At 44.6% G+C, this 61,606-nt stretch overlaps 4 protein-coding genes across 5 annotated transcripts in view; 1 reads left to right on the plus strand and 3 right to left on the minus strand.

The window, feature by feature from the left end:
- Positions 1-1,175, plus strand: part of LOC129631025 (zinc finger protein 773-like) — a 7,439-nt gene extending 6,264 nt beyond the window's left edge. The window contains exon 5 of the mRNA XM_055551739.1: positions 1-1,175. This exon is cut by the window's left edge and continues 422 nt beyond it. Coding sequence (XP_055407714.1) covers positions 1-690 — 690 coding nt within the window. The 3' untranslated portion in view covers positions 691-1,175.
- An 11,873-nt stretch (positions 1,176-13,048) lies between these two features.
- On the minus strand, positions 13,049-21,965 carry LOC129630776 (zinc finger protein 805-like). The gene is made up of 2 exons (XM_055551261.1): positions 21,815-21,965; positions 13,049-16,408 (listed from the first exon to the last, which is right to left on the minus strand). The coding sequence occupies exons 1-2, from the start codon at positions 21,963-21,965 to the stop codon at positions 15,699-15,701; spliced, it is 861 nt and encodes a 286-aa protein (XP_055407236.1). The 3' UTR covers positions 13,049-15,698.
- Positions 21,966-29,957: 7,992 nt separating this feature from the next.
- LOC129631027 (zinc finger protein 501-like) lies at positions 29,958-41,933 on the minus strand. The gene is made up of 4 exons (XM_055551742.1): positions 41,682-41,933; positions 37,002-37,040; positions 35,925-36,051; positions 29,958-33,987 (listed from the first exon to the last, which is right to left on the minus strand). The coding sequence occupies exons 1-4, from the start codon at positions 41,712-41,714 to the stop codon at positions 32,768-32,770; spliced, it is 1,419 nt and encodes a 472-aa protein (XP_055407717.1). The 5' UTR covers positions 41,715-41,933; the 3' UTR covers positions 29,958-32,767.
- A 10,255-nt stretch (positions 41,934-52,188) lies between these two features.
- The window catches only part of ZNF550 (zinc finger protein 550), an 11,797-nt gene continuing 2,379 nt past the window's right edge, over positions 52,189-61,606 (minus strand). Inside the window, exons 2-5 of one of the 2 annotated variants that reach the window (XM_055551746.1) lie at positions 61,303-61,520; positions 60,842-60,968; positions 59,945-60,040; positions 52,189-53,320 (exon numbers count right to left, since the gene is read on the minus strand). In XM_055551746.1, the coding sequence (XP_055407721.1) occupies positions 52,314-53,320; positions 59,945-60,040; positions 60,842-60,875 (1,137 nt within the window). In that variant the 5' untranslated portion in view covers positions 60,876-60,968; positions 61,303-61,520 and the 3' untranslated portion in view covers positions 52,189-52,313. The remainder of the gene's footprint in view (positions 53,321-59,944; positions 60,041-60,841; positions 60,969-61,302; positions 61,521-61,606) is intronic. The other variant, XM_055551745.1, reaches the window with a different exon arrangement.

The raw sequence follows: 61,606 nt of genomic DNA on the forward strand, positions 1-61,606 counted from the left end.
TACGGGTGTAGTGAATGTGGAAAATCCTTTAGCCGCAATGCTGACCTCATTCAACACCGGAGAGTCCACACTGGAGAAAAGCCTTTTAAATGCAGTGAATGTGGAAAAGCCTTCAGGCACAATTCCACACTTGTTCAGCATCACAGAATCCACACTGGAGTAAGGCCTTATGAGTGTAGCGAATGTGGGAAGTTCTTTAGCTTTAACTCAAGCCTCATGAAGCATCAGAGAGTTCACACTGGAGAAAGACCTTATAAGTGCAGCGAATGTGGGAAATTCTATAGCCACAAGTCAAGCCTTATTAATCACTGGAGAGTTCACACTGGAGAAAGGCCTTATGAATGCAGCGAATGTGGGAAATTTTTTAGCCAAAGCTCCAGCCTTGTGCAACACCGAAAAGTTCACACTGGAGAAAAGCCCTTTAAGTGCAATGAATGTGGAAGATTCTTTAGTGAGAATTCTAGCCTTGTTAAACACCAGAGAGTTCACACTGGAGCAAGACCTTATGGGTGCAGGGAATGTGGGAAATTTTTCCGCCACAGCTCCAGCCTTGTTAAGCATCGGAGGATTCACACCGGAGAAATGCCTTATGAGTGCAGCAGTTGTGGGAAATCATTTAGCCAGCGTTTCAACCTTATACAGCACCAGAAAGTTCACAGTGGAGAAAAGTCTTGCAAGGTTCAACTGTGACTGACCCTTGCTTTTCTACCTGAGTATTAGATTTTCTTAAATAAATGTTTCTTCATTTGCTGTATATCCTTCAGATCATTTCCAGAGGCTTTAAATGATGTTTTTATAATTTTCACCCATTTCCCTGGGAAGCAGGCCTGCAAAGCTCCTCACACTGTCATGCTGGAAGCTGATGGAAATATTTAACTTTTTAAGAATTTTCCACCTTGTATTCTAAATAGTTATGCCATTTCACATTTCCTGGAGTGTTTGTTTTCCAGTTTCTTCGTATCTTTGCTGAGTTTTGTATGTAAAATATTGGCCATATATTTTTAGCAATTCTAGGGAATGTCTAGTAGTATTTCATTGTGATTTAAATTTGCACTCCCCTAATGACTTGGTGTTCAGTATTTCTCCCTGTGTATTTGCCATCATATGTTTTCTTCAGTGAAGTATCTGATCAAAGTTTTTTGCCTACTATTAAACTGTCTTGCAATTTCTTAATATATTCTGGATGCAAATGACTCATTTGATATATAATCAATATTTCCTCTAAGTCTGTGGCTTTGGTTTCCTTAACAGTATCTTCCCTAGAGTAGAATTTCTTAACTTTCATGAAATACAACTTATCCATTTGCCTTTTATTGGTTGTACTTTTCATATTGTGCTCTTTTTCTCTTATGGTACTTTATCATTGCCTGTAAAAAAAAAAAACCTTACCTGGGTATGCTATTGGAACCCTAAGAGCCCTTTTAAATATCTAATCTTGTGAAATCTTTGTTAATTTAAACACAGACAAAGAAGTTCAGTGTATGTAGAAATGTTTACATATGAACATACCCCCTATCTATTCAGTGACAGCCTAGAATGCAGACGTACTCCAGCAGCTGTGAACATATTTAATGTCCAATTATTGGCTTATGAATACAGTATTTCAGTAAAAAGAATCAGAACTCCTTAGATAAGAGGCCACTTCTAGGTTAAAGCTGGAAAAGTGTAACATAAGCCAAGGAAATATCCTTGCCTTAGAAAGTAAAGAAGTACTTGGGACTTCTCTTGTGGTCCAGTGTGTAAGGTATAGTTCGGGCCGAGGCAGAAAAAGGAAAGACGACCTCAACAGAAGTAGGTTACCTTCATTCAGGCAAGGAGGGGTAACAATCAGCCTAACGACCAGGCTGAACGCTGACAGGGATCAGGGAGGCTCCACATTTATAGGGAGGTTTGTGGAAGCGATAAGGGAAACGTTAATCAGGCGGGATGTTTTGGGTATGCTTTAGTTGAGATGACATTTGTAGTTGGGCAGGGGGTGATAAGTTCTGGGCAGGTGTAGCGGGTGGAAGGTTTCTGGACAGGGGGTGATAAGTCCCAGAAGTCCCAGATAGATGCAACCGGCCTGGAGCATCAGGGTGGGACCTAAAGTTCAGTTTTGTTTTCTCCGCAGTTAGATGATTCAGTAAGGGCCTTTGAGACTGTTGTCTTCTTTTCTAGGCCCAAAAGACTCCTTCACAGTGGCTAAGATTCTGCATTGCAATGCATGGGACAGGGTTTGATCCTTGCTTGGGGAACTAGGACTCCTACATGTGCAGTACAGCCAAAAAAAAAAAAAAAAAGTAAAGAAATAGTCAAAGAATAATGATGCAGTAGCTTTCTATTGCTGTACTGACAGATAACCACAAACCAATGGCTTAAACAACACCAATTCATTATATTATGGTTCTGTAGATCGGATGTCCAGTAAGACACGGATGGGTCCGACTGGGCTAAACTCAAGTTGTTACCAAGGTTGTGTTTTGTTTTGTTTTGCTTTTTCCTGGAGTGTTTAAAGAAAATTCTGTTTCCTGCTCATTTGAGTTGTTAGACAATTTCAGTTATTTGTGGTTCAGTTAAATTCAATTCAGTCACTCAGTCGTGTTCAACTCTTTGTGACCCCATGGACTGCAGCATGCCAGGCCTCCCTGTCCATCACCAGCTCCTGGAGTTTACTCAACCTCATGTCCATCGAGTCGGTGATGCCATCCAGCCATCTCATCCTCTGTCGTCCCCTTCTCCTCCTGCCCTCAATCTTTCCCAGCATCAGGGTCTTTTCCAATGAGTCAATTCTTCACATCAGGTGGCCAAAGTATTGGAGTTTCAGCTTCAGCATTAGTCCTTCCAGTGAATATTTAGGACTGATCTCCTTTAGGATGGACTGGTTGGATCTCCTTGCAGTCCAAGGGACTCTCAAGAGTCTTCTCCAACACCACAGTTCAAAAGCATCAATTCTTCGGCGCTCAGCTTTCTTTATAGTCCAACTCTCACATCCATACATAACTACTGGAAAAACCATAGCTTTAACTAGACTGACCTTTGTTGGCAAAGTAATGTCTCTGCTCTTTAATATGCTGTCTTAAAGTGAAAGTGAAGTTGCTCAGTCCTGTCCGACTCTTTGCAACCCCGTGGACTGTAGCCCACCAGGCTCCTCTGTCCATGGGGATTCTCCAGGCAAGAATACTGGAGTGGGTTACCATTTCCTTCTCCAGGGGAATCTTCCCAACCCAGGGATCGAACCCAGGTCTCCCGCATTGCAGGCAGACGCTTTAACATCTGAGCTACCAGGTTGGTCATAACTTTCCTTCTGAGAGGGTAACAGGCAGGAAGGCCAGGGGTCTCCAAACGGAGGAAATAGGCTGCAAGTGTCAGGCATTTTTCTCTCTCTCTTAAGCGGCAGGAGGAAACAAACTAGCGATATTTTTTCCCTTCTCTATACAAATTTAAAAGGTTTCTCTTAAAATACTGTGTTGCCATAATGACACTTGGTTTCACCTGAAGTTAACTATTCTCAAACCTCAAGTTAACCAATGCATTTTTCTTATGGAAATGTTTGTCTTAAGCTATGTTAATGTACTATGCATTTACCCCGGACTCTGTCTTCAAATGGTTGCGCCTAATGGCTCAGAACCTACTTGACAAACCAGTATGTTATACTCAGATATTGTTCCCCTAATCTATGTAACAGAGAAGGCAATGGCACCCCACTCCAGTACTTTTGCCTAGAAAATCCCATGGACGGAGGAGCCTGGTAGGCTGCAGTCCATGGGGTCGCTAGAGTCAGAAACTACTGAGCGACTTCACTTTCACTTTTCACTTTCATGCATTGGAGAAGGAAATGGCAACCCACTCCAGCGTTCTTGCCTGGAGAATCCCAGGGACGGGGAAGCCGGTGGGCTGCCGTCCATTGGGTCGCACAGAGTCGGACACGACTGAAGCGACTTAGCAGCAGTAGCAGCAGCAATCTATGTAAACAAAACTATTTGTATGGTATTCTGCCCTTCTACAAGATTCAAGTCAATCATTTTATGGCCTGGGATGAATCATCTGGTGCCAAGATTATCCCAAAATGCATCTTATGGGTGAGGGGCCTGGTGCCATTCTGAGTTTTAAGACATTCCTTTCTTTCATTAACAGACTGCTAGTGACTATATAACATCCAGCTGAAGACTAGCAGGGGGGCACTTTTTCTGCCCCATTCTGATGCCTATGTCAGAAGCTTTCTCTGTCTCCTTTATACTTTAATAAAACTTTATTACACAAAAGCTCTGAGTGATCAAGCCTCGTCTCTAGCCCCGGACTGAATTCTTCTCCCACAGAGGGCAAGAATCCCGGTGTCTTTTCGTTCAGCAACAATCTTTCACTTCCAAAGAGCAAGCGTCTTTTAATTTCATGCCTGCAGTCACCATCTGCAGTGATTTTGGAGCCCCCCAAAATAAAGTTTGTTTCCACTGTTTCCCCATCTATTTGCCATGAAGTGCTGGGACCAGACGCCATGATCTTAGTTTTCTGAATGTTGAGTTTTAAGCCAAATTTTTCACTCTCCTCTTTCATCAAGAGGCTCTTTAGTTCTTCTTCACTTTCTGCCATAAGGGTGGTGTCATCTGCGTACCTGAGGCTATTGATATTTCTCCCAGCAATCTTGATTCTAGCTTGTGCTTCATCCAGCCCAGTGTTTCTCATGATGTACTCTGCATATAAGTTAAATAAGCAGGGTGACAATATACAGCCTTGACATACTCCTTTTCCTATTTGGAACCAGTCCGTTGTTCCACGTCCAGTTCTAACTGTTGCTTCCTGACCACATACAGATTTCTCAAGAAGCAGGTCAGGTGGTCTGGTAATCCCATCTCTTTAAGAATTTCCCAGAGTTTATTGTGGTTTATACAGTTAAAGGATTTGGCATAATCAATAAAGAAGTAGATGTTTTTCTGGAACTCTCTTGCTTTTTCAATGATCCAACAGATGTTGGCGATTTGATCTCTGGTTCCTTTGCTTTTTCTAAATCCAGCTTGAACCTCTGGAAGTTCACAGTTCACGTACTGTTGAAGCCTGGCTTGGAGAATTTTGAGCATTACTTTACTAGCGTATGAGATGAGTGCAATTGTGCAGTAGTTTGAGCATTCTTTGGCATTGCCTTTCTTTGGGACTGGAATGAAAACTGACCTCTTCCAGTCCTGTGGCCACTGCTGAGTTTTCCAAATTTGCTGGCATATTGAGTGCAGCACTTTCACAGCATCATCTTTTAGGATTTGAAATAGCTCAACTGGAATTCCATCACCTCCACTAGCTTTGTTTGTAGTGATGCTTCCTAAGGCCCAGTTGACTTCACATTCCAGGATATCTGGCTCTAGGTGAGTGATCACACCATCGTGATTATCTGGGCCATGAAGATCTTTTTTGAATAGTTCTTCTATGTATTGTTGCCACCTGTTTCTTAATATCTTCTGCTTCTGTTAATATCTTCTGTCCATACAATTTCTGTCCTTTATTGAGCCCATCTTTGCATGAAATGTTCCCTTGGTATCTCTAATATTCTTGAAGAGATCGCTAGTCATTCCCAGTCTATTGTTTTACTCTATTTCTTTACACTCAGCACTGAAGAAGGCTTATCTCTCCTTGCTATTCTCTGGAACTCTTCATTCAAATGGGTATATCTTTCCTTTTCTCCTTTCCTTTTCACTTCTCTTCTTTTCACAGCTATTTGTAAGGCATCCTCAGACAATAATTTTGCTTTTTTGCATTTCTTTTTCTTGGGGATGTTCTTGATTCCTGTCTGTTGTACAATGTCACGAACTTCCGTCCATAGCTCTTCAGGCACTTGTCTATCAGAGCTAATCCCTTGAATCTATTTGTCACTTCCACTGTATAATCCTAAGGGATTTGATTTAGATCATACCTGAATGGCCTCGTGGTTTTCCCTGCTTTCTTCAATTTAAGTCTGAATTTGGCAATAAGGAGTTCCTGATCTGAGCCACAGTCAGCTTCCTGTCTTGTTTTTGCTGATTGTATAGATTTTCTCCATCTTTGGCTTCAAAGAATATAATCAATCTGATTTCGCTATTGACCATCTGGTGATGTCCATGTATAGAGTCTTCTCTTGTGTTACTGGAAGAGGGTGTTTGCTATGACCAGTGCATTCTCTTGGCAAAACTCTATTAGCTTTTGCCCTGCTTCATTCTGTACTCCAAGGCCAAATTTGCCTGTTACTCCCTACTTTTGCATTCCAGTCCCCTATAATGAAAAGGACATCTTTTTGAGGGTGTTAGTTCTAGAAGCTCTTGTAGGTCTTCATAGAACCGTTCAACTTCAGCTTCTTCAACATTACTGGTTGGGGCATAGGCTTGGATTACTGTGATATTGAATGGTTTGCCTTGGAAACGAAAACAGAGATCATTCTGTCGTTTTTTAGATTGCATCCAAGTACTGCATTTCAGACTCTTGTTGACTCTGATGGCTACTCCATTTCTTCTAAGGGATTCTTGCCCACAGTAGCATATATAATCGTCAGCTGAGTTAAATTCACCCATTCTAGTCCATTTTAGTTTGCTGATTCCTAAAACGTCGACGTTCACTCTTGCCATCTCCTGTTTGACCACTTCCAATTTGCCTTGATTCATGGAGCTAACATTCCAGGTTCCTATGCAATATTGCTCTTTACAGCAGTGGACTTTGCTTCTATCACCAGCCACATCCACAACTGGGTGTTGTTTTTGCTTTGGCTCCATCTCTTCATTCTTTCTGGAGTTATTTCTCCACTGATTTCCAGTAGCATATTGGGCACCCACTGACCTGGGGAGTTCATCTTTCAGTGTCCTATCTTTTTGCCTTTTCATACTGTTTTGGGGTTCTCAAGGCAAGAATACTGAAGTGGCTTGGCATTCCCTTCTCCAGTGGAACACATTTGTGGTTGTGGGACTGATATTCTTGTTTTCTTAAAGATGAAACAATAGCAATTGTATAGAAATTCTTCTAAAAGAAGATTCAAACACTTCCCAACTATTAATAGTTAAGTAAATGTTACAACTGTTAATCAGCTAATGTGTGTGCTAAGTGGCTTCAGTCGTGTCCGACTCAGTGCTATCCCATGGACTGTAGCTCTCTAGGCTTCTCTGTCCATGAGATTCTCCAGGCAAAGATACTGGAGTGGGTTGCCATTGCCTCCTTCAGGGGATCTTCTCGACTCAGAGATAGAACCCATTTCTCCTGCATTGGCAGGCAGGTTCTTTACCATTAGCACCACCTGGGAAGCCAATACTTCAATAATCAACTAATACTTCAATATAAAATAAAAAGTTAAAAAAAAAAGGGACTAGCACCCACATGAACATAGCAAACTGAATCCAGCCATATACATATGTAAACACATAAATCATAACCTAGTGCTGTTTATCAAGAATGCAAAGATGATTTAACAATTGAACCTTATCTTAATAAACTAAAAAACAATGATCTCAAACATGTAGTGGAAGCATTTCACAGAATTCAAATCCAGTAAATGATAAAAATTCTCAGCAAATTCGGATTAGATGAGAACTTCCTGATATAGTCCATCTATGAAAAAAAAAAAAAAACAACAGCTAACACATTTGATGTTGAAAGCCTAATGCTTTTGCCCTGATATTGGGAATAATGCAAATGTGTCTATGCTCATCACTTCTACTTAACATTGTATTGGTACTAAAGATCTGTGTTTGTAACATGAAGGGAAAAAAAAGGTCTAAAGATTGTAAAGTTAGGGAGTTCCTTTGTGGTCCAGTGGCTAAGACTCTGCTCCCAAAGCAGGGGGCCAGGGCTCAATCCCTGGTCAGAGAACTAGATGCGACCTGCCACAACTAAAAGTTCACATGCTGCAACTAAGAACCGGCGAGCGAAATAAAAAATATTAAAAAAAAAGATTGTAAAGGTAGAACCAAAACTTCTATTCAAGTAAGACACGATTATGTTGAAAATTACAACTCATTCCCTAAAAAGCTACTAGATCAAATGATTGAAAACGATTGAGTTTAGTGAGGTCACAGGATAAAAGGCCAATATACAAAAATGACTTGTTTCTGATACTAGTAATGACTGTTTGGAAATTGAAAAAAAAATGATATCTTTTATAATAGCATCAAAATATGTATTTAGAAATAAACTGAATAAAAATATGTTCAAAAACTATTAAAAAAAATCATCATACACCATTGAGAAATATTAAGGACCTAAGTAGTTTCACTGGCAAATTCTACAAAACATTTAAAGAGTAAATAATACCACAATAACATGTCTTTTCAGAAAATAAGAGGAACGAATGCTTCTCAACTCATTTTAAGAGATGAGCCTAACTGATACAAAAATGTAACAAGCACACAAAATAATTACAGAACTATTTCCTGGTGGCTCAGTCAGTAAAGAGACTGCCTGCAATGAAGGAGACCTGGGTTCGGTCTCTGGTTCGGAAAGATCCCCTGGAGAAGGGTATGGCAACCCGCTCCAGTATTCTCACCTGGGCAACCCCATGGACAGACGAGCCTAGCGGGCTACAGTCCAGGGGTCGCAGAGAGTCGCACACGACTTAGCGATTAAAGCACCACAACCACAGCCCTAATTAATAAAGGTGGGAAAATATACAGCAAATTAAATCCATAAGACAGTAAAAATAATAAAATATGCACCACTGGATTTTACCAGAGGAAAATATGGCTGACTGAACACTAGGGAAACAATCGGCCCTCACCCCCAGCCTGTTCAGTGACCAGAGCAAGCCTGTTGATAAAAGCAGGGCCCTGTGGGGCTCCTGGGCACAGAGCCTTTCAGTGTCCCTCATTTCTTTGGTTACAGGAAATAGCCTTCATTCAGCCTCCATGACCTTACCTGAGCTCCAAGGGGCAGGTAACAATTCCAAGCAGTTGTTAATTAGGGAAGGGAGGGGATGTGAGACCAGGGAGAAACAAGCAGTCAAGAGCAGCCTTGGGGGAAGGTCCAGTTTCCCCACCATGGGATACATATAACAATATCTTTGAGGTATTTTGTAGATACTAACCCTCCAGGTGGGAGAAATTAATGATTAAGAAGGTATGCTGCCCACAAGCATGTAGACCCCAGACCAGCTGGACCTGAAGGTTGATAATGCAGACTCCTACTTACCTCACCACCAACCATTCAGAAGAATGTTTGATGCTGATCACGCCCTCTTTGAACAATTACTGCAAAACTTTCAACTATCTTCTCCAAGTAGGGACGCACTGTTTAGAGGGAACATGCTGTGTCCTCCCTCTACTTCATCCAAAACTCTTTCTCTGCGATTCAATTCACACAGGTGAACAGAAAAGCTGAGCTTTAGGCATCACTATTAAGAGCTGAGTTAGGGCACCTCTCTCAGCTCTAACTTTCTATGGCTCCCACAGCCCTCACAAGGCCCAGCTCCTCATTTGCCATTCCGTGGCTGATTTCTGCCTACCTGGTCTCAGGTCCCCAAAAACATAAAGTACACTTACGGTTTCAAGAACACCCCCAGTCCAGTGCCACATCGAAGCACACACACATGCTAGTTCTCGAAACCCTTACGTGTTTCAGACAATCCCCTACTCAATTAAGAACCATGGGCCAAGAATGACCCATCTCTGGGTACCCCAAATTCCAGGCCAGAGAGAGCGGAAGGGGAAAGTCCTAGGACAACAGCATCCTCTATGTCATATCCCGAGGCTAATAGGACCACGGTTCCAGGGGCTGGTGGCCTAAAGGCCACTCACTCACCTGCGTCCGGCCCAGCTGACCGTCGCCAGCGGACCCCGTGAACTGAGCAGGGAGCCTGGCGGGTCCTTAAAGCTTAGTGGATTCCCTAGTCATCCGGCCTGGGTCAGGCATGACCTTGGCTGACCCGCACTAGGAGCCTCAGCTCCCCACGTGTAAAAGGCACACAAGGACAAGTACGCCAGAAGGAAGGAGGGCTGGTGCAGAGCCCGAAGAATGCACAGCCAGGCGGAGGGCTTGCACAAAGGCGCAGAGAAGGGTCCAATTCTCTTCCCCTTCCTTCCTTATTTGATCCCTAATAGCTACCCGGGAAACAGCCCCCAGTCTGGACTCGGGTCTCCACCAAGGAGAGGGACTGACCCCCATCTGCCAGGAGCCGGCATATTGCATATTGAGTGCATATTGCATATTGAGTTCAGTACTTTCCACAGCATCATCTTTCAGGATCTGGAATAGCTCAACTAGAATTCTATCACTACCGGAAGCCAGCGTGAGGCACTCCGCCTGTGGCAAAGGTCATGAGGAAGGAGGCTCGGCATACGCAAAGGCGGGATCGAGCCTCAGGAGTCCCCCTGGAAATTCTCGAGCATCTACCCCCAAAACCAGAGTCTGCCTACTTTCTGCTTTGTGCTTTCACCTACACCTTTGACTTTATGGGGGGCTGTCCCCCACTACCGCTCTCTGAAAAAAGAGTTAGCTTACAGCTCCAGTTAATAATTCCTGGGTGTGACAGTGTTTCAACCTACAAACTCCTTTGGAAGTCCTCTAGCCTGCCTGAGTAGGTTTTTCCGGCCACATGTGATTGTTCAGAGCCTCCCAACTGTGAGAGGCAGGAGACGTTCTAAACTGTCTAAACACAGATTCCTTTGAGTAGTTAAAAGATTGATTGGAAATTGTATTGGTGAAGGGTTTTTCACTTATTGGGCCAATGTTTGCTGCTAAGTCTCCATACTCCTTACCTACTGTGTCCTTGGCAGTGTATTGATTGATATAATGGGTGTATAGAAATGTAAGTAGTAGCATCAATGTTTGTAACCTTGGACCCTTGAGTTAATTCTTTTCTTGACTGAGCCCACCTCACCTTCGCCCTATAGGAATGCAGCTTTGTCCAATGCTTTTTTGGAGGCTGGTGCCTGACTTTGGAATAATCACCTTTAGAGAAAGATAAGTTTCTTAAAATGTTAACATGCCTCCTGGCCAGAAGATGATGTAAATCACCTGAACTTTTGCATATGATAAGTTTGAAAGCCTGGCTTCGATTAGGACCAGGAACTGCTGTCCTTGCATGACTCCACCCCTTCCCCCATTATCCTCTATGCACAACTTAAGGTATAAAAACTACTTTGGAAAATAAAGGGCGGGCCTTGTTCACCAAAACTTGGTCTCCCCATGTCGCTCTCTCTCTCAAATTCTGGCTGAGTCTCCATCTGGAGCGCGGAACCCGCCATGCTTGCTAATTATGCCTGGGCTTCTAAGATCCGACCGGGGAGGCCTCAGTGTCTCCTCTAATTTGGGAGAACGGAAGGACGCCTGCGGCCTACGTAAGTGGTGCAAACTTCTTGTCTTGAAGTTTTATTGGTCCCCCGCGTAACCAAGCTACTCAGCCTCTTTTCTCCACTGAATTTTCCTACTGAGCTATCCTCATTCTATTACTCTTTATATCCTTAATTAACGTTTAATTAAGCAGTTGTTTCCTGACCCTCGCCTACGCCGTCTCTCCTTCGAATACCCTGGATCAGCCGGGGCTGGTCCCCGGCACCCATCAGCCTCTGTCATGTCATCGGAAGTCCGGCCTCCACTTCTGTGGGAGGTTCAAGCTCTGTCCTGGGTCGTCATTGGACGAGTGTCCCGCCGCCCACGCACAAGCACAGCCCTTTGGGTAATGTAGTTTCTGTCTTGCATCCCACCCTTCCCATTCGCCACAGCGAAGGCCAAACAACCCTGTGTGACCCTGTGCGATTCCAAAGATGACCACTCTAGATTTCTGTGGCCATGTTGGGCAAAGCCATCCACAAGAGATATTGAATCAGAGACCCCTGTTTATGAAGCCCTTGGCAAGCTTCTTAAGTCTCTCACACCCTCAGGAAAAATATGCTACTAAAAATCATGGGGAAGGGTACTCCTCGGTGGTCTTGTGTTTAAGACTTGGTGCTTTCACTGCTTAGGACCCGGGTTCCATTTCCAGTTGGGGATTTAAATGTAGGTACTAGACTATGGCACAGCAGTGAAGAATCCACTTGCAGTGCAGGAGATCCAGGTTTGATCCTTGGGTTGGGAGGATCCCCTGGAGGAGAAAATGGCAACCCACTCCATTCTCATGTGGAAAATCCCATGATCAGAGGAGCTTGGTAGGTTACAGTCCACAGGGTTGCAAAAAATTGGACATGACTGAGCAGGCACACACAATGCCTAGTGTATGAGGTAAGGGGGCAGCTGATAATTTGATATTCTGTCAATGTCTGTTTCTGAGAGTGAATGGTTGGTTCACGGCTGACGAGTATCCAACAGAGCAAAAAGCTAAAAACAAACAAACAAACCCAAAAATGGTACTAGAAAGATAAGTTGCTTACACTGTCTTTGTGAACTAACATTAAATGATGATTTTACTCAGTGGTTCCCAAGCTGGTAACATCAGCATCACCAAGGAATTTGCTAAAACTGCCTGTACATGGTCAGTCCATGGATAGCCTGAACCTGCAGCTCCCAGGACAGCACTAAATCCTGGGGCGTGTGAGAACAGCAATCACACACCCACAGGGACATCCCAGCAGAGAAGCAAACATGAGATGATGCCGTGAAGACAATTTCACAATCGCTTCTGCCCGTATGCCGTTGTCTGAAACTCATTGACATGGTCCATGGAAGATAAGCTGTGTGTTGATAAAGAAACAATTAGATAGGAGACCATCTACCCAGTTTCTAGTATAATTCATCAGTTCAGTCACTGGGATAATGGATTTCATTATCCCGCCTACATATTCAGCACTATTTGTTACTTTTGGGTTGAAAACCTCAAACCCCATTCCTTTGTTCTTAACCTAAATGAAGACAACAAGGCAATAAACAAAATAAGTTGGCACTCATTCCCAGTATTATATAGTTCTGGAATACAGTGGCAGGAACTACTGAAGGACCTGCTGAAGAAAAAGGCTGCCAATATAGATTTCTATATACACAGCAAAGTTGCCTTTTAAGAAAAAGTATGAGTAGGCACTTCCCTGGTGCTCCACTGCTTGAGTCCTCGCTCCCAATGCAGGGAGCATGGGTTTGAATGCTGGTCAGGGAACTAAGATCCCACGCGCCACAGTACATAGCCAAAAAAAGAAGAGTAGGACTGTTTTAAACTCCATATGGGAAATTTAATAGAAAATTAATACACACAAAATGAAATCCTAAAGTTTATATTTAAGGATTTGGAAACTGATCTCAGATGGAAGACCTGCAATGATAGAAACAATGAAGATCCAAGAGGGTAAATGCCTGCGTAGATGGATGCAACTGCTCATAATTTGTATTAAACATGAATGATGTTTCCTTGTGGAGTTAGAATGATGAAATTAACATACAAGGTCTCAACACATAGACTGAGATACAGATATACTGGTAAGTGTCTTACTTAGTAGCGAAGAAGAAAAAGTACTTATAATTCTGTGCTCTACTGTTTTTAATAAGTGCTTATAAATCTTAAACAATAACAAACACAACTAGAGAATATGCTTTCCAAACTAGAATAAAGAAAACCTGTAAGTAATTAATAGAAATATTAAAGGGGAGGAGGGGAGAAAAAGAACAAGTGATGCAAAAAAATCCAAAAAATAAGAGTGCATATTTAAACTCAAATTATGTATATCAACTATAACATTAAATAAATATGGGATAAATTAAATTAGCAGTCAGTACTTTTGGACAGCTCAAAATTCCCTTCACAAGAGATTTTTAAAGGCAGGTTTTGAATTTCTATTCAGAGAAATAGAAATTTGGCGGATGGAGAACCAAGACCTTATGCTGAATGTCACTAGAGCCCATGATCAAGCTTCTTAAGAACTAAAACCTGCTGAAAAGCCATCAGGAAATGACCAGCAGCGCATCTCCTGGTGAGGAAAGAAGAGAATGGCATGGAGAGGTAACTTGTGAGTAACAGCAGCCAACTTTTAAGCGCATCCACATAGCCAGCCGTATGACAGTCTCTTTACAACACTATCCTTTAACCTGCACAACAACCTGGTGAGGCATGTTGGTCAACACATTTGTTTCATAAATAATGACAGTTCCAATGGTTAATTCAACTCCAAGTTTACAAGGGAGAGAACCAAGAACCCAAAAGTTCCCTGAGTTGGTCTGAATTATGGGCACCACTAAGTAGCACAGCTGAGAACGGTGGCCCAAGTGATGGAAATCTCATCACTGCTCTACTCACCCTCCTGCCTAAAGTCATATAATCTGAGCAGGGCCAGGACCCTTCCTGGGTCAGAGAAATAAGGTCATGGAAAATTCAACTGCCCAAACTACCAGGATGATCTACAAGAAGTCTTTCTGACTTTTGTGTATCCCAGAAAAGGCCCTTCAGCCTCACTCACCACACTTGTGAAACTGGGAACTGTGAAACTTGTGACTAAGAAACTGGAACACACTGTCAAGCCCTGGGTCACGGTTCCTATGGATGCAGAGGGCTCTGTCAGGACTGAAGGGGTAAAGTCATTCCCGGAGACTCACCCCAACATCCAAACTATGCACATGCCCCATCAACTCTGCCTCCTAACGTGTCCCAGGTCATCTCCAAAGCCACCATCCTGGGCCAGTCCACTGTCAATGTCCTCCTGGACTGTAGTGGCCTCCTCCCTCTCTCCAACATCAGCTCTTTATCCTCCTCAGTCCGTGCTCCACACAGCAGCCAAAGGGAGGCTTAGAGACAAATGACATCATCCTGCTGTGCTGTGAGTCTCTTCCTCAGCTCCCAGAGCAGTTGCAATACGATCCACATTTCTCACGATGCCCTGCCCCTCCATCTCACTGCCCACCACCTGTTTCCTCTGGACCCACTGGTCTTCAGCTGTTTCCTCTGACAGTCCCGGCTCTGGCCTACCTCAGGATCTTGGCGCATGCTGTTCCCTTTGCAAGGAGTGCTCTTCTCCATCTTCAAACATGGCTGAGGCTCTTCCATACCTCACAGTCTGCATATCACCCCTGTATACTTTCTGTTCCTCTTCCCATGCATTACAGTTTAACAGACATCTTTCTACTTTCACAGACATGCAGACAGACTTGTGCAGAAGTGACATGACTAAGGTCATCCAGGTGGTGATAGGCACAGCTCAAGAACGTTGGCATCCCAACTGTCCCCAGAGTCCAAGCTCGCAGCCACTGGACGACTCCTCCTGATCACATCTGGCCTCCATGCCAAAGTTTTGACCTTGTTCTTCATTATGCTGAATGGGGACTGCAGGCATGTTACTATCACAGCAACAACACTGGCATACCTCACCTGTGTGCCATGTCTGTTTCCCATTCTGGGCATGAGTCACAAGACTCATGTCCCAGTCACCCATGTATCTCCATAACCCAGGACACTGCATGGAGCAACAGGGATGAAAGATGTGGTTCTCACGACTCCTGCCCATCAAACCAGCAAGAACACAGTGGACCCCTCTATACACAGAAAATGAGATGGGGTGACACAGGCCATTAGGGAAAGAGGTCCTTCATCCATGGGGATGCGCGTAACTCCTGTGTTGGGACAAACTGAGTTCCAGGTCTCTTCGTGGGCCAGGTAACAAGGAGCTTTGAGGTGTAGAAAGAAAATCCTTCTGCTGAGAACCAAGTCATGTCTTGGGACATGATCTCCACAGTGAAAGGGCTCAGCTACAGCTAAAGGTAACACACAATCACAGCAAAACTGAGCACATGCAGGGACATAGGGGGTTACTTGGGTACATAGTCTCAGATGCCAAAGAACATTTTTCCTCTGGCCAAACTATTCACCACAATAGTTACTTTAAAGAACTCTTCCCGATATGAGTTCTCTGATGCTGACTGAGCCCAGCCTTCTTGTAAAAGGCTTTGCCACATCTCATACACGTGTAGGGTTTCACGCCACTATGAATCTTTTGATGGGTGGTGAGGGTTGAGCTGTAGCTGTAGGTTTTTCCACACTCACTGCACTCATAGGGCTTTTCCCTGGAGTGGCACCTCATGTGGCGAGTTACAGAAGAGCTTTCACGGAAGGCTTTCCCACACTCTTTGCACTCAAAGGGTTTCTCCCCGGTGTGGGTTCTATTATGCCGAATGAAGTCAGAGTGGTGGGCGAAGGCCTTTCCACACTCACTGCACACATATGGCTTCTCTCCAGTGTGACTCCGCTGGTGCTCTGTGAGGTGTGACCTGCGGCTGAAGGCTTTGCCACACTCGGCGCACATGAAAGGCTTTTCTCCAGTGTGAATCCGCTGGTGCTCCGTGAGGTGAGACTTGCGGCTGAAGGCTCTCCTACACTCACTGCACTCATAGACTTTCTCCCTAGTGTGAAAGCTGCAGTGTAGAGTGAGGTCTGCTTTCTTGAGAAACGTCTTCCTACATTTTCTGCATTTATAGAGTTTTACTCTAGTGTGAATCCGCTGATGTCGAAGAAGGAAGCGATTCTTGACAAATCCTTTCCCGCATTCCTTGCATTTGTAGGAATTCTTCCCTCCGTGAAACAGTGGGTCTGCCCTTGAAACACATGACTCACATGCATGAGGAGCATCTCCTGAGGAGACTTGATCTTGTAAATCTTTTGAGCCCAAACTATCGCCTCTCCCCAGATCACCACATTCAGGGATCCTGTTTCCAGGGAGGGTTTCCTTGCGAAGGACTGTTCCTGTCTTCAAATGCCCTCCCTGCTTTTCTGACACTCCTTCCAGTTCCCGAGCTTGCCCCAACGGAGAAACACAGCAGACTTCCTGAGTCAGTGACCTCTGAAGTAAGTGTCCCTTGATCAAGGCTTGCTGAGAAGCAGTAGTCTCTGTGGTCTTGGTTTTCGCTTTGTCATCTGAAGGGAATCCAATATACAAATGAGGCCTATTAGTAATGCCAACACAGAAGAAACAAAATCACCAAGCAAGCAGGAAAAGGAAGATGGAAATGTTAACCCCTGATACCCTCCTTTGGCTGGAGGTATATGGTCCTGAGAACCTCATCTAAAGTGCCACAAAGAGTAATGAGAGAACACCAAGCACTGACAGAGTGGGGAGCAGTGGGAACTCACATGTGGCTGGTGGGAGTACCAGAAGGTCAACCACACTGGAAATTGTTGGGTGCTTTTTCTTCAAGTTAAATATACACCTATCCCATGTCTGAGTCAATCCAATTCTGGGTATACACCCAACATAACTGCTCATAGTGGTTATGTTTATAATGTTAAAAAAAAATGCTTTGGTCACCTGATGCGAAGAGCCAACTCATTGAAAAAGACCCTGCTATTGGGAAAGATTGAAGGCAATGGGAGAATGGGGTGGCAGAGGATGAGATGGTTAGATAGCACCACTGATTCAACAGACATGAATCTGAACAAACTCCGGGAGACACTGAAGGACAGAGGAGCCTGGTGTGCTGCAGTCCATGGGGTTGCAAAGGGCCAGACACGACTGAGCGACTGAATGACAACTACTGATGTTCATCAACAGGAGAATAAATAACATAAACTTTAACATATTACTACAATGAGATATTATACAGTATGAAAGCATCACACTCCAAGCAACTGCAACCACATGAATTTGATTTAACCTAAATCAAATCCCTTATGATTATACAGTGGAAGTGACAAATAGATTCAAAAGATTAGATCTGAGAGAGAGAGTGCCTGATGAACTACGGACGGAGGTTTGTGACATTGTACAGGAGACAGGGATCAAGATCATCCCCAAGAAAACGAAATGCAAAAAAGCAAAATGGCTGTCTGAGGAGGGCTTACAAATAGCTGTGAAAAGAAGAGAAGCTAAAGGCAAAGGAGAAAAGGAAAAATATACCCATTTGAATGCAGAGTTCCAAAGAACAGCAAGGAGAGATAAGAAAGCCTTCCTCAGTGATCAGTGCAAAGAAATAGATAAAAACAATAGAAAAGGAAAGACTAGAGATCTCTTCAAGAAAATTAGAGATACTGAGGGAACATTTCATGCAAAGAAAGAAAAAGTGAAGTCGCTCAGTCATGTCCAACTCTGCGACCCCATGGGCTGTAACCCATCAGGCTCTTCCATCCATGAGATTCTCCAGGCAAGAATACTGGAGTGGGTTGCCATTTCCTTCTCCAGGGGATTTTCCCGACCCAGAGATTGAACCCAGGTCTCCCACATTGCAGGCAGACGCTTTTACCGTCTGAGCCACCAGGGAAGATGGGCACAATAAAGGACAAAAATGGTATGGACCTAACAGAAGCAGAAGATATTAAGAAGAGGTGGCAAGAATACACAGAAGAACTATACAAAAAACATCTTCATGACCCAGATAATCACGATGGTATGATCACTCACCTAGAGCCAGACATCTTGAAACTTGAAGTCAAGTGGGCTTTAGGAAGCATCACTTTGAACAAAGCTAGTGGAGGTGATGAAATTCCAGTTGAGCTATTTCAAAACCTGAACGATGATGCTGTGAAAGTGCTGCACTCAATATGCCAGCAAATTTGGAAAACTCAGCAGTGGCCACAGGACTGGAAAAGGTCAGTTTTCATTCCAGTCCCAAAGAAAGGCAATGCCAAAGAATGCTCAAACTACTGCACAATTGCGCTCATCTCACGTTAGTAAAGTAATGCTCAAAATTCTCCAAGTCAGGCTTCAACAGTACGTGAACTGTGAACTTCCAGATGTTCAAGCTGGATTTAGAAAAGGCAGAGGAACCAGAGATCAAATTGCCAACATCTACTGGATCATCAAAAAAGCAAGAGAGTTCAAAAAAAAAAAAAAAAACACATCTATTTCTGCTTTATTGACTATGCCAAAGCCTTTGACTGTGTGGATTACAACAAACTCTGGAAAATTCTTAGATGGGAATACCAGGCCATCTGACTGGCCTCTTGAGAAATCTGTATGCAGGTCAGGAAGCAACAGTTAGAACTGGGCATGGAACAACAGACTGGTTCCAAGTTGGGAAAGGAGTAGGTAGAGGCTGTATATTGTCACCCTGCTTATTTAAATTATGTGCAGAGTACATCATGAGAAACGCTGCGCTGGAAGAAGCACAAGATGGAATAAAGGTTGCTAGGAGAAATATCAATAACCTCAGATATGCAGATGACACTACCCTTATGGCAGAAAGTGAAAAAGAATTAAAGAGCCTCTTGATAAAAGTGAAAGAGGAGAGTGAACAAGTTGGCTTAAAGCTCAACATTCAGAAAACGAAGATCATGGCATCTGATCCCATCACTTCATGGCAGATAGATGGGGAAACAGTGGAAAAAGTGTCAGACTTTATTTTTTGGGCTCCAAAACCACTGCAGACAGTGACTGCAGCCAAGAAATTAAAAGATGCTTGCTCCTTGGAAGAAAAGTTATGACCAACCTAGATAGCATATTAAAAAGCAGAGATGTTACTTTGCCAACAAAGGTCCGTCTAGTCAAGGCTATGGTTTTTCCAGTGGTCATGTATGCATGTGAGAGTTGGACTATAAAGAAAGCTTAGCGCTGAAGAATTTATGCCTTTGAATTGTGGTGTTGGAGAAAACTCTTGAGAGTCCCTTGGACTGCAAGGAGATCCAACCAGTTCGTCCTAAAGGAAATCAGTCCTGAATATTCATTGGAAGGACTGATGCTGAAGCTGAAACTCTAATACTTTGGCCATCTGATGTGAAGAATTGACTCATTTGAAAAGATCCTGATGCTGGGAAAGATTGAAGGTGGGAGGAGAAGGGGATGACAGACGATGAGATGCTTGGATGGTATCATCGACTCGATGGACATGAGTTTGAGTAAACTCTGGGCATTGGTGATGGACAGGGAGGCCTGGCATGCTGCAGTCCAGGGGGTTCCAAAGAGACTAAGCAACTGAACTGAACTGAATGAATCTCACAGACATCCTGATGATCAATAAGGAGATAAGTGGAAAACACACTATGAAGTTCTGTTTTACCCACTCATGAATAGTAAAAATTCCTTGTTGTACTGGTGGTTATGTTTGTAAGAGGTTGTATGACTAAGAAGGCCTGCAGGAGCCTCCTAAGGTCAGGATCTTGACCTGATGGTAGTTATTTGGATTTATTCATGTGTCAAAATTCATCAAGCTAAGGCCTTAAGAGTCATGAACACTGATATGTGTAAATTAAACTTCAGTTTAAAAAAACAAAAAGAATAAGGGGGGGTGAATGGAAGTGTAGTGTAGACCTTTCTTCTACAAACAGCCTCTGAGAAGCTGGTTGTACAGATAGTCACACTGATCAGAGGCCATTCTAGAGCTCAGGGAGTGGGGGTGGGGGTGGGGGGGCGGGAATAAGAGATGATAAAAATGCCCAAGAAGGTGGGAGATGTTTCTAATTCAGGAATTTGTCATGTGAGGGACAGAGGGAGGTGAGAAGAAAGGCTTCAAGTGGCAATCAGATGCAGATGAGTCTGAAAGGATTGAGTGAAGGGAAAAAGAAGCAAGCAGTCTTTATTTCCAACATGAATTTTCTCATAGGCTGAGGTCAGCAGGTGGAGAGTGGTGAGGGTTTGAGGTGAGGTGAGTGGCTGGGAGAGTTGGTGTAGGAGACAGAGCAGAAGTGCAGCAATCATGGGGTGTGCAGTATCATGCAGACAAGAGATGATGAGAGAGGTGGACCGGGGTGACGTTCAGGGAGGGGATGGAGTCAGGAATGATGTGGGGTATATAAGGGATAAGAACTAGGCACGACTGGGTGAGGGATCTAATGATTGTTTGCATATAATGAACAGGACCTGGGCATGGCTGCACAATGGATCTAATGATTGTTCAAAGCTGGTTCTGGCCTTTTCAACTTCTTGGGTGTAACTTGCATCCCCAGAGAGGTCTCAATAAGAAGCTTCCCCAGAATTTCAGAGGCAACAGTCCCTCCCAGTCTGCAGTGACCACCACTGCCTGGATCTTGGCAATCCACCTGAGGAAGTGCTTGGGGAAAGAGCTCTCTTCACCATCCGTAGCTCTCGTCCAGGATGCAACAGGCAGGTCAGTTCTGTTTTGGAAATGGGATACCCTGTTTGTGGAGATACAGAACAAAGGTGTTTTGTAAAGACTATGAAGACTCTCTCTATAGAGTGTGGTTTTTAGGATGGAAGATTTCAGAATAATGGCACTCCCATGCATGACAAAAAATGCTGCCCTGGGTCCTGAAACCAAGGCACAAACACCAGCCTTGGGCAATGTCTACACAACAGCCTCCATCCTATAGAATCCAAAACCCGCTCACGTGCAGGCACGGGACCCCTGGAAAAGACACCCACTCTTCCCATAGATGTTCTCTGATTAATCTAAGTCCATGTGTCTCACCAGGTGATGCCAGATTCTCACCACAGGCCAGTTCAAATCAGGTCTCTGGGATCAGGCCTGGGGCCACCTGGCCCAGCCAGGTTGGGCCAGTCAGATCCCTATCATGGGAATCTTTTACAGGGGCCTCAGGCTGAGCCCCTGCTGAGTGCTGGGGCAAGAGGTCACTTTCTGTCATAAAAACACCTTCACAGAAAGGGCATGACATAGACATGCTGAAAAGAGTAGAGATAAGAAATCTGAGGGTCTCAGAGAGAAGCACTGAGGTGCCCACTTCTACCCAAAGCTGTTGTGAAAAGACAGTGACCCGAGCAGAATTACAGAGAGAAGTCAGGGTGAGACCCAGAGCCAGGGTGTGAATCTGCCTGCGGATTCTCCCAGGTCCTGGGGACAGGTCCTCAGGACACCCTGCTCCCAGGAGCCCCACTTCCTCCCACCAGGTGGACCAGGCTTCTTGCTCAACCATCCATGTTGGAGACAAAGGGAGAGCAAATGGGAGGAAGCAAGCCCAGAACATGGCGAGGAAGATTGGTTGCGGGGGGTGGTGCAGGCGGCTCCACCATCCAGGCCTCGAGAGGATGGAACCCAGAAGGAGGCTGCAGAACTCCCACCCCTGCCACCACGGAGGTGAAGAGAAACTTACCCAGTGAGACCAGGAGCCTGGAGGTCTCCAGCACCACCTCCTGGTACAGGGTCCTCTGAGTCAGGTCCAGTAATTTCCACTCCTGCTGGGTGAAGGTCACAACCACATCCTTGAGGGTCACTGGTGCCTGGCAAGTCAAACAGAGTAGCATCATGCGCTTTGGGGTGTTGGATGGGATCAGAGCCTGCTTATTTCAGGTGTTCACCTCAGGCCTTTCCAGCCTGCTGTAGTTGGGAACACAGGTTCTGGTGGCGGATGGACAAGGTGTGAGTTTCAACTAACATGAGAGCTGTGTAACCTGGTGCAGGTAACAACATTTCTGAGCCTCAAGTTTCTCTTCTATAAAGCATTCTGTAAAATAACAGAACCTAACTTTGAAGAGGTGGGGACTGAAGGAGATGAAAGGTAACAAAAGTCCCTCAGAGCAAACCAAGGGCCCCATGAAAGCCTGCTATGACCATTGTTTTTAATGATTATTTCTCCTCTTTGCCCCTCTAAGCCCCTGGAAAATCTCAACCAGCACCCAGCTCTGCACAAAAAAGCTAGATCCCAAGCAAATGGGTGCAGGTGGTACTTTAGCTGGAACTAGAAAGATCAGGAACTGCTTCAAAGAAGAGGTGGTATTTGAGCAAAGATCTGAACAATGCACAGGGATGAACTGGAGACCATCCTGAGTGGGGAGGACTGCAAGGGCAAAGGCTGGGAAGTCGGTAGGAGTTCGGCAAGTGGAGGATGGTGCAGCTGGAGGGCAGTGAGCTGGGGAAGGATGGGAGGGGAAGGGGACGCACAGTCCACACAGAGGGAGTCGGAGGGACAACTGCAGGGGCCATGCTGGGGTCTGAACTGATTCCAAGTGTCGTGAGTGCCCACCAGCGCACAAGCAGCTAGTGAGCTCATTACATATAGGCCGGCCCTGTCCTAGGCCCAGGGATAAAGCAGCAAACAGGGATTCACAGATCCTCAATAAGCAACTGAATAACTGAGCAAGACAACATCAGCTGGCTCTAAGGATTCTGGTGATGAGAAAACAGAGTGGGGGGCAGAGAGGCGGCTTCCCTCATGGTTCAGTGGTAAAAAATCCACCTACCAATGTGGGAGACACCTGTTTGATCCCTGGTCCAAGAGGATCCCACATGCCTCAGAACAACTAGGCCCAGGTGTCACACTCAGTCTGTGCTCTAGAGCCCAGGAGCTGCAACTACTGAGCTCATGTGCTTAAACTACAGAAGTCCCAGAGCCTGGAGCCCGGGCTCTGCAACAACAGAAGCCTTTGCAATAAGAAGCCTGCACACCACAAAAAAGAGTAGCTCCGGCTCACCGCAAGCAGAAAAAGCCTGTGCAGCAACAAAGACCCAGAACAGCCAAAAATAAATAAATAAATAAAATTATTTAAAAAAAAGAAAACAGAGTGGGAAGATTAGAGAAAGTGAAAGTGAAAGTCACTCAGTCATGTCCGACTCTTTGCAACCCCTTGGACTATACAGTCCATGGAATTCTCCAGGCCAGAATACTGGAGTGGGTAGCCTTTCCCTTCTCCAGGGGATCTTCCCAACCCAGAGATTGAACCCAGGTCTCCCGCATTGTGGGCAGATTCTCTACCAGCTGAGTCACAGTGGAAGCCCAAGAATACTGGAGTGGGTAGCCTGTCCCTTCTCTAGGGGATCTTCCTAACCCAGGAATCGAGCCGGGGTCTCCTGCATCGCAGGCAGGTTCTTTACCAACTGAGCTATCAGGGATCAGGGAAGCGCATAGGTTGGGAGCAAATGTGAGAAGCCCTCTCTGATGAAGGGCCACACAAACAAATAGCAAATACACAAGACAATTACTGGCGGTGACCGGGGCTGTGACAAGAGCAAACAGTGCCACACGCTGGACAGAATCCTGGGACCTGCTGTGTGTTGACATTCAAAGGCGCACACAAGGCACCATCACCCTATCTTTAATCAACTCACTTTTCACATAAAAGGAAATGTCTTAATAGAAGGATGAATTTGCTGCTGAAAATGGCAAGCTAGTTTTGCATAAACAGATGGCAACTGCCAAGATGAATCCAGTGACCTTCCTGGCTCTCAGCCCACCCCAGGATCCTCCTAGCAGAGGAGCCGTGAGGTGGCGCTAGTGGTAAAGAACCTGCCTGCCAACTCAGGAGACGCAAGACGCGAGCTCAAACCCTGGGTCGAGAAGATCCCCTGGGGTGGGAAATGGCACCCCATCCCAGGATTTTTGCCTGGAGAATGCCATGAACAGAGGTGCCTGGCGGCCTGCAGTCCATGGGGACACAGGAGTGAACGAGGTCTGACATGACTGAGCATCCTGACTCTAAAAATGCTGCACACACTGTGCACCTGTCCCCAGGCTCTCCTTCTTCCTGCAGGCCTCACCTGGACACAGGCCTGAGACCAGGGGAACCCCAAGACCTGATTCCCCGGCGGGGGTGGGGTGGGGTGTCCCTAAGATCATCTTAGGACAAGGGGCTCTGCTCCTGAATTGTCTGGAGCGATGCTACCTGGCTGGATCCTGGGAAACACCCTCTCTGATCACCATAAGCCAGGAGAAGGAAATGTTAATATCCTAATTAACCCCAAGGGATGGGAGACAAGGGCAGCGATGAGACCTGCTCAAGGTCACAGCCCTGGGAAGGGCACGGACACAACACACACTGAAGTCTCCATCCTGTTGCTTGAGTGCTTTCCTCAAAGCGCTCCATTCAGGTGGTCCAGAGACAGAGAAGGTCTGAGACAGCCCATTTCTCTAGCACTGCCGTTAGGACAAGCCTCGGGAAAAGACCTCCTTCGACCCTAGAAATCAGAGTAACGGAAGAGCCATAACTAGCATTTCCTGAGCGTCTCTGGGTGCACTGTGCTGCATTCAGTGGTTTTCACACCCTGCCCTACTTATCTCTCACCAGAACGCAGAAAGAATATGCTGGGATTAACCCCATTTCACAGCACAGGAAACTATGGAGTCAGGACCTAGCAACCTTCCCCATTAGTGGGCAGGGACAGACCCTGGAGCTGAACCCTGGATGCGGGCTCTAAAGTTCGTTCTGCACACCTGCAACACACATATGGAGGATGGCACAGAGGGTTCCACGTATGTGTGGGGGTTACAGGGAGCCCTGTCCTTCGCTGGCGACTCTACTCGACATGTAGAGGAAACTTATTAAAATCTGGATCAGCTTCCTTCCCTCCTTGCCTCCAAATCCTCCATGGTGCCCACCAACCTAAGAAGTGGACCCTTTCTTCAGTCCGCCATTCCCGATCTTTCTCCACGGTTTCCAACAGGCTATGAGAGTCACAACTTAACGACGCTCAGCCTCACCTCCAGCATTTTCATCTAGTGGTTCATGGGCTTGGGACACCCCTGCACAGATCAACTGCACTGGGAACCCATCCATATCAACCCCGGCCTGGATTTAGGATACTCGGCTAGGACTGACTGACCAGCCTCCACAATCCCCAGAGTTAGGAGAAGCGAAGAGACCCTGGACAACAGTTTCCTCTCTATGGAGGCGCTGGGACGACGTGGCGGGGCGTTCAAAGGGCCTAAGGGGCCATCCACTCACCGGTGCCAGGTAGGTCTCTGCCGCCAGGGCCGCCATGGTGCCCTGCGCAGGGTCCCCCGGCCACGCAAGGTGGGGAATCAGGGAGGGTTCCGAGGGCTTAACTGTGCTCCGCCGCACCGCCCCCCGACGCACCCCCACGCCCACCCTCGACTCTACTTCTGGGCAGCGCGGGAAGGAAGGCTCTTCCCCACTCGCTCTGCTCCAGCCTCGAGTATGCTGACAGGCTCCGACGTGCCTGCGAAGCTAAGCACAACTCAGGCGGAGGCAACAAGGCCCCAACGAGGACGCCGCCGGAAGTCTCGTGCAACGCGGGGTCCCGGTCCTGCACAATCATTGGTCCAGAGCAACCGCCTCTTGCCGCAGAGCCTCCTGGGTAATACGGCTACCGCAACCCAGCCTGGTACCTCGAAGGGCGCGGTTCTGGGAATTTCTGTCGAGGATTCTAAGTACCCGCGTAAAGGGCTCTGGAAAATGACATCCTCGGGCTCCGGGGGGCGGCGGGCGGGGAGGAGAGGGGTGGCGGGGGAAGAAGCGGCTCTTGGCGTCTTCTTAAATGGCCACCACCCCGTTTCCGTGTAGTATCTTCCGCAGCTAAGGAATATTCCTAAACGTGTTATTTCATGTGCCATAAGGCTAAAATCTCAGAGGGATACGCTGGACCATGATAAGCAGAGTGAAAGCAAATTCAGGGATTTCCCTGGTGGTCCAAAATACTGAGCCACCGTGCTCCCAATGCAAAGGGCTCGGGTGTATCCCTGATCAAGGAACTAAGATCTCACGTGTGGTGCAGCAGAGGAAAAAAAAAAAGGTGCATCCACTCAAAGATTGGACCTGATAAACATTATCTTGCTGCTCTTCAATCACAGGGAGACAGAAGCCTGAGGGTAATTCCGTGAACTCCAACACCAGTGATGGACCACAGTGAAAAGACTTCATAGACAGGAAGACGGAGATATTAGGCAGCCTTGAATCATGTGGCCAAGATGCTGTCTCTCTTTCCCTCAGAAAACACATTTTCCCTGCCTCTATACTCACTGATTGTATTCCTATCCAGCCCACCTGTTATATCAATATAGTATTTCTCACTGCACATTACAAGGCACGTTTATTTATTTTAGTGGTGTGACACCTGAGATCTATTTGAAAAGGAGATTTACCAAATTTCATTTTCTGCAAGACATTTCCTGCAGTGGTAGAAATGTGTACAAAGTGGCCTCCTGAACTCAGATAAACATAATGTGTTTTTTTTTTTTAATTTCAATCTGATGTAATGGCAATACTATTTGCCAAATGATTTGAAATTATCTCTGAGATTGTGAAAGGTGATTCCCCACCAGTTTCAGTCTGTTAGCAAGATTATGCACAATCACTTCATTCTGTACATTCGTCTTTATTCAATGAAAATTCACTCTAAGATGCCACATGTTTTCATTATATAGTGTCTTTATTACTGAAGATTTGCACATGGTTGTGCTTACACAGCTTCATGTCATCAGATCAAAACATGGCTTCTCCATCTCCTAGTCAGCCTCACACTACAATAAAAAAGATGACTCAAGGTTTCTATCTAAGCTGGAAGGATAGATTTTATCAGTCATTGAGATGGGAAGGGTGGTGGTGGTGTAGATGGAGGAGGTTAGAAGGAAATATTTAAAATTCGCTTTTGAACATATTTTATCTTAGAATCTATCAAACACCCAAGTGAGGCAGACTGTAGGCATTTGAATATAGGACTCTGATACTCTGATTTTTTAAAATGACGTTATTTATTTACTTATTTTTGGCTATGCTGGGTCTTCACTGCTGTGTGGGCTTTTCTCTAGTTTTGATGAGTAGGGGCTACTCTCTAGTTGAGGTGTGCAGGCTTCTCATTGCAGCGGCTTCTCTTGTTGGGGAGCATAGGCCCAACAGTTGTGGTGTACGGGCTTAGTTGCTCCATGGGCTTGTGGAGTATTCCCCGGTTAGGGATCAAACCCATGTCTCCTTCACTGGCAGGTGGATTCTTTTTTTTTTTTTTGGCAGGTGGATTTTTACTGCTCCAGAGCCTCCAGGGAAGCCCTGACTTTTTTTTGGCAAAACAAGTGAGATGTTTTATTCTTTGATGGGCTGATTTTTAAAGAATAACCAGAGCTATGCAATCCAGACTCCCCAAGAGAAGAAATTAATGTACAGAAATAATACCAAGTAAAATGTCACATACCTGGATTCGTGCAGCTACAGGTAAGTTTAATGTTTTAGAAAAAATAAACAGCAGGATATCTGGGAAATATTAAAGGATTGTCTGGAGCTACAAAAAGATGCTCCTTTTCCTTAAGGTGGAATAAACATGTGGTACCTACCGTTCACATTCCTGATCTCCAAAAGGTAGATTTCAGATAAGAGATTTCATATCAGGCTGCACCCTTGCCAGCTCTTTTCCTTTCCTTGTACTCAGTCATTAAACTTCTCATATTAATTTCCCCTAGATAAATCATATGTCATTGAACTCTGTGTCAGGTTCTGCTTCTGCAAAACCCAACCTTAGGCAGAATACATTTGGTCAAACCTAAGATATCAATCATGTGAATCATGTCAGTGATATTAGGTTTCTCTTCCATAAGAATATAAGCAAAGGCCAGGAAAACTGCCTACAATGTATAACTGCAGATTCAGACTAAATCTGGCCCTACCCTGTTTCTAACAAAATACTGAGTTGTTTTTCAAAGACAGGACAAAACCACAAGTCATGCAGTCAAACCATGCACTAAGAGATCAACCTCAAACAACACTCAGGATCAAAGTTTGTCCCCTGTCCCTACTTTTAATTTTCTTTTTCCTTTTTATAGTGTCTTTGGTTTTGGTATCAGGGCAATAATGAATGACAGTGTAGAATAAATTTAAGTGTGTTTCATCCTCTCTAGTTTTTTGGAACAGTTTGAGAAGTCATATTAGCTCTTCTTTATATGTTTATATATATGTTTATGTATATGTATATGTATGTATATATATATGTTTATATATGTGTTTATGTATATGTATATGTATGTATATATATATATGTTTATTGGCTTATGACTATTCATAGAATTTTCTTAGGATTTTTTGTTTGTTTTTCTATAGTATCAGTTGTTACTTCTCTTTGATTTCTTATTTTGTTTATCTGGGTTGTCTCTCTTTTCTTTTTGGTGAGCCTGACTAGAGGTTTTTGATTTTGTTTATCCTTTCAAAAAATTATCTCCTGGTCTTATCAACCTTGTCTTTGAAAAAAAAAAAAAAAAACACCTGTTTTATTTATTTCTTTTACATTTATAATTTTCTTCCTTCTGCTGACTTTGGGTTTTGCTCTTCCTCCCCCCCTCCTCCTAATTTTAGGTGGTTCACCTCTGTGAAGCAGTCCAATCCTGGACTTAACGTTTCCTGGGATTTTTTTTTTTTTTTTTAAGAACCAGAATACATATTCTTTTTAAGTGTGCATGGAACATTCTCTAGTATAAACTACACACAACCTCACAAAACAAGCCTCGATAAATTTGAGAGGACAGAAATTTAAAGCATCTTTTCTGAGCATGATAGTATAAACTCAGAAAATCAATCACAGAAATAAAAATGAGGAAAAAAAAAAACAATTACATGGAGACTAAGAAAAATGCTACTAAAAAACCTATGGGTCAATGATGAAATCAGGCAGGGAATCAGAAAATACCTCAAGAAAAATGACAATGAAAACACAGCCTTATAAAAAATCTATTGGATGCAGCAAAAGCAGTTCTAAAAGGGAAGTTCATAGTGATATAGGCCTTCCTCCAGAAACAAACAAAATCTCAAAAGATCAACCTAACCAACCACCTAAAATTAGGGGGGGGGAGGGAGAGCAAAACCCAAAGTCAGCAGAAGGAAGAAAATTATAAATGTAAAAGAAATAAATAAAACAGGTGTTTTTTTTTTTTTTTTTTCAAAGACAAGGTTGATAAGACCAGGAGATAATTTTTTGAAAGGATAAACAAAATCAAAAACCTCTAGTCAGGCTCACCAAAAAGAAAAGAGAGACAACCCAGATAAACAAAATAAGAAATCAAAGAGAAGTAACAACTGATACTATAGAAAAACAAACAAAAAATCCTAAGAAAATACTATGAATAGTCATAAGCCAATAAATTCAACAACCTAGAAGAAATGGACAAGTTTCTAGAAACACACAGGAAAAAGTGGGGTGAGAGTTAGCAAGTATATCCACAGTTGTGCAAATGAACATGAAATGTGTGTTTTCATCTTATCTATTTCAAGACATTGATATGTGTTGGTGTTTCAGACATGTATCTACGAATATGGATGTAAACACATATTTTCCTACTGGAACTTACTCTGTATTTGTTAGAAAATATAATAAGCAGCTCATCTACGACATTAAGTTGCATAGTATAATGGATGGTGATGGGTCCTAAGGAAGTTAAGAAGGGCAGAAAATGGATGATGAAAAAATTAGGAGTTTATGATGGGTTGAGGCACTAAACCAAGTGTCCATATTTGGACTTCTAGTGAAGATGGAAACTGAGGGCATATTTTAGGTGATTTATTTCATCCTTTCCAATTGCTGCAGTCATTATTTTGCCTTACTGAATGAAACTGGAACTCCGGAATGACACTAGAACCCACTGTCCTCCTTTTATTCTAATGGGGATATTTTAACAATGGTTCAAAGGTAGTCTTTCTAATAGCTTTATGTAGATGTTATTTATTTATAAGATTAAGAAAGATCACTACTAGGGAGGTCCCTGGTGGCCTAGTGGTTAGCACTTTCACTGCTGTGGCCTGGGTTCAATCCCTGGTTGGGAACTGAGATTTTCACAAGCCGTCCAAAAAAAAAAAAAAAAAAAAAAAAAGAGAGAGAAAAACCAAGGAAAGAAAACAAAACACAAAAACAAGAAGGATCACTTCTATCCTTACTTTGATATCTAAGTGTAATAGATATGAACAATCCACAAATTGAAGATTTTTCCATTCAATATCATCACATGTAGAAAATACTTGGAAATGTTTAAGATCTACAAAGAGAAAACTAAAAAACACTGCTAACAAAATTAAAGATCTGAATAAAAAGATATATTATGTTTATAGATCGGGACACAGTTTTTCTTCTATGTGTGTGTGTGCTCAGTTGTTTGACTCTTTGTGACCCCATGGACTGTAGCGCAAAATGCTCCTCTGTCCATGGGATTTCCCAGGCAAGAATAGTGGAGAGGGTTGCAATTTCCTTCTCCAGGGGATATTCGGAACCCAGGGATGGAACCCAAGTCTCTTAGGTCCCCTGCATTGGCAGGCAGATTCTTTACCACTGCACCACCATCAGTTCAGTTCAGTCGCTCAGTCGTGTCCGACTCTTTGTGACCCCATGAATTGCAGCATGCCAGGCCTCCCTGTCCATCACCAACTCCCGGAGTTCACCCAGACTCACGTCCATCGAGTCACTGATGCCATCCAGCCATCTCATCCTCTGTCGTCCCCTTTTCCTCCTGCCCCCAATCCCTCCCAGCATCAAAGTCTTTTCCAATGAGTCAACTCTTCACATGAGGTGGCCAAAGTATTGGAGTTTCAGCTTCAGCACCAGTCCTTTCAAAGAATACCCAGGACTTATCTCCTTTAGAATGGACTGGTTGGATCTCCTTGCAGTCCAAGGGACTCTCAAGAGTCTTCTCCAACACCACAGTTCAAAAGCCTCAATTCTTTGGTGCTCAGCTTTCTTCACAGTCCAACTCACATCCATACATGACCACAGGAAAAACCATAGCCTTGACTAGACGGACCTTTGTTGGCAAAGTAATGTCTCTGCTTTTGAATATGCTATCTAGGTTGGTCATAACTTTCCTTCCAAGGAGTAAGTATCTTTTAATTTCATGGCTGTAACCACCATCTGCAGTGATTTTGGAAACCCCAAAAATAAAGTCTGACACTGTTTCCACTGTTTCCCCATCTATTTCCCATGAAGTGATGGGACCAGATGCTATGATCTTCGTTTTCTGAATGTTGAGCTTTAAGCCAACTTTTTCACTTTCCTCTTTCACTTTCACCATACTGAAGATTAAATGCAATTCCAATCAAAATTCTATTGGGAATTTTTGTTATGCACAAATTGAAAAGTGGATTCTAAACTTTATATGGGGGTATTCCCTGGTGATGCAGTGGTTGGAACTCTGCACTTCCACTGCCAAGGGTTCAATTCCTCCTCAGGGAACTAAGATCCCATATGCTGAGCGGCCGAACAAACTTCATACGGAAAGGCAAAGGACCAAGAATGGCCATAATAACTTGGATAAAGAAAGTCCAAGGAGTACACAACCTTGAGATCAAGACATATTGTTAAAAATAAATTATTCAACACATGAACGTATTGGCATAAGTAAAGTGGATAAATGCAACTGAAGAGAAAGTCCAGAAATAGACATACACATACATGATTGACCTTCCATGAAGATACTAAAGCAATTCAAGAAATAAGCTATACTATTTTAAATCAATATCACTGCAGCAATTGGGTATCCATATAAAAAAAAAACTTTCCAAATCAACTGAGTATGGCTTATTAATATCATTAAGATACCTAAATTTAAAAGTTACAGAAGGAAATATAGGAAAAATTCTGTCTTTAAATTTGGGAAACATTTCTTATTTACAATACAAAAAGAATAATCAGTAAAAGAATAAATGGACAAATTAAACTACACTAAAATTAAAGCGTCTTGGGAATTCTCAGGTGGTACAGTGGTTAGCACTCTGTGCTCCCACTGCTGGAGGCACAGGTTTGATCCTTGGTTGGGGAACTAAGATCCCTCATGCCCAGCAGCATGGCCAAAAAATAAATAAACAAATAAACAAATAAAATAAAACTCTTTCTCTGGAAATGTGACTGAACTGAGATGACCAAGTCTGGCAGAATATTGGTAAATATTTCCAGCAGAGTACCTTAATCAATAATCCATGAAGAAACATCAAGTCAGTAGTTAAGAGGGTAAATCATATGAACAGCAATTTCAATGATATATGGCTGGAAATTAACACATGGAAAATGACTCAGCATCATGTCATTAGGAAAATGCTACTTCAAATCACTGGATACAGCTATGATATCACAGAAATGAGAAAGCCCAAACACACCAAGTGTTGGCAAGAATGGAAAGAACAGAAACTCGGATTTTAGTGCTTCCGGTGAGACTGTAAAGATTTAACCACTTTAGAAAAGGTTGAGTGACTCCACAAAAGTTGCACATCCACCTACTCGTAACATAGGAGCTGTGTTACCAGATGTTAACTCGAATGAAGGCAAGTATAAATTCAGAAGGGCACTTCCCAAGTGTGAACTTTCCTGTTTTTTATGAACTTGGAGCTGCCTACAAAGAACTATGCTCATGAGGCTTTCATCTAGTGTGAATTCTCTGGTGGACAACAAGACTTGTTTTGTAAGTGAAGGGCTTCCCACATTCACTGCATTTAAAAGGCTTTACTCCAGTGTGGACTTTTTGGTGCTGAACAAGTGTAGCCTTGCGCATGAAGGCTTTCTCACATTCATTACACTTATAGGGTCTTTCTCCAGTGTGGGTTCTCTGGTGCTCATCGAGTTTAACTTTGCCATTGAGAGCTTTCCCACATTCGGTGCACTGGTGATGCCTTCGTGCAGTGTGAATATTCTCATGTCTGTTGAGGGCGAAGCTGGTTGTAAACAATTTCCCACATTTGTTACACCCATAAGCCTTCTCCAAAGTATGAATTCTTTTATGCACAACAAGACTTCCTTTATAGACATAGGCTTTCCCACATTCACTGCACATAAAAGGCTTTTCTCCAGTGTGGACTCGCTGGTGATAAAGCAGCCTTATTTTGAAGATGAAAGACTTACCACATTTGCTACACCCATAAGGCTTTTCTCCAGTATGGATCCTTTGGTGAGCAAGAAGGTTATTTCTGTACAGGAAGCACTTCCCACACTCACTGCACTTATAAGGATTCTCTCCAGTGTGGATTTTTTGATGCTGGACAAGTGAATCCTTGCGGGCAAAGGCTTTCTCACATTCATTACACTCATAGGGTCTTTTTCCAGTGTGGGTTCTCTGGTGTTCAAAAAGTTTATATTTGTGGACAAAGACTTTCCCACAGTTACAGCACTCATAAGGCCTTTCTCCTCTGTGAACTTTCCGATGGTGAATAAGACTGGAGCTCTGTCTAAAGAACTTCCCACAGTCACTGCACAAATAAGGTTTTTCTCCAGTGTGAACTCTCCAATGCTCCGTGAACTTGTACTTCTTACTGAAGGCTTTGCCACATTTGCTGCACTTGTAATGTCCTTGCCCAGAGTGAGGGACCTCTCTCCTCTGCCTGCTTCTGCATGGATGCTCTCCATCGTGGGAAGAATGGTGCTGGAGAAAGCCCAGGCTGCCGAGGAAAGTCTTCTCAATCTCTCTGCACCTGAGCACAGTGTCAGCCAGGTACAGAACTTCTTTCTCTACCAGGGCACACATACTGGAAGCGAGAGTCTTCAAGATAGAAGGGTCTGGCTGTGGATTCCTGTCTCGTGTCACTTGCTCTACAGAAACACACTGTTTAGAAATGGCCTTCTCAGCTTTTCCTCCCTGCCAACAACCTGAAAGGAAAACAAAAAGTACTGATAAAGTGTGTGGAGACTTTTGTTGGACAGAAACCCATTTACAGATTTCTGTATGACATATCAGAGAGTAAGTCCATGGCAAACGATTCAAACAAGGGAGGCAGACATGTGGCAGAAGGGGCTACTGTGAATACTAGGCCTCTGTGATCAGAGAATAGGGAAGAAGACAGGATGCCAGGATATGGTGCTGTGCTAAGAGGAACTACCCACTTTTCTGCTAGTGGTGTTCAGCAGGATTTGGGGGAAAATGCATTCACACCTGACTACTCAGTGTTTGAGGACTATATAAATGTGCACCTCCCAAGATACATTAAGAATGGACTACTGGTACTGTCTTTCTAGATTTCAAATATATATATATATATATATATATATATATACACACACACACACACACATTAATATATTTGTTTTTCTTTTTCTGACGTATTTCACTCTGTGTAATAGGCTCCAGGTTCATCCACCTCATTAGAACTAATTCAAGTATGTTCCTTTTTATAGGTGAGTAGTATTCCATTGTATGTTTGTACCACAACTTCTTATCCATTCATCTGCCAATGGACATCTAGGTTGTCCCACATGCTAGCTATTGTAAACAGTGCAGGGTAGCAAAATAGACAGAGACATAAACAGCAGACATTTGGAAACAGTGGAAGAAGGAGAAAGTGGGATGACTTGAGAGAATAGCATTGAAACATACATTACCACATGTTAAATAGATAGCCAGTGGAAATTTGCTGTATGACCAAAGCCGGTGCTCTGTGACAACCTGGAAGGATGGGGTGGGGAGGAAGGTGGGAGGAGGGGCTCAAGAAGGAGGGGACATATGCATGCCTATTGCCAATTCATGTTGCTGTACAGCGGAGGCATCACAATATTGTAAAGTAATATCTTCCAATTCAAATTAAAAAAGAATCAACTACTTGGACTTCCCCAATGATCTGGTGGTAAAGAATCCGCCATCCAATGCCGGAATGGGAGGGGGTTCCATCCCTGGTTGGGGAACTAAGATCCCACATGCCACCAGTGTGGCAAAAACAAGTGAACAAACAAAAAAAACTAGCAAAAAAGAACAGACTGCTATTGGAGAAGATTTCAGGGAGAGAGGGAAAGGAGAGATGTAGGTGACACTGGGGTAGAAAAGGACAGGGGTATGAACTCACAGTAGAAATAGACAAAAGGGGGAAGTGTCAAAATGGGGAAGAAGATAGAAATGAGGTACAGCCAGGATAAGCTAAAGACTAACACAGTCATGGAGGAAAGACCTGTTCCTGCAGGATTAGAACTCATCAGTGACATCATGCCTTCCTACAGCTCCTGCTCACCAGGCCCTAGATCCTGTTAACCCTCTTCCTATGACCAGACAGATGTCTACCTCATCAGGCACCCAGGGCTGCCTCTGCCCCTCAGCTCAGGATGGGTGAAGGTGGAACCTACTAGATCAAACTGGGCAGTCAAAGACACCAGCCCAGAGTGACCCAAACAATGACAGACTTTAGGAAAAAAATTTTTATTAGGAGAACCTTGAGGAGAGTCTTGAAAAAATAACCTAGTGTTGACCACAAATGCTGGCCACGTAAGTGTCTGTTATCACTGAGGCAGGTGCTGCACAAAAAAAGGTTAGAACCTGTGACAGATCTTCCACCCAGCGGAACAGTCAATACACCAAGCATTGGCAAAGCAAAGGAGAAGTGGACAAGCAGGCAACAAGCCTCCAAGACCAAACCCCTCTGTGAAAGGCTTCAGGGCATGTGACACAGACTGAACACCTATGAGTGGGGGGACACAGCTCAAATGCCAAGGAACCAGGGAAGGAAGCAGTGTCCATGGCCTAGGCTAGGAAGGCTGGAATGAGCCACGCAGAGAGAAGGGCCGAATCCAGCACAGGCGGTGTGTGCGGACGCAGTTCTTACCCAGGGAGGCTATCAGGGACAGGTTTTCCAGCATGACATCATAGTATAGGAGTCTCTGAGCCTCGCCGAGGAGCCCCCACTCCTCCTGGGAGAAGGACACTGCCACATCCTCAAAGGTCACATGGCCCTGTCAGGAGGGGGACACATGAGTTCACAGCGGCCTCTGTAACCAAAACACCCTCCCCACCCTCCAGCCTTCATGGCACCAACACCATGACCTAAGGGTCTGAATCTGACATGGTCCACCTGCTCAGGAGTATCATCACACCTGGACCCCGCCCCCACCTGATCTCCAAATGTGTCTAGTTGTACACCTGACACCTCCCGTGAGACACCCCTGCCACATCTCACACTCAGCACGAGGATACATAATTCTGGACAGTCCTTCTCATCACTCCTACTTTTTGTTGGCTGCACCAGCTCTTATTTGTGGCATGTGGGATCTAGTTCCCTGACCAGGGATCGAACCCTGAGCCCCCTGCATTGGGAGTGCAGAGTTTTAGCCGCTAGGCCACCAAGGAAGTTCTATCACTCCTACTTCTCACTTTCTGTCTCAGACACAGTGTCCCTACTCTCACCTAAAGGCAAACGTCATGGTGTCATGTCAGACGACTGTCTCTCATCCTGCACAGCATAAAATCATCCAGCTCCTCAGGCTGCCACCCCAGGAAAGGCTCTGCTCTGTTTTTATCCACCCACGTTCTGGGTCCTGCATTTTCCTGGATACGCCCCACTTGGTCTCACCTCCAGGCACATGGACAGGCTGGCTTCTGTCCCAGGAACATCTCACCACCTCACCTTCTCCGCTGGACACAGGAGACCACCTCAGTACAACTATCAAAACTGAGGAGGGGGTTCATGGGAATCCCTGAATTTGTAGGCAAGTGGGACAGAAGTACTGGTAGCCTGGGAGCCAGAGATCAGAATTGGCCTGTCTAAAGAGGGTCCTGTGCCTGAGGTGACCCAGGGCCAGAACTAAGGCCCAACAACCCCAGGACAACTGTGTCTCCTGTATGTATGTGTCAGGACCAGGGGTGGGATGACGTCTGGGGAGGTACTGCGGCTTCTTCCACTTACCTGTCCAGGGACCATAAACATTGCTGCTACCATGGGAACCTGTGAAAAGAGGGAGGATCTGAGATCAAGGTTATCTTGGTGAGGATGAAAAGGCGGAGCTTTGTCCTCCCTTCCCTTTCCTGGAGATGAGTCACTTCAGGCTCTGACCCTACACCCTCAGGCTTCAGAGCAATAACCTGACAACTCAGATAGCCTTCGACAAAGATTCAACTTCCTTCAGTTTCAGTGTCTTCATGTGTAAAATGGCAACATTTACGGTGCCTATCTCATGATGTTACTGTATGCATCAAATGCATTATTACTGTATGTCTGGGGCTATCACTGAGCTATAACAGAACACAGGATTAACACATCCACAAATGTTTTTGAAAATTTGATACTTCTTACATGTCTTTTAAGTCATTATATAAATTTGACATTTAATCAACACCTTGAAGTTTATGTGATTCCTTCTATGATTTCCTGCTGCTGCTAAGTCACTTCAGTTGTGTCTGACTCTGTGAGACCCCATAGATGGCAGCCCAACAGGCTCTGCTGTCCCTGGGATTCTCTAGGCAAGAACACTGGAGTGGGTTGCCATTTCCTTCTCCAATGCATGAAAGTGAAAAGTGAAAGTGAAGTCGCTCAGTCATGTCTGACTCTTTGCAACCCCATGGACTGAAGCCTACCAGGCTCCTCCTTCCATGGGATTTTGCAGGCAAGAGTACTGGAGTGGGTTGCCATTGCCTTCTTCATATAATTTCCTATCTGACACCAAATATATGATATCTTTTCTACCACCAATGATCAGATTCCATGATACCAACTGGGTGCCCTACATTAATCATATTCTGGCATCCAGAGGTTAGGGACAATATTTAAAGGTTTAAGGGCTCAGTCTCACTGGACTATCCCTTTTTAGAGAGGCCAGTTCTGACCTCTGATTCCCAGGCTACCAGTACTTCTGTTCCACTTGCCTACAAATTCAAGGATTCCCATGAACCCCTCCTCAGTTTTGATAATTTGATAAAATGACCCACGAAAGTAAAGAGATCACTTTCCTTTCTTCTGGTTCATTGTAATGCATACAACTTAGAAACAGCCCAGTGGAAGAGAAGGCCAGGTGGGGAAGGCGGGGTGGGGGTGGGTGAAGGGAAGCAGGGGGTTTCCAGGTCCTTTCAGTACATGCCACCATCCTAGGACCTCCACCATTTCAATGTGTTCACCAATCTGAAGGAAACTTCATTTCATTCTTCAGCAGTTTTTATACCTAATCTAGTTTCCTTCTGATCCTTGGGAGGCCCTAGGGTGGGGATGGGGGTTTACACTAATTGCTTGGTTTTTCTGGTGACCGATACCATGCTAAGGCTATCTAGGAGACCCACCCTAAGTCATCTCATCATAAAAACTCCTGTGTGAAAAGGGGGCTAGTTGTGAATAACAAAAAAAGTCCTAAACTCCTAGGAAATTCCATGGGGTTCAGAGATCTATGTGAAGAGCCCAAGACAAAAACTACGTTAAATATATATGTAAGATTATACACAGACATAGATTGTCATTTTCAGCAGTTATTATTTGCTTACACAAGATTAACCTGTTAAATCTATACATTTTTAACCTTGTGGTTTCCTGGAAGACCTGAGGCATCTGTGCCTTGACTGAATCTGAGCTTGACTCACTGGTCAGTATGGCCCAGTTTTTCTGGCACCACAAGGAACAGACAGTTGTCTGAGTGTTCACAGCAGTCAGCGTACACAACCACCCGGCTCCTTCTCCATCTCCACCCCAGTCAAGGTTCCTTACTGCTTATACCCTGCTTCCCCCAGAAAGCTCTGGAGACACAGGACCCTCCCATCTGGCAACCTCAGAAAGTCCCACTCTCTGCTCTCCAGCCCCAGCTCTCTCTTTCATCTCAGGTTCCCTTTCATTGGAAAGTGACAAGACTTTCCCTCCTAAATTTGAGATCCAGACATGGCTGGAGTCCAGCACGTAGGCTGTCACTACATGGACATCCTTCAGCCAGTGACCTCCTCCCTCAATTCTAAACTATAAATTTCAGCAACCCCTATGTTACCTCAACTTTTGAATCTAAGAGACAGCACATCCCTAATTCAAATTTTACTATCTCCCTAAAACCGACTTCTCACATCAGTGTGGTCTCAGGTCTTACAGATGCTCAGCCAAAAGAAAACCTTTACTGTCCTTTACTCAGAGCCACATTTACTGCACCAGGAAATCCTGCCAATTATCTTTAAGGTTTTATACTACAATTATTTATATTCCTTCAGTTTAGTTCAGTTCACTCAGTCGTGTCCGACTCTTTGCGACCCCATGAATCACAGCACGCCAGGCCTCCCTGTCCATCACCAACTCCCGGAGTTCACTCAGACTCACGTCCATCGAGTCAGTGATGCCATCCAGCCATCTCATCCTCTGTCATCCTCTTCTCCTCCTGCCCCCAATCCCTCCCAGCATCAGGGTCTTTTCCAATGAGTCAACTCTTTGCATGAGGTGGCCAAAGTATTGGAGTTTCAGCTTTAGCATCAAGTCCTTCCAAAGAACACCCAGGACTGATCTCCTTTAGGATGGAATGGTTGGATCTCCTTGCAGTCCAAGGGACTCTCAAGAGTCTTCTCCAACACCACAGTTCAAAACCATCAATTCTTCAGCGCTCAGCTTTCTTCACAGTCCAACTCTCACAGCCATACATGACCACTGGAAAAATCATAGCCTTGACTAGAAGGACCTTTGTTGGCAAAGTAATGTCTCTGCTTTTGAATAGGCTATCTAGGTTGGTCATAACTTTCCTTCCAAGGAGTAAGTGTCTTTTAATTTCATGGCTGCAATCACCACTTGCAGTGATTTTGGAGCCCCCCAAAATAAAATCTGACACTGTTTCCCCATCTATTTGCCATGAAGTGATGGGACCAGATGCCATGATCTTCGTTTTCTGAATGTTGAGCTTTAAGCCAACTTTTTCACTCTCCACTTTCACTTTCATCAAGAGGCTTTTTAGTTCCTCTTCACTTTCTGCCATAAGGGTGGTGTCACCTGCATATCTGAGGTTATTGATATTTCTCCCAGCAATCTTGATTCCACTTGTGTTTCTTCCAGCCCAGCGTTTCTCATGATGTACTCTAGATATAAGTTAAATAAGCAGGGTGACAATATACAGCCTTGACGTACTCCTTTTCCTATTTGGAACTAGTCTGTTGTTCCTTATAAATAATATAATTAATGCCTATATTTTAATTAATATCATTCATATTCCTTTTATTTGATTCATTTATTAAAAATTAATAAACACACAACATTGTTAATTGTTTATATCTCAATACAAAATAAAAAGTTTGAAAAAAAATTAATAAACAGAAACCTCAATTAGGGTTGGCCCACTGGAGGTGGGAGCCCTTACTGACCTGAGACAGTAATGGTATTCAAAAGAAGAGTCTCTTCTTTCCTGGAAAGGACTCCGACAATGAAAAGCCATGGACTCATTGGTGGCTACAGCCCATCTAACTTCCTTCTTTAATCTACATAAAGTGTTAGCTCAGGACGGTTGTATTGACCTTGAATTTAAAGTTCTTTCTTCACAGCGAAAGAATTTGGAGACAAATAGAGAGGTTAAGAAAGTAAAGTGAGAGTCTATTTAAGCAAGGTTATGCTCTCAGCGGGAGAGGAGAGATAGGGGAAAACCTGGCGTCCCCAGTTTCTCAGGCAAGGCAGTTATGAGGGGGATAGAAATGAAGAGGTGGAATGCTCACGAGGAAGGAGAAGTCTGGGGGTCAGATTCCTTGATTTTAATACAGCTCCATTTCCAAGGGGGGAAGGGGTTTTTGTCCTTGCTCAGCTTCGATCAGAAGCGTTATGGCGTCCGTGCCTGATGCGTACTTCTTAATCTGTCCGGCTAATCTTACTGTACTGAGGGCATCATGAGCAAAGTTACCTTTGGACACAGGCGATTCCCACCTTTCTCCTCCTTTCTTTGTCTGCTACCCAGCACTTACCACCCAAGATCTGTGATTTCCTATCAGCCTGGAAGTTCCTGCTTTCCTCTGCCCTTGGATCCCTGCTATTTACAAGACGCCGGCGCCCCTGCCCCCATGTCTCTGCTCATACCTAGTGACCTGCCCGCTGTAATTGCTGCACACCCCAACTGCAAATCCCCGATGCTCCTGAGGGGAGACACCGTTACAAAAGAAATGCGGGCCGTCGAATTGTTTCAGGCCGGCAGCTTCCAAAGTCACTAGTGGCGTCCGGAAACCACTCGACTCTCTGGAGTCTAACGCAGAAGCCTCTCCCAGGTCTCCCAGTCTCCACCTCATCACCCCCTCCCCAGTCAGTTCTCCTCTGAAATACTTTAAAACTCGAGCATCTTCCTGACTTGTTCACAGCCCTCCATGGTTCCCAGAATGCGGACTGTCGGCCCAGCTGACCCAGATGGTTGACTCCTCCTTAATGTCCTGTCCCTGCAGAGAGGACTCCAACCCAAGTTTCCCTAATTCTCTGGTTCGTGTGCGCCTCCAAGGATCGGCACGTGCCGGGCCCAGGCCTTTAACACGCCACATTTCATCACACAGCGTGTCAGAAATGGGACCTCCACACACGCACGCCCGAAGTTCTGCACTCAGGGGACTGAACCGCGGTGCCCCGAGCAGGTGACGCTCATGGGGGCTTGAGGATCCGGGGACGCACAGTCACCTGGGCCGGGTCCTGCCGCGCGTCGGTTGCCATAGGACCCGCCACAGGCGCAGCAGGGAAAACCTGGGCCGAAAATCCTGAAAGCGGTTCCGCAACCCGTTCACTCCTGTGCAATGTGGACGGCGACCCTCGGGATCTTTCCAGTTTCTTTAAGCTCGGCTCCACCAGTGATTTAGAGCCCTGGATCCTGCAGACAGCAGCAAAAACGGTCAAACGACCATCAGAAAGACGCCAGAAGTCCCGCCTCCTCCTATTTCACATTTCCGGAAAAGCCCCGGTTGAGAACCAAGCCGCGCACAGACTTCTGGACAATGTAGTTCCCCTGCGTCCAGGGATTGCTGTGTGGACCAGACCCTCCCCCTCCCTGCAGGGCACTAATGGGCCAAGTCCGCCGGAAGAACCTCTTAAAAACACATCAAAATACACCCAGCAAAGCCTGTATGTATAATCTTTTAAAAATTCTGATCTAACTCTCATTTCTCAACATAAAATACAAGATTAGAAAAAACGCATTCCAGTTGTCTAAAGACTGAGTAGCCAGAGTCGTTGTTTTTGTTTTTTATGAAAATCTTGGAAGCATTTGCAAGTAAGGAAATAATGTTTTGGGATAAAAAACGCAATGCTGTATTATTGTCTAAAAAAAAAAATACATGAAACTAGATAACAGAACTCTATAGTGGATACTGTCTGCCTAAATAAACCTGAGGTAATAATCAACCACAACACATTTACTTGTGATCAAAGAATTGCAACTCGGTGCACATTAAAGTATCAGGGCTTCCCAGGTGGTGCAGTGATAACCTGCCTGCCAGTGCAGGAGATTCAAGAGACTCGTGTTTGATCCCTGGGTCAGGAAGATTCCCTGGACGAGGAAATGGCCACCCACTCCAGTGTTCTCATCTGGGAAATCCCAGGGAGAAAGGAGCCTGGCCCGCTGGTCCCAAAGAGTGGAGGGGATTGAGCATGCAGGCACAGTAAAGTATCAATAGCAATAAAAAAAGATGTTGTCTAGGGAATAAAAGGAGCTTTTAAAGACAAAAAGAGGTTCGCATTACAAAGGGTTTTAACTGGAGTTGGAGGCAAAAGCGAGTCTTGGAAGAAAAGGCTTGAGTGCTATGGCTGTCACTAGAGGGCGTAGCCTGTGGGGTAAGTTGCAGACGTTCTTGCGGAGTCCTTGGCATATTTGCAGGTTGGTCCAGATCAAAAGCTCATGGTTTCACAAGATGGGGAGGTACAGGAGACCCACAATTAAAAGCCGCCTATGGAGAAGGAAATGGCAACCCACTCCAGTACAGAGGAGCCTGGCGGACTGCAGTTCATGGGATTACATGACTGAGAACGCATGCGAGGGTGGAAGGAGATGGGTTGGTAGCAATAAACTGGTAGAATTAAAAAAAAAAAAAAAAAAAGCCCCCTAAATCCAGGTTAAAAGCCCCTTGACATAAATGACTCCACTTTATTTCACATTTCCGAACATTACTGATTTGTCATGCCTTACAGTTTTCAAAGCAAATATAAATGTTTTCACAGTATAAATATACACAAACTATATGAAAATAGCAGGCTTAAAAAAAAACGCATAAAAAATGAAACAAGAAAACACTTAAGATACTGAGCTATCTATAAATTTTTTAATATATAAATAATAAGTAAATTCAACAAGTACTACAAATTAACAAGGAAAAGACTGAAAATCTTCAAAGACAAAATTCTTGTATGCCACTTGAGATCAGAATTACAAAACACATGAACATTAAAAAAAATTATTTTATTTTTCATTAGGAAAAGGAAAAGGCAACCAATCAGTTTGATGAGACCTAAGTAAGTCTGATATTATCTAATGTCGGTAACACTAGAGAAATTAATAAATATCATAAACCTTCATTAGGTTATCTATTAAAATTATTTTGCAAAATGCATTTAGTACTACATAGCTCAGGTGGTCGGAGAAGGCAATGGCATCCCACTCCAGTACTCTTGCCTGGAAAATCCCAAGGACGGAGGAGCCTGGAAGGCTGCAGTCCATAGGGTCGCTGAGGGTTGGACACGACTGAGCGACTTCACTTTCACTTTTCACTTTCATGCATTGGAGAAGGAAATGGCAACCCACTCCAGTGTTCTTGCCTGGAGAATTCCAGGGACGGGGGAGCCTGGTGGGCTGCTGTCTATGGGGTCACACAGAGTCGGACATGACTGAAGTGACTTAGCAGCAGCTCAGGTGGTAAAGAATCCGCCTGCAAAGCAGGAGACCCCAGTTCGATTCCTGGGTCGGGAAGATCCCCTGGAGAAGGGATAGTCTACCCACTCCAGTATTCTTAGGCTTCCCTTGTGGCTCAGCTAGTAAAGAATCCACCCGCAATGCGGGAGACCTGGGTTTGATCCCTGGGTTGGGAAGATCCCCTGGAGAAGGGAATAGCTACCCATTCCAGTATTCTGGCCTGGAGAATTTCGGGGACTGTATAGTCCATGGGGTCTCAAAGAGTCAGACACGACTGAGCAACTTTCACTTTCACTTTTCATCATTTCCCCAAACCAAGGAAAGCTGACTTTCACTTTCACTACATTGTTACTTTAAACCTTTGTTCCTTTGTGCAAAAACTTCTATTGATATATGTACTGCATAAACCAGTGTATCAATCAGAAAACATGTCAGGTATTTCTAAGTAGCATTGCTATACCTGTCAAAAGCATGAAAAAAGAAGAAGGAAAAATTTCAAGAATGGAATGTAAAACTTAAGTTTGAAAATTCAGACCATATCAGTTCAGTTCAGTTGCTCAGTCGTGTCCGACTCTGCGAACCCATGAATTACAGCACGCCAGGCCTCCCTGTCCATCACCAACTCCCGGAGTTCACCCAAACTCATGTGCATTGAGTCAGTGATGCCATCCAGCCATCTCATCCTCTGTCATCCCCTTCTCCTCCTGCCCCCAATCCCTCCCAGCATCACTTTTCCAATGAGTCAACTCTTCACATGAGGTGGCCAAAGTACTGGAGTTTCAGCTTTAGCATCATTCCTTCCAAAGGACACCCAGGACCGATCTCCTCTAGAAGGGACTGGTTGGATCTCCTTGCAGTCCAAGGGACTCTCAAGAGTCTTCTCCAACACCACAGTTCAAAAGCATCAATTCTTTGGCATCAATTTCTTCATAGTCCAACTCTCACATCCATACATGACCACTGGAAAAACCATAGCCTTGACTAGATGGACCTTTGTTGGCAAAGTAATATCTCTGCTTTTGAATATGCTTTCTAGGTTGGTCATAACTTTCCTTTCAAGCAGTAAGCGTCTTTTAATTTCATGGCTGCAGTCACCATCAGACCATATAAATCTATACAAATAGATTCCTTGCGGGGAAAGGAAGTTGCAGGATAAAACCGTTAGTATCTTTTGTAGCACAGCTAAGTGCACAAAATATGATATTGACATGAAAATGAGACAAACCAGCCAGCATGAAGGAAACCCCAATGGACTTAACTCTGGGAAATTTTAAGTTTCAAAACAAATGACAGTGCTGGACTTTAACCTGCTTAATAATGACTTAAATATTTAAAAATCCACTGATATTGATACAAATTAATGGACAACTCACTTGGGAAGCTGAATTTCAAAGTAGAATGCCAACTAATATGGAAAACTGAAGGAAGACTTCCCTGGTGATCCAGTGGCTAATACTCTGTGCTCCCAATGCAGGGTGCCTGGGTTCAATCCCTGGTCAACAAACTAGATTCCATATGCTGCATGCCACAACTAAGACCCAGTGCAGTCAAATAAATAAATAAGAAAATTGATGGAATCTGAAAATCATCAGTGGTGGCTAAAACTAAGGGATGAAATATTGATATGGATCAGTATATTTACAAAGTTTCAAAATATCTTCTGAATATTTATTGGAAAGGAAAATAGTAATTCTAAAGTCAAGAACACAAACTTAAATAAGTGCCTAAAATGAATATAAACATTGAGAAGCATGGACATCACATGCCTCCTGATAAGAAGTACTGTGAAATATAACATATCACTCCTGTGGTTTCTCTGTTAAATAATACAGAGGTGAAATACAATCATTAGGGAACATCAGAAAAATAAAAGGAAATTTTACAAAATAAATGACCTATATTTGTCCAGATAATCGAGTCTAAGGAACTCCATGAAACACTGATGAACCATTTCATTAAAGGAATGCAGAGGGTAGTGACAACTAAACGTGACATGCGATTTTGAATTTGGCCACAGACCAGGAAAAACACCAAGGGACAATACTGGGGCGAATGGTAACAGGTGAATAGGGACTATGGATTAGATGAGGGTATTGGAAGTCCCTGGTGGCCCAGTGGTTGGGACTCTGTGACTGCACCACAGGGGGCACAGGTCTGAGCCCTGGCTGGGCACCTAGGGCCCTGCAAGCCATTTAACACGGCCAATTTTTTTTTTTTTTAAATTAGTATTTTACCAATATTGAACTTTCTGATTATGATACTACTCTAACATAAAATGTGCTCTTAGGTATAACAAACATGGAAGTATTCACTTATACAGAGGCAAAATACTTCCAAATTAAACTCAAATTGCTCAGAAATACACAATAGTATGTATGTGGTGACAATGATCAAGAAAAAGGTGCAAAACAGACACATGTTTACCCCGGGTAAGATTTATGCAATGTCTTTTGCTATTCTTGCAACTTTTCTAAGTTTGAAGCTATATGAAAAAAAAAAAAATATCATATAATCAATTCAAAAGATGCATAAAGTATAATTTGATGCTAATTCACCCATTTTTTAAAAGCAAAACATAGACTGGATTTCCTTAAACATCTAATCTATAAAAAAATTCTACAACATATACCATATACATGATGTTATATTTCTCTTAAGATCAGGGACTAAAGAAATATAATTGGTATCTTCTCTGTCCTTCAGCAGTACTCCATGGGAACTACTTAATTCTATATGAGAAAAAAATATATATGTATATACATATTTGCATTAGAAAGGAAGACATAAACCGTCTTCTCTCACCTTGAAATGTGTGCTAGAATGTTACCATCCATCTTAGTCCTAATGTGAAGAGTCCACTGATGTTGGAAGTTGTCTGCGCCCCTGCAGTAGAAGTGCAGAACCTTAACCACTGGACTGCCAAGGAAGTCCTTGTATGGCTCATTTTTAAAGTTAGTACTGATTTAAAAAAAAACTTCAGGACAAATTTTAAGCACTCACATCCAATGCCAGAGCAAAGAAGTAAGATCATGGTTCCAACTGTGAAACCCACATAAACATCCCTGCACTTCTATTAAAAAAAAAAAACAAAACAAAAACTTCACACAAACAAGACTGGACAAGGAGACTCCTTCCCCTTTTAGTCATCTTAACTCAGATGTATTTTATTTTACTGAATGGCTCAGATGGTATAGAATCTGCCTGCAGTGCAGGAGACCCGGATTTGATCCCTGGATCAGGAAGATTCCCCTGGAGAAGGGAATGGCTACCCACTCCAGTGTTGTTGCCTGGAGAATCCCATGGACAGAGGAGCCTGGTGGACTACAGTCCATGGGGTCGCAGAGAGTCAGACATGACTGAGAGACTAACTCTTTCACTCTTTCCGTAGAAAGCTGCAGAGAGGGGACTTGGAAATGTCCGGTCCTCTCCCCAGGATTAGAAAGCCTGAAACAGCAGAAAGAGAAAAACACTAGTACTCACCTCAGAAGGCCACACCTGTACAGGACGATCACCTTGCTGTCAAGAGACAAGAAAACAAAGACGCCGACAAACCACACACTCAATACATCAGGCAGTGTGGCCCTTCAAAGATGTTGCAGGTGAAGCCATTTCTGTTTCAAATCCTGCAATGTCTCCCCACTTCATTTAGAGTCAAAGCCAAGACCCTCTTAGTGTTATGCAGTGTTTGCCTGCAAACAGAACCCCAAACCTCTCTGAAATAATCTCCTGTTATTCCCTCTTCAACACTGATTCAGCTCCATGACCTCCCTGATATGCCTCAAACATTCCAGGATATATTCCAGCCATAAAACCCCTGAACTAGACAGTCCCTCTATGTGGAGAAAATTTCTCCTGATACCCACAGAGCCTGTACCTTCTCTTCCAAGTCTTTGTATAAAAGCCACCTTCCTGAAGATGTCCCAACTTTATCTGATACACTTATGACCTGTCCTTATCCCCTCATAGCTTGGTGTGTATGATTCAACTTACCCTGCTCCAGTTTTTTCCTTCAGTAATACTTATGATCATCTAGTTTTTTATACAGTTTATCATGCTGTTTATGTTAACTCTGCAGGGCACGATTTTTTTTTTCAACTTTTTTTGCTCAATGATGCCTTTCAAGTGCCCAGAACAGTGATTCAGGCATCTAAGTGAAAAATGAATGATTAAAAAAAACCTACCTAAGAATGGAATCAAGAAAGAGCGATGCAGTAGGAAGTGGGAGAGAGGTTCAAGAGGGAGGGGACACATGTATACCTATGGTTAATTCATGCTGATGTATGGCAGAAACAAACACAATATTGTAAAGCAATCATCCTCCAATTAAAAATAAATAAATAAATACAATTTTTTTTTTTAAGAGTGAGAGTTGGGGGAGGGAAGATAAATTGTGTAATTAGGATTAAGATACACAAACTACTATATATAAAATAGATAACCAAGAACAACCTACTGTATAGTACAAGGAGCTATACTCAATATTTTGTAATAACCTGCAAGGAAAAATAATCCAAAAAAGAATGAATGTATGTATGTATATGAATAACTAAATCACTTTGCTGTACATCTGAAACACAACATTGAAAATCAACTATATTCCAATAAAAATAAAGCCCCTAAGTGATGTGGATCAATTTATTTTCCACATTGCTAAATATCTTTAAAAAGACCCTGGTGAAGACTGAAAATGCAGTCTACTAATAGCCTTGAGTAATTGATTTGCATGCAACTTCTTTTCACTGAGGTTTGATGAATTTTGGAGTGAATTTCCCTAAATACATTAGCTGTTGCTATTTTTGCAAAATGTGTGCATGTTAATAATGTACTTATTTTAAACTTAAAAACATAAGAAGAGTGAGAGTATTGGGCATTTAGAACCAGACAAACAAGTATATTTATTAGAAAAAAAAATTCAACAGCCTTTTGGGTGCAGATTTAATGTGGTGATCCTTATGCAGACCATTCTCTCCTTAAATATAAAATATAAACACTGACATGACCAGATGGTCAACACCGAAATCTGATTGATTATATTCTTTGCAGCCAAAGATGGAGAAGCTCTATACAGTCAGCAAAAACAAGACCAGGAGCTGACTGTGGCTCAGATCATGAACTCCTTATTGCCAAATTCAGACTTAAATTGAAGAAAGTAGGGAAAACCACTAGACCATTCAGGTATGACTTAAATCAAATCCCTTATGATTATACAGTGGAAATGAGAAATAGATTTAAGGGACTAGATCTGATAGACAGAGTGCCTGATGAACTATGGACTGAGGTTTGTGACATTGAACAGGAGACAGGGATCAAGACCATCCCCATGGAAAAGAAATGCAAAAAAGCAAAATGGCTGTCTGGGGAGGCCTTACAAACAGCTGTGAAAAGAAGAGAAGCAAAAAGCAAAGGAGAAAAGGAAAGATACAAGCATCTGAACGCAGAGTTCCAAAGAATAGCAAGAAGAGATAAGAAAGCCTTCCTCAGCGATCAATGCAAAGAAACAGAGGAAAACAACAGAATGGGAAAGACTAGAGATCTCTTCAAGAAAATTAGAGATACCAAGGGAACATTTCATGCAAAGATGGGCTTGATAAAGGACAGAAATGGTATGGACCTAACAGAAGCAGAAGATATTAAGAAGAGATGGCAAGAATACACAGAAGAACTGTACAAACAAGATCGTCACAACCAAGATAATTACGATGATGTGATCACTGACCTAGAGCCAGACATCCTGGGATGGGAAGTCAAGTGGGCCTTAGAAAGCATCACTACGAGCAAAGCTAGTGGAGGTGATGGAATTCCAGTTGAGCTACTTCAAATCCTGAAAGATGATGCTGTGGAAGTGCTGCATTCAATATGCCAGCAAATTTGGAAAACTCGGCAGTGGCCACAGGACTGCAAAAGGTCAGTTTTCATTCCAATCCCAAAGAAAGGCAGTGCCAAAGAATGCTCAAACTACCGCACAACTGCACTCATCTCACACGCTAGTAAAGTAATGCTCAAAATTCTCCAAGCCAGGCTTCAGCAACATGTGAACCGTGAACTTCCAGTTGTTCAAGCTGGTTTTAGAAAAGGCAGAGGAACCAGAGATCAAATTGCCAACATCTGCTGGATCATAGAAAAAGCAAGAGAGTTCCAGAAAAACATCTACTTCTGCTTTATTGACTATGCCAAAGCCTTTGACTGTGTGGATCACAATAAACTGTGGGAAATTCTGAAAGAGATGGGAATACCAGACCACCTGACCTGCCTCTTGAGAAACCTATATGCAGGTCAGGAAGCAACAGTTAGGACTGGACATGGAACAACAGAATGGTTCCAAATAGGAAAAGGAGTACGTCAAGGCTGTATATTGTCACCCTGCTTATTTAACTTATATGCAGAGTACATCATGAGAAACGCTGGTCTGGAAGAAGCACAAGCTGGAATCAAGACTGCCGGGAGAAATTATCAATAACCTCAGATATGCAGATGATACCACCCTTATGGCAGAAAGTGAAGAGGAACTAAAAAGACTCTTGATGAAAGTGAAAGAGGGTGAAAAAGTTGGCTTCAAGCTCAACATTCAGAAAATGAAGATCATGGCATCTGGTTCCATCACTTCATGGCAAATAGATGGGGAAACAGTGGAAACAGTGTCAGACTTTATTTTTTGGGGCTCCAAAATCACTGCGGATGGTGATTGCAGCCATGAAATTAAAAGACGCTTACTCCTTGGAAGGAAAGTTATGACCAACCTAGATAGCATATTCAAAAGCGGAGACATTACTTTGCCAACAAAGGTCCGTCTAGTTAAGGCTATGGTTTTTCCAGTGGTCATGTATGGATGTGAGAGTTGGACTGTGAAGAAAGCTGAGCGCCGAAGAATTGATGCTTTTGAACTGTGGTGTTGGAGAAGACTCTTGAGAGTCCCTTGGACTGCAAGGAGATCCAACCAGTCCATTCTGAAGATTGGTCCTGGGTGTTCTTTGGAAGGAATGATGCTAAAGCTGAAACTCCAGTACTTTGGCCACGTCACGTGAAGAGTTGACTCATTGGAAAAGACTGATGCTGGGAGGGATTGGGGGCAGGAGGAGAAGGGGACGACAGAGGATGAGATGGCTGGATGGCATCACTGACTCGATGGACTTGAGTCTCAGTGAAATCTGGGAGTTGGTGATGGACAGGGAGGCCTGGCGTGCTGCAATTCATGGGGTTGCAAAGAGTCGGACACGACTGAGCAACTGAACTGAACTGAATGATATTTTTAGTATTCCAATTTCTTACTAGTTCAAGTAGCTCATGACTCAAGCCTTCATATTTCTCACAAATAATTAAGTGCCTAATGGCTGGGGACAGCAGTGAACATATAAAAACAAAGGGCTGCAACCTTTTTCTCTCTCAAGTACTGCCCCTCAAAAATAGAACTGATCAAAAACAGCAGCAGCCTTGGCAGGAAAGTCTGAAAGAACTTGCAAAAGCACTTTTGTTGTTTGTTTGTGATTCCCTAGTGGCTCAGATGGGAAAGAATCTGCCTGCAATGCAGGAGATCTGGGTTCAATCCCTGGGTCAGGAAGATCCCTTGGAGAAGGGAATGGCTACCTACTCTAGTATTCTTGTCTGGAGAATTCTATGGACAGAGAAGCCCATGAGGTCACAAAGAGTCTGACATGACTAAGTGACGAACACTTCCACTTTTCATGTTTATAGTCTTCCTTTTCATCCCCTCCACCTCCTTGCTATTTTTCTTTTTGGCCACACTGTGGGGCTTGCAGAATCTTAGTTCCCTGACCAGGGATTGAATCCAGGCCCTGAGCAGTGAGAGCACAGAATCCTAACCCCTGGACCACATGGGAGTTCCCTTGTTATTTTCCTTTTCAACATAATGCTGAGATTGCCTCTTAAGTGCAAACCCAAGGGAGCCCCGGGGCCGGAGGTTGCTGCAACTGAAAACGCCCCTGAGTTTGTGCCCTCTATGCTTCCTCATAGGAAAAGCCGAGCTCTGTGAGGTTCTCATGCGGCTCCAGCGTCAAAAGTGGTGGATGACCTGACACAGAAGGTTTTCTCAAGGCAATAATTACGTGGTTCCTCTTCACTACACCATCTTGGGTGGAAGGAAGACCCTTCTCTTTTAGCTCAGGTTATCTGCAGGCGGTCTCTTTCTAGTGTGTGCTCTGAAGTTGACAGAGGTGGCCCCACGGGTGACAAGGCTTCTCACTGAGTTTCTCTACAGCCTGAGTCCTCCCATGATGGGGGGCTGAAGGCTCCGGATATTTACTGCATTCACAGGCGTCTCTCCCATGGGACCGCCTATGGGTTTGAAGAGGGGACCAAAAAAGCCTTCTCCAGCGTTCTTTGCTGGGAAGAACTTTTCCCCTCCAGCCTGGATCTCCTCCTTAAAGACCAAGGGCGAGCAGCGGGTGAAGGCCGCCTTCTCAAGTGTGAACCCTCTGGTGCTGCAGGAGGTGTGACCTGCGCTTGAAGGCCTTGCCGCACTGGGAGCACCTGAAGGGCGTCTCCGCCGTGTGGATGACCGAGTGCTGCAGGAGGTAGGTGCTCCGGTGGAAGGCCTTCCCGCACTGGGTGCAGGTGTAGGGCTTCTCGCCGGTGTGGACCCGCTGGTGCTGCTGCAGCTCCGAGCTGCAGCGGAAGGCCTTGGCGCACTCTGCGCACTCGTAGGGCTTCTCCCCGGTGTGGATGACGTAGTGCTGGATGAGGTGCGCTCGGTTGCTGAACGACTTCTCACATTCCTTGCATTCGAAGGGTTTTTCGCCGGAGTGGGTCCGATGGTGGCGGATGAAGGTGGAGCGGTGGGTGAAGGCCTTGCGACACTGGGCGCACTCGTAGGGCTTCTCCCCCGTGTGCACCGGCTGGTGCTGCAGGAGGTAGGACCTGCGCTTGAAGGCCTTGCCGCACTCGGCGCACTTGTATGGCTTCTCCCCAGTGTGGATGAGGTAGTGGCGGATCAGCGTGGAGCTCTGGCTGAAGGCTTTCCCACACGCGTTGCACTCATAGGGCTTCATGCCCGTGTGAGTCCGCTGGTGGCGCACGAGGTACCACTTCCTGTTGAAAGCCTTCCCGCACTGTTTGCACTTGTGGAGGTGATGGACGGGGGCGCCTTTTCCAGGTCGCTGTGGGTCACGTTCATACAGAGCATCCCTCCGAGAGACTCTCTTCTGGAACGCCCCTAAGTGCAGACCATCACCTGCCCCTAAACCATCATCCTCAAGGCTCACCTTCCCCGGATGGGCCTCCTTGCCAGCATCCATCTCTGGCCTCTCTAGAACGCTCCGCATTTCCAAGAGCCCTTGTGGAGCCCCGGCTCGCCCCAACCTGGAGTCCCAGGAAGATCCCAGAGTCAGGCTTCCCTGGAGCAAGGCTTCCTCAGATAAAACTGGCTGAGAATTGCTTGACTCTCTGGTCTGACATTTCGGTCTGTCACCTGGAAAGAAGCCGATACATGAAGGGGGATTTTTAGTGATGCAGCAGGAAAGGAACTAAAGCAACACTTCAGTGGACAAATGCGGATGAGAGCAGCGCCTCTGACACCTGCGGTAGCTTTACACCAACAGAACCTAGATTTCCAATTACCTTTTACGATCCTTGTACCCTGACAGCACAAAACGGGTGAGCCAAGGGCAAGCTGGGCTGGGAGACAGAGGACCTGGAGCAAGGGAGGGAGGACAGTTTCAATAACACTGTCTGGAGAGCACATGCCCCGAGGATTGACGCCTTGGTTCTGTGAGAGTGCAGAAATAGGCCACCTTGTGACGCTGGGAAGAAATAGCCCATCTTCCCTGAGATGTGCTGTGTGTGTGCGTGTGTGTGTGTGCGCGCGTGCGGGCGTGTGTGTGTGCTTGGTCATGGCTGACTCTTTATGACCCCCATGGACTGTAGCCCACCAAGCTCCTCTGTCCATGGGATTTCCCAGGCAAGAATACTGAAGTGAGTTGCCATTTCCTTCTCCAGGGGATCTTCCTGACTCAGGGATCGAACCTATATCTCCTGTGTCTCCTATATTGGCAGGCAGATTCTTTACCACTGTGCCACCTGGGAAGCCCATAAGCTGGGTCCTAATGCAGACACTGGAGTTGCCAGAAAGAAGGATGGGGTACTGGGTTGAAATAGAAGAGTAAGCGTGAGTAGATTCACCCCTAGAGACTGCTTAAGAATTGTAAGAAAATGGAATGTTACTCAGCTATAAAAAAAGAATAAAAGCATTTACAGCAACATGGATGAACCTAGAGAGGATCATACTAAGTGAAGTAAGTCAGACACAGACAGATAAATATCACATCACTTATATGTGGAACCTAAAAAAAACCCCAAAAGATACAAATTCAACTTATTTACAAAACAGAAACAGACCCACAGACAGAAAACAAACTTATGGTTACCAAAGGGGAAAGGGTGAGGAGGGAAAGATATATAGGAGTTTGGAATTACTTGATACACACTATTATATATGAAATAGATAAACAACAAAGACCTCCTGTACAACACAGGGATTATACTCAATATCCTGCAATAACCAATACAGGAAAAGAGTCTGAAAAAGCATATATATGTGTGTATAACTGAATCACTTTGCTGTACATCTGAAACTAACACTATGGTGTAAATCAACTCTACTCCAATTTTTAAAAAAAGGTGCCTAGAAGATGACCTGGGAGGTAGTAAGTGTTATCTAAGTGGTTGATGCTTCCCTGGTGGCTCAGTGGTGAAGAATCCATCTGCTAATGCAAGAGAAATGGGTTTGATCCCTGGGTCAGGAAGACCCCTGGAGAAGGAAATGGAAACCCACTCCAGTATTCTTGCCTGGAGAATCCCACAGACAGAGGAGCCCAGCGGGCTACAGTCCATGGGGTTACAAAGAGCCAGACACGATTTATCGAGTTAACAAAAACTAAAACAAGTGGTTGATACACAAAACACTGAAAATAGTGCCTAAAAAAAAGAGAAAGAATTCCCTGGCGGTCCAGTGATTACGACTCCATGTCCTCACTGCTGAGGACTGGGTTCAATCTCTGGAGATCTCAGAAGCCTTTGTGATGTGGCCAAAAGGAAAAAAAGAGTTAGAAAAAGAAAACAGCAAGAGAAGCCTGATGAAGGCAATACTACAGGGCGGTTACAGGAAGGAGACAGTGAAAATCTCAGAAGAGAAGGGGCAGAGGGACACACCAGGCCAAATGGTAGGAAACACAATTTTCCACTGCTAAGGGGCATTAATGTGGTGTCAGCAGGAAGGGCTCTGGAGTCAGAATGCCTCAGGTCCAGGTGTGGTTTGTGGGATGTTAGTTCCCTGACCAGGGATCAAACCCTTGCCGCCTGCAGTGGAAGCCCACAGCTCTCACCACTGGCCCGCCAGGGAAGTCCCTTCTCTCTTCTCTAAGTCACAGTTTTCTCACCTGAGAGATGAGAAGACTGTTTCTCCAGCTGTCACGAGGATTAAATGAGAAAATGCCTGCAAAGCTCTTGGCACAGTTCTTGGCGCCGTGTGAGTGTTTTCTGTGGTTAATTTTGTACATCGAGTTGGCTTGATGGTTGTACCGAGCTCTTTGTCCAAATACCATTTGGCATGCTGCTGCGAAGGTACTTTTTAGGTACCACTGACAGCGAAATTCTCAGACTTTGAGAAAAGCAGGTTCCCCTTCATATGTTGGGCCAAATCCAATCAATTAGTAGCCTTCCAATCCCAAAGAAAGGCAATGCCAAAGAATGCTCAAACTACCGCACAATTGCACTCATCTCACACGCTAGTAAAGTAATGCTCAAAATTCTCCAAGCCAGGCTTCAGCAATACGTGAACCATGAACTTCCTAATGTTCAAGTTGGTTTTAGAAAAGGCAGAGGAACCAGAGATCAAATTGCCAACATCCACTGGATCATCAAAAAAGCAAGAGAGTTCCAGAAAAACATCTACTTCTGCTTTATTGACTATGCCAAAGCCTTTGACTGTGTGGATCACAATAAACTGTGGGAAATTCTGAAAGAGATGGGAATACCAGACCACCTGACCTGCCTCTTGAGAAATTTGTATGCAGGTCAGGAAGCAACAGTTAGAACTGGATATGGAACAATAGACTGGTTCCAAATAGGAAAAGGAGTACATCAAGGCTGTATATTGTCACCCTGCTTATTTAACTTATATGCAGAGTACATCATGAGAAATGCTGGACTGGAAGAAACACAAGCTGGAATCAAGATTGCCAGGAGAAATATCAATAACCTCAGATATGCAGATGATACCACCCTTATGGCAGAAAGTGAAGAGGAACTAAAAAGACTCTTGATGAAAGTGAAAGAGAGTGAAAAAGTTGGCTTCAAGCTCAACATTCAGAAAACTAAGATCATGGCATCCGGTCCCATCACTTCATGGCAAATAGATGGGGAAACAGTGGAAACAGTGTCAGACTTTATTTTTTTGGGCTCCAAAATCACTGCAGATGGTGACTGCAGCCATGAAATTAAAAGATGCTTACTCCTTGGAAGGGAAGTTATGACCAACCTAGATAGCATATTCAAAAGCAGAGACATTACTTTGCCAACAAAGGTTCGTCTAGTCAAGGCTATGGTTTTTCCTGTGGTCATGTATGGATGTGAGAGTTGGACTGTGAAGAAGGCTGAACGCGGAAGAATTGATGCTTTTGAACTGTGGTGTTGGAGAAGACTCTTGAGAGTCCCTTGGACTGCAAGGAGATCCAACCAGTCCATTCTGAAGGAGATCAGCCCTGGTTGTTCTTTGGAGGGAATGATGCTGAAGCTGAAACTCCAGTACTTTGGCCACCTCATGAGACGAGTTGACTCATTGGAAAAGACTCTGATGCTGGGAGGGATTGGGGGCAGGAGGAGAAGGAGACAACAGAGGATGAGATGGCTGGATGGCATCACTGACTCGATGGACGTGAGTCTGAGTGAACTCCGGGAGTTGGTGATGGACAGGCAGGCCTGGCGTGCTGTGATTCATGGGGTCGCAAAGAGTGGGACACGACTGAGCGACTGAACTGAACTGAACTGAACTGAAGAGCAAAGACAGGGGTGGGAGATAGGAGAGAAGGCCAAGAGGGAGGAGATGTATGTATGCCAATGGCTGATACATGTTAATGTATGGCGGAAACCAACACAACATTGTAAAGCAATTATCCTCCAATTAAAAATACATAAATTTTTTAAAAAAAAGAGAGAGAGAAAAGACTGAGATGGAAGGAATTCTGCCTCCAGACTTAAGGCTGCAAGCATCTACTCTCCCAGCTTTCTGGCCTGCCCTGCAGATTTCAAAATCTCTTAGCTCTCACAATCATACGAAGCCAGATGAATAGAATAGATTTCAATGGACACATATCTGTTTTGGCTCTGATTCTCTGAAGCAGTCTAATGTCAGTATCCTCATTGCTTTAGGGGGCAGTTAGGATAACAGCAACTCCACCATCCAGGACAAGCCATCTTGTTCTACATGCCAAAGAAAGAAGCCTCAGAAGAAACCAACCGTGGTGACACCCAGCCTCGAGAACCGAAACTGCTGTTCAAGGCACCCACTCCCATCCTCAGAAAGAAACAAAGAAAATCTATCCACAATGACAGAGTGTCAACAGTGGGGACCGCTATAGGAGCAGCTACTGACAAGGATGGGGCAACAGAACCTGCCACAGTCCTGGAAATATTCTGAATTTTAGGTGGGATAAAGGATACTTCAGTTTATATGTATATTAAAAAGTAAAGCTGAATAAAAAAAACTGAAGGTGAAATCCCACTCCTGGGCACATATCCAGACAAAACTCTAGTTTGAAAAGACATGAGAGAGTCAATTTTTAGGTAGGCTGATAAGAACTCTGGGGTACCTGAGGAGGAGATAGGGGTGTGGAGTTCTCAAGGAGGAGAAAAGGACAAACTTTTCTTTTCTACATTCCTTAGTCTTAGTCACATAAAATGTTTTTCTTTAACACAACTAAACAACTCAGCTTCAACTCTGTACTAAGGATTGTATAACAACAATGTATTCTGCTTGAGGGCAGTTTCTCCTTCTTGAAAACCTTCTGACTAATCCTGTTATCTTAAAATATATATTATGGATTATGGCAGAATGTGAAGAGGAACTAAAAAGCCTCTTGATGAAAGTGAAAAAGGAGAGTGAAAAAGTTGGCTTAAAGCTCAACATTCAGAAAGTGAAGATCATGGCATCTGGTCCCATCACTTCATGGGAAATAGATGGGGAAACAGTGGAAACAGTGTCAGACTTTATTTTTTTGGGCTCCAAAATCACTGCAGATGGTGACTGCAGCCATGAAATTAAAAGACGCTTACTCCTTGGAAGGAAAGTTATGACCAACCTAGATAGCATATTCAAAAGCAGAGACATTACTTTGCCAACAAAGGTCCGTCTAGTTAAGGCTATGGTTTTTCCAGTCGTCATGTATGGATGTGAGAGTTGGGCTGTGAAGAACGCTGAGCACCGAAGAATTGATGCTTTTGAACTGTGGTGTTGGAGAAGACTCTTGAGAGTCCCTTGGACTGCAAGGAGATCCAACCAGTCCATTCTAAAGGAGATCAGCCCTGGGTGTTCTTTGGAAGGAATGATGCTAAAGCTGAAACTCCAATACTTTGGCCACCTCATGCGAAGGGTTGACTCATTGGAAAAGACTCTGATGCTGGGAGGGATTGGGGGCAGGAGGAGAAGGGGACGACAGAGGATGAGATGGCTGGATGGCATCACTGACTCGATGGACGTGAGTCTCAGTGAACTCCGGGAGTTGGTGATGGACAGGGGGGCCATGGCTTGCTGCGATTCATGGGGTCGCAAAGAGTCGGACATGACTGAGTGACTGATCTGATCTGATCTGAATCCTGTCATCTTAAAATGCAAATTGTGGGAGCGGGGTCTAGTAAGATCTTTACAACCTTGAGACCATCTTTTGCAGATCTTTTTCTTCTCTTGTATTTCTTACTATATAATCTCTTTAGTATTTGTTGTAAAGCTGGTTTGGTGGCACTGAATTCTAACTTTTGCTTGTCTGAAAAGCTTTTGATTTCTCCACCAATTTTGAATGAGATGAGACATTCTTTTGATTCACTGTAATAACCAGTTAAAAAGTATATAGCTCTTTTCCTAAGACTAGCAAGAGGGGCACTCACTGTTCCGCTTCTGATATCTCTACGTCAGAAGCTTTCTCTGTCAGTTTTTCATTCTAATAAAACACTGCTACACAAAAGCTTTTGAGTGATCAAGCCTGGTCCCGGTCCTGAAGCTAAGTCTTTGGAGATGATGGATGTGACAGCGTTCACCACAGGCTGTCAGACACGCCCCGTGTTCACAGCAGCAGTGTTCAATAGCCAAGACATGGAAGCAAGCTCAGTGTGCATCGACTGATGAATGGGTGAAGATGTGGCGCTCATATACAGCGGAATATTAGCCGTAAAAAGGACGAAATTATGCCATTTGCAGCAACACAGATGGAACCGTGTTGATATTATGCTTTAGTGAAATAAGTCAGACAGAGAAAACCAAATGCCATATGGTATCACTTGTATGTGAAATCTAACTACACGACACAAAAGAACTTGTCTATGAAACAGAAACAGATTCACAGACGTGGAGAACAGACTTGTTGTTGCCAAGTGGGGCAGTGATGAGGGGGAAGACTGGGAGTTTGGGATCAGCAGATGCAAACTATTACATATAGGATGGATAAGCAACAAGCCATACTGTAGCACCGCGAACTATATCGGATGTTCTGGGATAAAGCACAGTGGAAAAGAATATAAAGAAAGAATACACAGATGTGTATCACTGAGTCACTGTGCTGTACAGCATAACTAGCTCAACACTGGAAATCACTGTACTTCAATTTAAGAGAGAAAATTAAAAAAGAAAAAAATAAGGAGGAGGAGGTGTCCGGATCTCTAAACAATGGTGTGGTCCTGAGCTGGCCAGCTGATGCACACTAAACCTCAATGCGAGAGAAACCTCCAGACCCCACGAAGGGCTTCACATGGCAGCTCAGAGGCACCAGTCCCCGCACGTTCTGAAGGCTGCCATGAGCCCAACTGGCCAGCGGCTACCAGTTCCTACCTGGGCCGGTGCTATGCGGGAGGCTTCTGGTTCCTGTCCACAGCTTCTGCCCGTGCTCCAGCAGGTGGATCAGCTCTGGTTTGGGAATTGGATGCCCTGTGGATGGAGCAAGAAACAGGATACAGGTGTTTGATGAGAAGAATGAAACCCTCCACCCTATCTGGGACTCTGTGACAAGAAGAGGAAGACCATGAATGTAGCTGCTCCCAAAGTAAATAAAGTGTTGATTTGTGACCTGGAACCAAGGGCGCACACACCACTCCAGGGCTGCAACTGCCGCAGAGGGTGGGGTTGTCTGTCTGCACAACACCTGTGCCCTTGAACGTCATCACTGGAAGCCAGCCCCATGCAGGGGCACAGGACAGGACCCTGGGAAGGGGATGCTCCTTCCGGAACGTCTTTGATGATTCCTCTAAGTCACCCTGTGCTTCAGAACCACCCAAGGATGCCTAAGCCCAACCTCAAACCAAAAGAAACAAAATTGCTCAGAGTCACATAGAGGCATCAATAGTTCTCAAGTCCCTGGTGGCATTGATGTCCAATGCTATGGAGGGCCTGCCTGACTCACCTTCTCTTCAGAGAACAGCCCTGCTAACTGCTGTGGGGACGTGTGACCCCACCAGGTTGGGGCAATCAGCTTCCCAGCAGAGGAGTCAAGAACAGGGACCTCAGACTGATGCCTGAGGGTGCTGAGCGCCGCGATGAGGGCTGGTGTTCAGAGGGACACCGCTTCTATCCCTCTGGTCCCTGCTACATACACAGATCAGGCAGGAGGAGGAGGGGCCAGCAAACTGCAGGGCCCGTGGGGAGCAGGAAAGGTGACTCCTGTGACCTCCTGATCAGCCAGAAACCAGGAGGAGGCTGCGGTCCCCACAGGTCTAAGAGCTGAGCACGTACCCAGGGAGACCAGGAGCCCGCAGGTCTCCAGCATCACCTCCCGGAACAGGGTCCTCTGGTCCAGGTCAAGTTGTCCCCACTCCTCCCGGGTAAAGGTCACAGCCACATCCTTGAAGGTCACCACCACCTGAAGAGTCAAACACAGCAACATTGGTGAGTGCACTTGGGTGGGATCAAGCCTGGCACTGTGTTGCTGGTGAAGGTGCAGAGACCCAGGCCTGAATTACCAGGCCTGCTGATGGCCAAGTTGTGTGCTGGGTTCCAGGGGGAAGCAGATGCAGCCTTGGGACATAAAGCAGCTGTGGCTGAGAGGAAAGCCTCAGGTGGAGGAGGCCACGGGAGGTGGCACAGACAGTGGTGTTCCACGAGGTCTGGGGGCAGAGGCACGTGCTCTGGGAAAAATGCTCGAGATGTAATTCCAACAATGGCCACAGCGGCGACAGCACCTGAGCTGCCCTCACCCTGTCTGAGCACCTGCCCAGGCTGAGGGCTTCACACGCTGACGTGCAAGGGACTGCAGATCCCTTGCTCTGGGCCAGAGATCCGGGGTTCAAGTGAAGAGTCTGAAGTCTGACGCTCGCTGGCAGTGTGACCGTAGGCACAACATCTCATCATTTCTCCAAGCATCAGCGTCACCATCAATCCTATGCTCATTCCCACTGCACCGTGATTCTGAGAACTAAAGAGAAAACAGCAGATGCGGGAGGACCAGCACAGTGAAGTGCTCCACGTCCCTTGTGACTTTTACTAACCCCCACAGCCCTC

This window comes from Bubalus kerabau, chromosome 17 (genome assembly GCF_029407905.1).
Source record: "Bubalus kerabau isolate K-KA32 ecotype Philippines breed swamp buffalo chromosome 17, PCC_UOA_SB_1v2, whole genome shotgun sequence".
Taxonomy (NCBI): Eukaryota; Metazoa; Chordata; class Mammalia; order Artiodactyla; family Bovidae; genus Bubalus; species Bubalus kerabau.

Excerpts from the sequence above, each read along its gene's own strand:
- LOC129631027 (XM_055551742.1), bottom strand. The coding sequence starts at position 41,714 with ATGGCAACCGACGCGCGGCAGGACCCGGCCCAG. Across the intron at positions 37,041-41,681 it reads CGCGGCAGGACCCGGCCCAG|GTTCCCATGGTAGCAGCAAT; the intron begins GTGACTGTGCGT and ends CTCTTTTCACAG. Across the intron at positions 36,052-37,001 it reads TGTTTATGGTCCCTGGACAG|GGCCATGTGACCTTTGAGGA; the intron begins GTAAGTGGAAGA and ends CCCTCCTGACAG.
- LOC129630776 (XM_055551261.1), bottom strand. The coding sequence starts at position 21,965 with ATGCTACTCTGTTTGACTTGCCAGGCACCAGTGACCCTCAAGGATGTG. Across the intron at positions 16,409-21,814 it reads CAGGCTCCTGGTCTCACTGG|ACCCACTGTTTCACGGAGGG; the intron begins GTAAGTTTCTCT and ends TTTCAAGGGCAG.